Source organism: Microcaecilia unicolor, chromosome 2, assembly GCF_901765095.1.
Source record: "Microcaecilia unicolor chromosome 2, aMicUni1.1, whole genome shotgun sequence".
Classification (NCBI taxonomy): domain Eukaryota; kingdom Metazoa; phylum Chordata; class Amphibia; order Gymnophiona; family Siphonopidae; genus Microcaecilia; species Microcaecilia unicolor.
The window spans coordinates 119,964,496-120,036,584 of record NC_044032.1 but is presented as its reverse complement, the minus strand read 5'-3'; the positions used below and the strand labels follow the sequence as shown (position 1 = coordinate 120,036,584).

Here is a 72,089-nt window from a genome sequence, read left to right as displayed (position 1 = left end):
GTTTGATAGACGGTATTTAGGATTTTTTTCCTTCTGTAAATATTCAGAGGATTTTATCTGATAATGGCAGCTGCACTCTGGAGGAAAGTCATATGCAGCCCTGTTCGTGGATTTTCAGCAGTGCAGAACAGATAATTTTGGGGTGGAGGGAGAGCTGAGTGTGGATATCCTGAAGATCTGTATAGAGAACGGTAATATTCAATCTGCCATCCATCTAGCTATCTGGATAACTTAAGGTAACTAAAAAAGCTGTGCTAAAGTTATCCAGATAGAGGACTGAATATCGCTGCTCTCTGTATAGTGGTGCCACTTGTTGCTCTAAATGTAGATTCAACGCTGCGTGCTATCCAAGTAGCTGCACTGGATATACACGGATAATTTTAGTGCTGCAACTGGCATTAAAAAAAAACACTGACCATAAATATAACATATAACGTTAAACAAAGTTGATATTTTATACAACCCTGCCATCTAGTGGTCAAATTATATAAAGGCAAGAATAGTGAAATGAGGCCCAGATGCACTAAACAAAACGAGCCTTTAACGACCCTTTAATGAATAAATTTTTAACCGTGGCATGCATTAAAGGCCATTTTCCGACGACGCTAGCAGCTAACGAAAATGGAATGCAGATGAGCAATTCGTGTAGAAACCCTATTGAAATAAGATGCACTAAAGTTTTCCGCTTGCCCTAACACTGGAAAACTACCGGAAAGCTAACGAGAGGTCTGTACCTCTCGTTGGGGCTGCCCGGCTAAAAAGTTAAATGTAAAAACAAAAACAAAAATCACGAAGGGGGCAAAAACGCGCGTCTGGAGCGTCCTTTATTGATGTCCGAGGTCGCCGCTGCTCCCTGCTCCCCCTGCATTAAAATAAAAGGAAAAAATAAGGATTGGGAGGGAGCAAAGGCACTTGTCAGGAGCATCCTGTATGGATGACCTTGCCCCTTCCCGCCCGAGATTCCTGCTGCTCCCCGCTTCCTCCTGCATGAAAAATCAAAATTTTAGCAGCCCCGGCCCCCCTCCCTTCCTCTCTTCCTTTCTCTATCTCCCCCCAGCTCTGCCTCCCACCATCCTCCGCCCCTGTGCCCCGCCCCCACCGCCCCCCCTGAGGTCATTGCCGCCGCCGCTCCCCCTCTCCACCGGGCCCCCCTCCCTCTTACCGGGCCCGTGCAGTGCCTCTCACCTCTGTGTGAAGGTGCTGCACGGGCAAGAAGAACAGCTGATGCCTCTTTGCGGAGTCTTCGGGCATCCCTCCTTTTCTCCTGGGCCCGCCCCCGTCTGACATAAGTAACCTACGTAGGTTACTTACGTCAGACGGGGGCGGGCCCAGGAGGAAAGGACGTCCCTCCTTTCCTCCTGGGCCCGCCCTCGTCTGACGTAAGTAACCTACGTAGGTTACTTACGTCAGACGGGGGCGGGCCCAGGAGGAAAGGAGGGATACCTGAAGACTCCGCGAAGAGGCATCAGCTGTTCTTGCCCGTGCAGCGCCTTCACACAGAGGTGAGAGGCGCTGCGCGGGCCCAGTAAGAGGGAGAGGGCCCGGTGGAGGGGGGAGCGGTGACGACGACCTCAGGGGGGGCAGTGGGGGTGGAGCACAGAGGCGGAGGATGGCGGGAGGCGGAGCTGGAGAGAAATAGAGAAAGGAAGAGAGGAAGGGAGGGGGGCAGGGGCAGCCTTAAGTTTTGATTTTTAATGCAGGGGGTAGCGGGAAGCAGCGGCGACCTCAGGTGGGGCGGGGGGGGGGGCAAGGCCGTCCATAAAGGACGTGCTTGTTTTTTTTGGGGGGGGGGTTACGTTTGTGGCATGCGCAGAGCAGCCAGCATAATGCTTGGCTGCTCTGCGCATGCTTTACGGGCAGATTATCGATGGGGATTACACCAGTTTAACGATTCTTTAATGCATTCTACGTTACAATACCGCACCGAACATGTGTGACTTGTTTTTTTAGTGCATTTTCGTTTTTTCAAATTCGGTAAGGACTTTTACGTTTTAGATTCTTTTACGTTTGGTTGATGCATCTTGCCCTGAGTGGCAAAAACAATCTGGAGAAAGCATCCAGAAAGCGGTATGCATTTTGTAGTTACCTGTATGCATTCAGTCTAGTACATGAATGTTTAATCATCATTGTCTGTCCTCAGTAAATCTCCTTATAACTACACATAATAGGAGTCTGCATTTAATTTTCGAAAGGGTGACAATAATAAAATGAGGAACATGGTTAAAAAGAAATTAAAAGGATTGGCTGCAAAGGTTAGGACGCATCAGGCATGAACGTTGTTCAAAAATACCATCTTGGAAGCTCAGACCAGATGCATTCCACATATTTACAAAGATGGAAAGAAGAGAAAACGACAGCCAGCATAGTTAAAAGATGAATTGAAAAAGGCTATTACAGCCAAAAGAATGTCCTTCAAGGAATGGAAAAAGGACCCAAATGAAGAAAATAAGAAGCAATATAAGCACTGGCAAATCAGATGAAAAGCATTGATAAAGAAGGATAAAAGAGAATATGAAGAGAAACTTGCTGCAGAGGCTAAAACTCACAGTAACAACACAGTAACAACTTTTTCAGGTACATCAGAAGCAGAAAGCCTGTGAGGGAATCCATGGGACTGTTAGATAATGAAGGAGCAAAAGGGACACTCAAGGAGGATAAGGCCATAGCAGAGAAACGGAATGAATTTTTTGCTTCGGTGTTTACAGAAGAAGATGTAACAGATTCTTTTCACCGCAATTGAAAAAAGATATAGTGAAATTAGAAAAGGTACAGAGAAGGGCGACGAAAATGATAAAGGGGATGGGATGACCTCCCTATGAGGAAAGGCTACAGTGGCTAGGGCTCTTCAGCTTGGAGAAAAGATGGCTGAGGAGAGATATGATAAAGGTCTCTAAAATAATGAGTGGTGTGGAATGGGTAGACATGAATTGCTTGTTTACTCTTTCCAAAAATACTAGGACTAGGGGACATGCAATGAAGCTACAAAGTAGTAAATTTAAAATGAATCACAGAAAATATTTCTTCACTCAATGTGTAATTAAACTTTGGAATTTGTTGCCAGAGAATATGGTAAAGGCGGTTAGCTTGGCATGGTTTAAAAAAGGTCTGGACAGCTTCCTAAAGGAAAAGTCCATAGACCATTATTAAAATGGACTTAGGGAAATCCACTCCTTATTTCTAGGATAAGCAGCATAAAATGTTTTGCACTTTTTTGAGATCTTGCCAGGCACTTGTGACCTGGATTGGCCACTGTTGGAAACAGGATACTGGGCTTGATGGACCTTTTGTCTGTCCCAGTATGGCAATACTTATGTACTTATGTTATGTACTTATGAGATCTACCTGTACCAAAAATGGTTTTCAAGGATGATGATATGGAGGAACTGAAAGAAATCTCGATGAACCTGGAAGACGTACTGAGCCAAATCGACAAATTAAAGACTAGTAAATCACCTGGACCAGATGGCATATATCCAAGGGTACTGAAAGAATGCAAGCATGAAATTGCTGATATGTTGTTAGTAATATGTAATCTGTCGATAAAATTGTCCGCAGTACCTGAAGATTGGAGGATGGCCAATGTAATGCCAATTTTTTTAAATGGTTCCAGGGGTGATCCGGGAAATTACAGACCAGTATGCCTGACATCAGTGCTGGGTAAAATAGTGGAAACTATTTTAAAGAATAAAATTATGGAACACATAAATAAACATGGTTTATTGGAACAGAGTTAGCATGGGTTCAGCCAAAGGAAGTCTTGCCTCACCAAGTTGCTTCATTTCTTTGAAGGCATAAATAAACATGTGGATAAAGGCAAACCGATTGATGTAGTATATCTGGATTTTCAGAAAGCTTTTGACAAAGTTCCTTATGAGAGACTCCTGAGAAAATGAAAAAGTCATGGGATAGGAGGCAATGTTCTTTTCTGGAATAAGAACTGGTTATTGGACAGAAAACAGAGGACAGGGTTAAATGGCTATTTTTCTCAATGGAGGAGGAAGAATAGTGGAGCACAACAGGGATTTGCACTGGATAGGGTTACCATACATCCGGTTTTGCCAGCCTGCCTGTTTGTCTGGATTTGTGGATGAACGGGCAGGCTGGCGAGCGGACGGGCAGGTGGGCCTCAGGGTGTCCTTTCTTCCCCTCCCCTACTTTACCTTAGTATGGTGCCCTGGTGGTCTAGTGACCTCTTTGGGGCAGGAAGAGCCCCTTCTTTCCTGCCCGGCATGTCTGCAGACTGTCTTTCTCTCAGCACTGATCCAAAATGGTTGCCGAGAGTTCAAGTGGCGGCCTCGTGAGACTTCCGCAGAAGTCTTGCAAAGTCACTGCTTGAACTCTTGGTAGCCATTTTGAATCGGTGTTGGAAGCAAGACAGTCTGCAGATGCGCTGGGCAGGAAAGAGAGGGCTCTTCCTGCCTCAAAGAGGTCACTAGACCACCAGAGCACCACACTAAAGTAAATGAAAGGATGGGAGGGGTAATGAATGGAGTCATATGAGTGGAGGGAGGCTGCAAAATTGGGGAGGGGATCTACATGGGGGGAGAGAGAAGGAAGCTAGCTTTCTTTGAGGGGGCAAAATAACAGGGGACGGGGGTGTGATGGGATGGGGAGGGTGTGACAGGGGTGGGGAGGGTGTGACAGGGGCAGGGCATGTGTCCTCTTTTTACTTGGGCAAATATGGTAACCCTAGTACTGGGACTGGTGCTGTTTAACATATTTATAAATTATCTGGAAATCAGAACGATGAATGAGGTGATTAAATTTGCAGATGACACAAAACTATTCAAAGTTGTTAAACACATCTGGATTGGGAAAATTATTTATTTATTTATTTATTTGTTTGTTGCATTTGTATCCCACATTTTCCCACCTCTTTGCAGGCTCAATGTGGCTTACAATAATTGCAGGAAGACTTTAGGAAAAATGGAAAACTGGGCATCCAAATGTTAGATGAAATTTAATGTGGACAAATGCAAAGTGATGCACATTGGAAAGGATAATCTGAATCATAGTTACCTGATGCTGGGCTCTACCTTAGGGGTCAGAACCCAAGAAAAAGATCTAGGTGTCATTGTAGACAATATGCTGAAATCTAATGCCCAGTGTTTAGCAGTGGCCAAAAAAGCAAACAGGATGCTTGGAATTATTAGGAAAGGGATGGTAAATAAGACTGAAAATACTATAATGCCTCTGTATCGCTCCATGGTGCGACCTCACCTTCAGTACTGTGTTCACTGTATCTTCATATCTATCTATCTTCAATCTGAGTCTCCACTGGCTCCCTGCTCCCTCTGCCTCGCAACAAGAAGTAACCTGTTCCGGGGCAGAAGGAGCAGGGAACCAGCAGAGCCGACAGGCACGCGGCTGCTCTCTGCACCCTCCAGCAATGTGCACCCGGGGCGGACTGCCCCCACTGCCATGCCCTTGCTACGCCACTGCACCTAAGCAATGTATGCGTAAATATGTGGTTCTGCTAAGATTTTATAAAGAAAAGTAGGCATCTACTTCCTTTTTGAGAATGAGCACCTAAATATAGGCACATTGCTATGACATTGCCCCAATAGAAAAACAAAACCCCACAAATGACACAGGAATTGGGATAATGTGGGCTACAGATGCAACAAATAAATAAATAAATAAATATAGACCAGTACTGGGCTGAGCTGGGAAGAAAGAAAGATTTAAAAACTCAAGTAGCTGTCATTAAAGACAGATGGTGTTGTAACTTAACAGAGCTGGGATCCAACAGAATAAGAGGAAACTGCTAGAGCAGATATAAATCAAGATCAGAATGAAAGCAGCACCAAAGAAGGTCAGGGAGGATATTTTCACTCAGCAGACTCTGACTGCCTGCAAGCTTGGTGCACGTTATAGCAGAACTTACGCTGAGAATGGCAAACTTACCAAATTATCCCATTCCAAAGGGGGAGGGGGGGGAGAGAAGATTTCTGACCATGTCAACCACAAAACTGATTTCAGTGACTACAAATATAAGTTCAAACCCAAGTCTGACCAAGAACTGGGTAGCATGGCAGCTCTGAGAAGGGAGTATAAATGTTCAGCACAAAAGCCGGCACACACAGGATAGTAACCAGAGTTGGACAGTGTTATTCCAATGCTCATAAAGGGGGTAACCCTACAAAGTAGGTGCTAACATTTACATGCTGATTACAGGCACACAAATTTAGGATGAATGTTGCCTTTTATTCTTACCTCCTTAACCAATAGGACATTTGTGTTTCCAACAGCATCACCAACCAATCACTATTTCACTCAGACATTGATTCAAATCCCCGGTTTTCACAGAACACTGAGGTAGGCATTGGAACACCCAGGTTGGGATGCTCACAGTTCACCCAGTATATTACAAATGGCTCCACCAAACATGGAGCCTTTTGAAACATATTTAGAAAGACACCGACAAATACATGTATATGTAATGGAATGTACTGCGGGCGGAGCCATTTAACAAATGTACACAAAGACAAAAAGCAACATCTTCCATGTACACATAGGCGAAGTCTGGGCGGAGTGTGAACGAGATTCATTCACAATTTATTTTATTTTATTTATTTAATAAAATTTATAGACCACTTAATCCTAAGCGGTTTGCAGTTTCAATTCTAAGGGGGTCTTTTACTAAAGCTTAACTCAGGTTATCTCCAGCAGGGCCCATTTTATTCCTATGAGCCCTGCTGCAGATAACTTGAACTAAGCTTTAGTAAAAGACCCTCCAAGTTCTCATATTTAAGATATATGCTGCTAGTAGACTTTTATGTTTACTTTATGATGTATTGTATTATTTCTCCTTCTTCTCTTTAACTGCAGTTGTATTATTTTACTTATCTGTACACCACAGTACCTGGCAGAAACCCAATTAGCAGCAACATTCCATGCTACCAATCCCGGGGCAAACAGTTGCTTCCCCATTGTTTGTCTCAATAGTAGACTATGGACTTTTCCTCCAGGAATTTGACCAAACCTTTTTTAAACCCAGGTATGCTAACTGCTGTTACTACATCCTCCGGCAAAGAGTTCCAGAGCTTAACTATTTGTTGAGTGAAGAACTTCAGTCCTATTTGTTTTAAAAGTATTTCCATGCAACTTCTTCGAGTGTCCCCTAGTCTTTGTACTTTTGGAACAAGTAAAGAATCGATTTAATTCTACACATTCTACACAACTCAGGATTTTGTAGACCTCAATCATATCTCCCCTCATCTGTTTCTTTTCCAAACTGAAGAGCCCTAACCTCTTTAGCTTTTTCTCATACAAGAGGAGTTCCATTCCCTTTATCATTTTGTTCGGTCTTCTTTGAACCTTTTCGAATTCTGCTATATCTTTTTTGAGATACGGTGACCAGAACTGAACGTAATACTCAAGTGATACAGAGGCATTACAGTATTATTCACCATCCCATTCCTAATAATTCTTAGCATCCTCTTTGCTTTTTAGACCGCCCCCACACACTGAGCAGAAGATTTCAGTGTATTATCTACAATGACACCTAGATCTTTTTCTTCAGTGCTAACCCCCAAGGTGGACCCTAGCATCAGGTAACTGTGATTCCAATTATTCTTTCCAATGTGAATCACTTTACATTTGTCCACATCAAATTTCATCTGCCATTTGGATGCCCAGTCTTCCAATTCTTAAAGTCTTCCTGCAATATTTCACAGTCTGCACATGTTGTAACAACCTTGAATAGTTTTGTATCATCCACTAATTTAATCACCTCAATCATCATTCTGATTTCTGTATCATTTATGATAAAAGGGGCCCTAAATACTTAAACAAGTGCTAACAAATGAACAATAGTCTTAAATTTTAAAAAATATATATATATTGAATTCCTGGAAGCCTATGAGGGCATCTAGAATGTTTTGAACTGACCAGCAATGTCTAGAGAAATAGGGTCCGATTCTATAAGTGGCGCTGAAAATAGATGCTAGGAAAAATCCATGCTCAGTGCTATTCAATACAGGGTGCTTCAGCTAAATCCTGGTGTAAATCCTAGTACTCAAGTTGGGTACAGATATGCATTATTCTATAACACTGCACCTAAATCTTCTGAATGCTCTGACTCGCCCATGCCCCTCCCGTGGCCATGTCCCTTTCGAGTTGCAAAATCTTCTGAATGCCCTGACTCACCCATGCCCCTCCTATGGCCACGCCCCTTTCGAGTTGCACGCCTTCTAATTTGGTGCCCATTATTATAGAATTGTGTGCAGCCAGATCTGCACATAAATCATAATTACTGCCAAATAAATGCTTATTTGCTTCAATAATTAAGGGGTCATTTTACTAAGCTGGGGTAAAATGTGGCCTGTATTAATTTGGATGCATGAAATTGGCACGCACTGGGCCATTGTTTACCATGGCTGGGAAAAAGGCCTTTTTTTATTGGGGCAGTAAATAGTCGTGTGCTAACATGAAAAGTAGCACACGACTATTTACCGCCTGAGCCATTACCACCACCTATTTACTTGGCGGAAAGGGCTCACACGCTACTCATGCGGTAATTAGGCAGCTTGCGCCAATGTGGCCATGCTACCAATTACCACCAGGAACCCCCCCTCCCCCATGGTAGAAAATAGAAAATTAATTTCTACCAATGGAAACAACCTGTGCCAACTTCAAAATTACTGCCGGGTGTCTGCACTACCCTGGTGGTAGTGTCAATTTAGCACATACTCAGTGGCATACCAAGGGCGGGGCAGTGGGGGCGTTCCGCCCCGGGTGCACACTGCTGGAGGGTGCAGAGAGCAGCCGCGCGCCTGTTGGCTCCACTGGTTCCCTACTCCCTCTGCCCCAGAACAGGTTACTTCCTGTTCCGGGTCAGAGGGAACAGGGAGCCAGTGGAGCCGACAGGCGCGTGGCTGCTCTCTGCACTCTCCAGCAGCCAAGAATGCACCCGGGGAGGAGGGCTTGATGCACCGGGAAGGGGGTGTTATTGCGCTGGGGGTGGGCTTGATGCGCCAGGGAAGGGATGTCATTGCACGGGGGGGGGGGGGGGGGGGGGAGTGTTGTGCTGCACCTTGGTGGGATGGACGCCGCTGCACCCGGGGGGGTGTGTGTGCGCAGTGGCGATCTGCCCCAGGTGGCAGCCGACCTAGGATCGCCACTGCACATACTAGCTGCGCATTAGCCCTACCGTAGCTTTGTATAAGGGCCCCTAAATCATTGGAGTTCATTATCTAATTATTTTGTGTGCAGATCTGGGATCTGTGTCCAAATTTAGGCAACCTTTATAGAATTCAGGGGATAGTATGTAATTGTTAACAAATTTTCAACTTGACCTAATGATTATTTTAGTAGAAACCTCAAAGAATATCTTAATGTCTGAAATCTCGTATAACCAATTCCGCAAACAGATTAAAGCTTACCTATTTAGAAAATGTGTGCTCAATAATGTTAAATTGAGTATGTAGCTCAGGGATGTCCTATTTTCGTTAGGTTATGCTTTGTTATTCCTGGAAATGTCCAGTCTTCTTTAATGTGTGATCCGCATTGAACCGAGAGGTATATGGCGGAATATAAATTTATTGTTAATGTTAATGTTAAAAAAGAATAAAACAGATGAGATGAAAACAGATTTGAATGAAAAATGGATGTCCTAAAAGATGAGGACAGCTATTTTGAAGAAATAAACGAAGAGGTTAACAAGTGTGTAGGTAATTTTAGGAAACAGATTAAGGGGTAAATTCAGTAAAGATCAGTGCTGAAAAAAAATGGTGCTTAGCACTATTCTATAAACAGCGCCCAAAGTTAGGTGCCATTTATAGAAAAACGCTAAGCGCCGGGAACCACAGCTACATTTAGGTGTGATCATTTATACCAACGAAACCTTGGTGTAAATTCCCTCACCTAAATTAGGCATGATCCCCCTTATTCTATAAAAGCATGCATAAATTGTGGGAACGCCCCTGATCTGCCCATGTCCCTCCCATAGCCACACACCCTTTTTCAAGCTGCGCTTAATATTTATGTAGAGATTTGGGTGCATAAATATATGCATGGCATTTTTAATTAATGCCAATTATCATCAATAATTGATTGTTAGCTACCAATTATCAGTGCTAATTGGCTTGCTATTCAATTAAATTGTATGCGCAATTTAAACTGCCATTTATAGAATTAGGGGATAACAGTATGAAGAGAGATAAATTCGAATGTGACAGATTCAATTGTAAAAGAGATATTTTACCTATGGTTGAAAGCAATAATCCAAATAGACAAAATAAGCACAACATTTTTCAAAAACAGAATAGACTCAGATTGAAGATAGATAGATATGAAGATAGGAGTAAAAAATCATATAAGGAGTGACTCTAGCTACCTTTCTTGTCCCCCAATTCCCCAAATACACCCTCCTACACACTATGCCCTGGCCTAAGGCTTTTTTAGAAAATTTGTGGGAGAAGGATTTAGAGATGACACATCAATGCATAGAAAGGCCAGAAAAGAATTGGATAGAATTCAGTGAGAGGGGGAGAGGCCGACTAATGAGACTTCAGTAGAGATAGACATCTCTATTATAAATCTCTCAGATGTTCAACTTTCCAGTGCTGAGGTGAGTGTTTTATAAAATGTCTACCAGATATGCGGGCTGTTTTACTGTGGTAAATAGTGGCATTAGCATACCCTTATACGGGTTTTTCCCATGTGCTAAATACATTATTATCTCAGCAGTAAAAAGGCCAATTTGTCATTTTTTCAATTAATGGCCATGCACTAAGGGCCCCATTTACAAAACGGTGGTAAGCCCAACGCGGGCTTACCGCTCACTAAAATGGAAGTACTGCTGGCATAGTAGTGTGCTGTCATATCAGACGCAACAAAAATATATTTATGTTTGAAGCGCCAGTGTGTACTCAGCGGTAATCTGCTGCCATGTTAGCGAGGGAGCCATTACTGCCACCTCAATGGGTGGTGGTAAGGGATCCCCCCAAAATGGCCATGCAGCCAATAGGAAGGCAAGCAGTTAAGGAGCAACCAACCCACAGCCACGGTGATGAAAAATCACCCAACTCGTGAGAAAAATGCCCAAAAAGCAGCAATCAGCGGGCTTTAAAAAAAACCCGTGGGAGGAGCGAGAAATAGCCCATTGCCGTGGTTTTACTATGGAATTGGCAACGTTAAGTAAAATCTTCAGGTGGAAATACTGACCACTTCCTGGGCTGTCCCATTGTGGTCCTTCCTGGAGGGGGGAGGTTACCAAATAAGAAATGGTTCAGAGCACTACACTCACCATCACTGGGAAGAGCATAGGGCTTAAAAAGGGTATGCAGGCTCCTTTACAAATGTTTGCTTTTCCTTCTGAGTTTGAATTTTAAATTTGGATATGTGAAGTCTGAGGACTTGTATGGGTCTCCTCTTTGGATCTACTGCTGTATTCTGGTTCCTGCCTAGCTACCAGCTAGGCCAGTCTACCACAGCTATCAAACATATAAATGGCGAGTGTCGTACTCACTCGCAAATGCGCAGTAGAGACCCTCTCTGCCCCGCCCCCGCGTCAATACGTTATGATGGGGGCGGAACAGAGAGGGACTCTACTGCGCATTTGCGAGGGACGAAGCCGCCGTCGCTAATGCTCCCCTCACCCTCCACCCGGCCGGGCCCTCGCTCCGCTATTGAAACAGCGAGGGAACGCAGCACACAGCTCTGCTGAGCTGCCGTCCTTCCTTCCTCTTCTCTGCCTGTGTCCCGCCCTCAACGACATTACATCACACGAGGGCGGGACACAGGCAGAGAAGAAGAAGGAAGGCCGACGGCAGCTCAGCAGAGCTGTGTGCTGCGTTCCCTCGCTGTTTCAATAGCGGAGCGAGGGCCCGGGCTGGATGGAGGGGTGGCGGCGACTCGGGGGGTGGCGGCGACTCGGGGGGGGGGGGGGTGGCGAGCTCAGCGGTAGGGGGGCCTTGCAGCGGCGATGGGCAGGGGCTTTCAACCCCCCCCCTTTCCTATACTAGCCCATTTTTACGGGCTCAACGGCTAGTATGTAATAAAATGAATGTGTTGTGGATAAGTGGCATGAAACTTTGGTAGTGCTCTTTTCTTCTAAGCAGAAGAAGCATGAAGAACTGTGAACAATTTGAAGTCAGAGAAATAGAAGGAATAGCAGAGTGATACTACATGACACCACTAGGGGGGAGGACAGGATAATAATATCTATCATATGTACTCAATTCATTTTAAAAAGCATTTGCAAACCGAACTCTGACCTTACAGTATTTGTAGTCAGAAAGGTTGGGATGTAGCTGGTATCAGCATCTAATTTAGGGGCCCTTTTACTAAGCCGTGTAGGCGTGTATGCGTGACCTACGCATGTCAGTTTTGAACTACTGCCCGGCTACCACATGGCCCAGGTGGTAATTTCATTGTTTTTTTTTTTTATAACTCATCTTTATTAACATAAAGTTCAATAACAGGACACAAATCGTGGAGAAAGAAAAATAACAAGTACGAGAATGGCCCGTCTTTTCTTATACAAGTACCAAGATTTCAACATTTTCAACATTTTCTCCCCTCCCCCCCCTCCCATCCCATCCTCCCCCCTCCCCACCTTCAGGAATTTAAGATTCTGCTGCGGGCTACTGAAGTCAAAGTGTCCCAAAAGGGTGCCCAGGCTGTACAAAAGAGGTCTCCCTTAGTCCCTGCCAAGTCTGCAATCCCACTGCGTTCGAATGAGCACATATAAATCATGAATGAACGCCATTGGGCTATAGTGGGGGTGTCCGATGTCATCCAGTGCTGTAAGATTGTTTTTTTCCCCATCAATAAAGATCTATGTAGGAAGGCACGTAAGCCTGGCTTAGATTGTCCTTGTATAGTATAGTCTCCAAATAATTGAGTGGGAGTATGCCGCCATCTCACCTGCCACATAGACGAGATGTGTGACGCCAAGGCTATCCAGAATTGTTGAATAACAGGGCAAGACCAGAACATGTGACTCAAATGGGCATTTTCCTTCCCACATTTGCGACAGCGATCTGATTCACACAAAGTGGCCCGGAATGCTCTCCTGGGAGAGATGTGCAGGCGAAAAATAAACTTGTACTGAATTTCCCACCAGCTTACATTTTCAGTCAATTTATAAGTTCCAGCCAAGATAGTCTTAATGATCTCTGGGGTTATTTGCGTAGACAATTCCACTGTCCACTGCTGTGCCACCCGGTCGAAGTCCGAAGAGTGCAGATGGTCTCTCAAGTGCGCATGAAAGTACTTCAAGGGGATCTGTAGTCGTGCGTCAAGTCCAAACATTAAATTAAAACATTCATACACTTCCATGGATAAGTCTTTCTTGGGCAAAGAGTGTACATAGTGTTGGAGTTGTAGAAATGCAAATGTATCTTTCCTGTGTAAATGAAACTCTCTGCTAATTTCAGGAAGCGTTTTAATCTCGCCCTTATCTGTCACCACCTGATGCAGAAAGGAAATTCCCTTGGCCTCCCATTCACGGAATGTTCTAGAGGTGTCTCCCACTGGGAACTCCGGGTTACCCCGTAATGATATCAAAGGAGAGGTCGATTTGTTAAGACTAAAAAACTTACATAACCATCTCCAAGCCTGGCGTAACGGACAAAGCACAGGGCCCGCCATTCCCAAACTCGAGGGTGGTCTCTGACCCTGATGTAGCCAATTTGAAAAATGTAGGGAACCCAACCAGCTAGTCTCCGCCGCTACGAGGGAGAAGTGGTCAGTGGATCTAAACCAGTCCGATAAGTGGCGCATGTTACTTGCCACAGAGAACAAGCGAAGATCCAACAATCCCAGTCCCCCCTTAACTCTTGGGAGGACGGCTCTGTTTATGGTCATGCGCGCCCGTTTCCCCTGCCACAAAAATAAGTTTAACTTTACCTTCAACCATTTTTCATCCCCAGCGGTCAGAAACATAGGCAGGGTTTGGAAAGCATACAGCCACACAGGGAAAAGGACCATGTTATAGAGTGCTACTCTACCCATCAATGAGACTGGAAGGTCCTGCCAGCCCTGAAGGGTCCGGGCCACCCGCCTCTTCAGGTGTACCATATTTCGTGAGTATAATGAGTGCAAATCCATAGGAATCCTTACCCCCAAGTAAGTCACCTCCTCTTGTGCCCACTGCAAGGGGAAAGGGCCCTCCCAATTCAACTGAATCTCTGTTTTAGATGGGAGTGCTGTGGATTTCTGCAGATTCAAACTAAGACCTGAATACAATCCAAACTCGTCGATGGCGACCAGGACCCTGGGGAGAGACCACTGGGGATGGGTCAAAGTCAATAGGATATCGTCCGCAAAAGATAGGACCTTTACCCGTTGACCCGGTAGAGACACCCCACATATATCCGGGTCTTTCTCTAAAGTACGTAGCAATGGCTCTACATATAATAAAAATAATAAAGGGGAGAGGGGGCATCCTTGTCTGGTACCAGCTTTGATCCGCAGTGGAGGGGACCTTGTTTCATTAATTAGAAGTCTGGCTACAGGCTCCCTATACAGTACTTTAATTGCTTCTAGAAACCAGCCTCCTATTCCCACGTATGATAGTACTTGGAACAAATATTCCCACCTCACTCTGTCGAACGCCTTCTCGGCATCCAAGCTGACTAGCAACAGATCAATATCTTTGGCATGGCAATGCGCAATTGTCAAAAGAACTTTACGTACATTGAGCACTGAGTTTCTATCCCTCATAAATCCCACTTGGTGCTCCCCAATCAGTGTGTTCATACAGGGGGCTAACCGATCTGCTAAGACCCGGGCCAAGATTTTAAGGTCCACATTAATAAGAGAGATGGGTCTGTATGATTCCACTCTATCACTCGGTTTGCCCGGCTTTGGGATTAAGGTAATTAAAGCTTCATTGCTCCCCAATGGTAGCTCTCCTCGTTCTATCACTTCTTCTAAATAGTCAATAAAAGTGCTTATAAACTGGGGGGGCAGAGTTTTATAGTATTCAGCTGAAAACCCATCTGGACCCGGGGCAGAGCCCAAGGGGAGAGACTTCAGCACTTTCTGGACCTCTTGTGCCCGCAACGGTCCCGTGAGGACTCTCTGGGCTAGGGGGGAAAGGCGGGGGAATCCCGCATCTACCAGATAGTCTTCCACCGCCATATCTGTGAATTCTCCCTCACCTGAGTATAATCTAGAAAAATAGTCATGGAACACCTGAGCAATCCCCTCTGTAGAATGGATCCTGTCCCCCTGGGGAGTCACTATTGATGCGACCAATTTTCTCTGACTACGTACTTTCGCCATTTGTGCTAACAGTTTTCCGGGTTTATTCCCATATCTACGGTAATTAAATCCCCTTACTGTTAGTCTCCTTTGAGTTTGCTCGTGGATTAAGGAATTCAGAGCAACTCTAGTGGAGGACAGTAAATCACTCGCTTCCGAAGAGGGGTTCTGCAAATATTGTGCTTTTACTGAACATAGGGTGCGTTCTAGTCATAAGTACATAAGTACATAAGTAGTGCCATACTGGGAAAGACCAAAGGTCCATCTAGCCCAGCATCCTGTCACCGACAGTGGCCAATCCAGGTCAAGGGCACCTGGCACGCTCCCCAAACGTAAAAACATTCCAGACAAGTTATACCTAAAAATGCGGAATTTTTCCAAGTCCATTTAATAGCGGTCTATGGACTTGTCCTTTAGGAATCTATCTAACCCCTTTTTAAACTCCGTCAAGCTAACCGCCCGTACCACGTTCTCCGGCAACGAATTCCAGAGTCTAATTACACGTTGGGTGAAGAAAAATTTTCTCCGATTCGTTTTAAATTTACCACACTGTAGCTTCAACTCATGCCCTCTAGTCCTAGTATTTTTGGATAGCGTGAACAGTCGCTTCACATCCACCCGATCCATTCCACTCATTATTTTATACACTTCTATCATATCTCCCCTCAGCCGTCTCTTCTCCAAGCTGAAAAGTCCTAGCCTTCTCAGCCTCTCTTCATAGGAAAGTCGTCCCATCCCCACTATCATTTTCGTCGCCCTTCGCTGTACCTTTTCCAATTCTACTATATCTTTTTTGAGATACGGAGACCAGTACTGAACACAATACTCCAGGTGCGGTCGCACCATGGAGCGATACAACGGCATTATAACATCCGCACACCTGGACTCCATACCCTTCCTAATAACACCCAACATTCTATTCGCTTTCCTAGCCGCAGCAGCACACTGAGCAGAAGGTTTCAGCGTATCATCGACGACGACACCCAGATCCCTTTCTTGATCCGTAACTCCTAACGCGGAACCTTGCAAGACGTAGCTATAATTCGGGTTCCTCTTACCCACATGCATCACTTTGCACTTGTCAACATTGAACTTCATCTGCCACTTGCACGCCCATTCTCCCAGTCTCGCAAGGTCCTCCTGTAATCGTTCACATTCCTCCTGCGACTTGACGACCCTGAATAATTTTGTGTCATCGGCGAATTTAATTACCTCACTAGTTATTCCCATCTCTAGGTCATTTATAAATACATTAAAAAGCAACGGACCCAGCACGGACCCCTGCGGGACCCCACTAACTACCCTCCTCCACTGAGAATACTGGCCACGCAATCCTACTCTCTGCTTCCTATCTTTCAACCAGTTCTTAATCCATAATAATACCCTACCTCCGATTCCATGACTCTGCAATTTCTTCAGGAGTCTTTCGTGCGGCACTTTGTCAAACGCCTTCTGAAAATCCAGATATACAATATCAACCGGCTCCCCATTGTCCACATGTTTGCTTACCCCCTCAAAAAAATGCATTAGATTGGTGAGGCAAGACTTCCCTTCACTAAATCCGTGCTGACTTTGTCTCATCAGTCCATGTTTTTGTATATGCTCTGCAATTTTATTCTTAATAATAGTCTCCACCATCTTGCCCGGCACCGACGTCAGACTCACCGCAACTAGTCTCTTTACTCTAGCACTCATGTATGCAATGATGGCCCCCCGCAAAACTGCTTTCGAGGCTTCCCACAGAATTATTGGGGAATCACAGGAGTCTTGATTGTTTAGGATGTATTGTTCCCACTGAGTCCTTATATATTCATTAAATTTTTTGTCTTTATGTAAATAGGCGGGGTATCTCCAATAGTATGTTTGTTCCCCGGGAGCATTAAACTGTATTTCTGCCCAGATCAAGGAATGATCGGTGATTTCCATAGGGCCTATCTCAGCCTGAGTAATTTGAGAGAACAAGGAGCGTTGCACCAGAATATAGTCCAGCCTAGACCACGATTGGTGAACCCTAGACTGGTGAGTGAAGTCTATTGTGGATGGATGAAACAATCTCCATGGATCTACTAAATTTAGGGACTGGCACAGAGCCGACAGCCCCCTCTCTCCCCTTCTCTCACGTCGCAGGGTTCCCCTGGAGCTATCCACCTCTGGGTCCAATACCTGATTGAAATCTCCCGCCCACACCCAGGGTGCATCAGAGTATCGCAGGCCCAGGGAAATCAAAGATTGAAAAAACAGGGGTGAATATACATTTGGTCCATACACCGCACACAAATACAACTGCTGTCCGAACATTGTCAGGCGGATCAGGACCACTCTACCCTCCCGATCTTTATATATCAGTTTGGGCTGGCACAAGACACCCCTCCTAATCAAAATCGCTACACCACTTCTTTTTACCCCAGATGATGAGTAAAAGCACTCTCCCACCCATTGCTGTTTTAGCTTCTCATGTTCTTTATCACTCAACTTCGTCTCTTGGAGACATGCAATTGAGACCTTGTGACGCTTCAGCTGGGCTAATATCTTGGTCCGTTTAATCGGGGAAGAAATCCCAGATACATTCCAAGACATCAGCCTCACTGGGACCCTATGGGGTTAAGTTAATCTGTGAAGTTTGTTGATGTTTCACTGTAAGGAAACCCCAGGAGGCCCAGCCCCTCCCCCCGGGGAATGTTGTACTCCAATAGCTATAAATGTTGACTACAGCCTGCCCTTCTATTATCCTTTGTGTACTTCCTGACGAGAATCCCGCCCCTTCCTCCCTTCCCCCCCTTCTCTTTAACCCATCCAAGAACCATATTCTCCTGTCTAGCAGTTGAATAAAGGTCACTTCCATGCTAGAGGCCCCCCCCGTCCCTCCACACCAACAATCACAATGTCTCAGTCTTTATAGAGTCTCAGTTCTCACCCTCTACCAATACCTTCACTTTACTCCAGTTGCGCACATGAGTTGGCTTTCAGGTCTCAGTCGCGGCCTCCAGGCCACTATCTGGTGCAGTGTCTAGGTGTTGGACAAAGTTGTGCGCTTCCTCCGCATTGTTAAATGCTTTCCACCCATTGCCATGCTTGATTTTCAACACCGCGGGGTAAAGAAGCATAAATTTAATTTTCTGTCCATGTAGCTTCTGGCATATAGGGTTAAATAGTTTCCTTCGTTCCTGCAATGCCGCGGAGTAATCTTGAAATATGCGGATCAGCCTTCCCTCATATTTAGTTGATTCCCTCTTCTGCCGATATCCACGCAGGATTTCCTCCTTGTGTAGGTAGTTATGGATTTTAACAAGGACTACTCGTGGGGCCTGGCGGCCATCTTGAAGGCGCCCCACACGATGAGCCCGTTCAAGGCATAATGGGCCCATGCTGTCCGAGAGCGCGAACTCTCTCTTCAGCCACTGCTCTAACTCCGTGGCTAGGAATCTGTCTCCAATCGATTCTGGGAGCCCTACAATTCGTAGGTTTGCTCGGCGCGATCTATTCTCTAGATCATCGATTTTCGCTAGTAGTTGCTCGATCGTGCCATTTTGTTTCTTCACCTGCGCCGCATTAGATATACACGTGTCCTCCAGCTCCGAGACACGTCGCTCGAGTTCTCCTGTGCGGCCCGTGGTATCCGCCTGTGAGGCTGTCAACGTAGCGATTTGGGACGCCAGCTGTTTGAATTTTGGAGCCAGTGCTAGCCCCACCGCCTCCGTAAGTTGCTTTAATTGCTTCGGGGTAAAGGTAGCATTATCGCACTTGGCATGTTCTTCGTCGCCGTTCAGCGCTTTGGTTTTTTCTTTTTCCTTCTTCGCGCCTCTCGCGGGTAAGCTTTTAATTTGCGGTTCCATAAATTTATCCATTAGGAGTTCTTGTTGACCCGCTGTCAATTTAAGACCGAAATTCCAAGTTTTAATCAGTTAGTTGGTGAAGATTAACGGAGGAGCCTCAGAGAGCACAGAAAACACGTCCTGAGCCCCCTAGCGCATCACGTGACCCGGTAATTTCATTGTTTATGCGTGTCCACTAAGCGTGCAGGAGAATTTCTGGTGCGCGATGCTAACCGAGCAGTAATTGGCATTGTACGTATGTAGACCATTACCGCCCGATTAACGCGTGAGACCTTACTGCTAGGTCAATGGGTGGTGGTAAGGTCTCAGGCCCAAAATGGACGCGTGCCAGTTTTTATTTTGCCACACGTCCATTTTCGGACAAAAAAAAGAGGACTTTTTGCAGGTGCGCTGAAAAATGGACCTGTGCGCGTCCAATATACACATCTACACCAGCACAGGCCATTTTTCAGCGCACCTTAGTAAAAGGATCCCTTCATATGTATAGAAAGTGGCACTCAATATACAGATAGTGCAGTGACCATGCTGGCAGTATCTGTTTAGTTTAGGCCTGTTATTTAGCGATTTAAATGGTCAGATGCTATGATTTGTTTTGAATATCAGCTGGGTACAGTTTGTCAGGGTATAATCACCACAAAACCCAAAGTGAGCAATCTAGTTGACAGGCTGTTCTGGTGGATTCATAATGACTTCATTAAAAGTTTGATTTGAGCACTTTAAATGTTATTTTGTCCATTTAAGTAACCTGACATGTGAATTATCTGAAATAGGGGTGGCTCAAAGGTAATTGTTAATTAGAAAGTCCAAAGGTACAAGAAAGATTAGTATTCGTGGTCCACATCTCCCTTATAGCAGCCGATACCTCTGGAAGTCTGCATTGAAATAATTATGTTTTTGATGAATTTTCAATAGTTTATATTCAAAAACATAACAATTTACTAAGAAACAAAGGAGTAGAATGCTATCTGCCCATATTAATGAGAATATTATCTAAAAATAAACAAGCATTTTTATATGCATTGCTGTATTACATTCCCACCCTTGGTGACAACAGTGTATAAATGCAAGACCTCTTCTGTTATAGTATGGAGGGATGTTTTCCAAATCAGAATTGGGACTTCTTGCTCATAACATCCCCCCCCCCCCCAAAGTCCATTTCACACCCATTTTTGAACAGGAAATATGTTGGGGGGTTTCTGTTCGAAAATTTTACAAACTGAAATGTCCAAATTATGAACGCCAAAAAGGGACAAGGGCATCTGTCTGGCAGCATTTTTTACAGAGGGGCAGCCTAGTGGTCATTGCAGTAGACTGTAAACCAGGGCACCCAGGTTCATATCCCCCAACAACTCTTTTATTTTAAATGCTGAGCCCTCTAGAAACAGGGAAGTACCTACTGTACACCATTTCAATAATCTTTCGGCTTGCAGCAGGTGTCATAAATATTTAGGTACAGTAGGTATGTCTGTTTGTGAAGGACTCACAATTTAAAGAAAAAAAGGCCTTGTGCTCTGCCTTGTCAAGTTTGTACCTTGTTCGTTCACCCTGTTTCTGCCTAGCTTTGCTTCTGCTTCATCCAGCCAAGCCCTCTTCCTGGTTTCTGCTCCAGCCAAGTTCCAGTCCAGCTTTCCAGTTCCAGTCCAGCTTCCAAGCTCCAGTCCAGCTTCCAGCTCCAGTCCAGCTTCTGAGCTCCAGTCCAGCTTCCAGCTCCAGTTCAGTGTTCCAACTCCAGCCCAGCTTCCAAGCTGCAGACCGGCTTCCATGCTCTAATCCAGCTTTCCAGCTCCAGGCCAGCTTCCTAGTTCCAGTCCGGCTTCCAAGCTCCATGCCACCTTTCTAGCTCCAGTCCAGTGTTCCAGCTCCAGTCTAGCTTTCAAGCTCCAGTCCAGCTTCTAGCTTCAGTCCAGCTTCCAGCTCCAATCCAGCTTCCAAGCTCTAGTCCAACTTCTGAGCTCCAGTCCAGCTTCCAGCTCCAGTTCAGTGCTCCAGCTCCAGCCCAGCTTCCAAGCTGGAGTCCGGCTTCCAAGCTCCAGTCCCCCTTCCAAGCTCCAATCCAGCTTTCCAGCTCCAGGCCAGCTTCCTAGTTCCAGTCCGGCTTCCAAGTTCCAGTCCGGCTTCCAAGCTCCACGCCAGCTTTCCAGCTCCAGTCCAGTGTTCCAGCTCTAGCCCAGCTTCCAAGCTCCAGTTCTAGCCCAGGTAATTCGCTTGCTGCTAGTCAGTCTCCGGCAGCAGTCCAAGGATTCATATTCCTTGAGTTTGTAACACCTATTTACCCAGGCTTTCCCTTTCTTTACCCCTTCAGTGCCTGCTCTGGAAAGGATCTGCCTTATCTTTTTTCTCTGTTGATTTTTACTCTGTACTATCCATACTGTAATTTTATGTACTTCTTTTCTTTTAAATTGATTTTATTGTACACTGATCTGATTTTCTCCTGAAGGGTGGTATATCAAGCCCCAAATAAACTAAACAAAACTATCCAATGTATGCAAATTTACCTCATTCTTATTTAATAGTCAGATCATTTTATGATTTCTTCTGATATGTTATGAGAGTCTTCAACAAAAAAAAGTTAAAGAGAGTAGACAGAATTTTTTTGAACAGAACAAATTACAATGTTCAGGATTTTAAAAAAATGAATAGATTCCAGCATTATCTAATTTGGACTCTTTCTTCCCTGTTTATTAAGCCGCACAGCAACACCAACATGGCCCATTCAAAGTGAATGGGCCGTGTCAGCATTAACACACCACCAGCCACTAGTGTGGCTTTGTAAACAGGGGGGGTTGTCAATATTTGATGCCATTGAATTTATGGAATCATATCTTGAAGTCAGCTTTAGACAAAATGTCCCTTTGGGGAAAAAATGCTATTAAAATGACAATGGTTTACAGAGAAGTTCAAAATGGAAAAAAAGGAATTAAGAAAAAAAAAAGTGTTGGAGAAAGCATCCTGGTGATGGATTTAAGGTCGCTTTATAGAATTACAGTTTTTGTCTCTATTATATATATATATATATATATATATATATATACAGTGCACTCCATTTAAGTGCACGTCGGATAAGCGCATGCTCTGTTTAACTGCATGCCGTACTTCGGTCCCGTTTTTGGCACCATCAGTTTCTATGGGGACAAACTTCGGTTTAGCGCACCACTGATAAGTGCAAGATTCGCTTATATTCATGGTTCAAGACCGCTCCTCTGCAGGAAAGACTCCGCATATGCACGTGCATGGAATATGGAAACCGATTGGCGCGTGACAACCAATGAGATTTCAAATTTACTGCCTCTTTAACTGCCACAGGCAGAATAAGCGAAAGAATGTTGTTATGGCATCTATTGCTAAAGAATATGGTGTCAATCCCAGTCAAATTTCACATGTCTTGAAGCAGAAAGACCAGCTTCTGGAAGACTGGCAAAACAATACAAATCCACACCGGAAACGAAAACGGGTGGGAAAAGCTGAGGAGGTAGAAGATGCTCTTCGGTGGTTTTCTCGAGTCAGGAGCAGACAGTTTCCTGTCAGTGGTCCACTGCTTATGGAGAAAGCTAACCAGCTAGCTGAAAGTCTTGGACTAACTGAATTCAAAGCCACTGTTGGATGGTTGGAAAGATGGAAGGAGAGGAACAGCATAAAATTCAAGAAACAGCATGGTGAAAAACAAGATGCTGATGACTTTGGTACTGAAAATTGGGTTGTTTCAGTTCTTCCTACCATCTTGAACGAGTTTGCACCTCGTGACATTTTCAATGCTGACGAAAACGGTCTCTACTTGTGAGCGATTCCTGATTGAACACTTGCATTCAAACATGCCGAAACTACTGGAGGTCAAACATCGAAGAACCGACTGACAATCCTCCTTTGCTGCAATATGAATGGGAGTGAGAAGTTGGAACCCCTTGTCATTGGAAAGAGCAAGCAGCCCCGTTGCTTCAAGAAAGTTAAGCGACTTCCTGTGTCATACAAGGCTAACGCAAATTCATTGATGACTGGGGAAATTTGGAAGCAGTGGCTAAAGAAGTTAGACACTAGAATGTGGGCACAAAAGTGTCATATTTTGCTGCTTTGTGATAATTGTGCTGCACACAGGGATGATGTCAGACTGTCTAACATCAAAGTGGTCTTCCTGCCACCAAACACTACCTCTCTGATCCAACCTGTGGATCAGGGCATAACAGCCAATTTCAAACATTATCAGGCTCTTGTGCTACATCGTCTGATGAGCGTTATGGATGACCAGACTGGGAAGGATAAACGTGCTGTTGAACTGGCTCATAATCTATCACTGTTGGATTCCCTACATATGCAGAAAGAAGCCTGGAATCATGTTACACAGGCAACCATTGTGAACTGCTACAAGCGGACAAGCTTTGTTAAGGATGTGGAAACAGGTGCAGCTGTTGCAAAAGCATCAGATGAAGAGGTTATTGACATCCCAGTCAGTTTTACTGAAGAGGAGTTCCATTGCTACGTAGTTGTTGATTACGATCTACAAACAGCTGAAGACAGCACTGATGTTGAGATATGCTCCTACATGCAGGCAATAACGGCTGATGATGGAACAGATGAAGAAATGAGCAGCGAGGCACATCCTGATGAAATTCAACAACCTCCTCCTGTCACTTTTGCAAGAGCGCTGGAGAGTCTCAACACCGTGTGGGCCTATCTGGAGGCCACTGGATGTCAGTGCTATGACAGTTTTTACCTTCTAGCAGACGTAGACTATGGAACTCACAAACCCAAGAGTGTACAGAGGACTATAACTGATTACTTCAAGTAAGCCTAATGTCAGTTAACTGAGACTGTATACTGTATGTATAATAATAAACAGTACTGTACATATGTTTATCAGATGTCAAGCTTCTTTGGGTCACAACGGTTAAATGCACGCTCTGGTTAACTGCATGTATTTCTTTGGTCCCAGACCCTTGCACTTAAGTGGATTGCACTGTATATATATGTATATATATATATATATACTCCCCTGGATTCTATAAACCATACCAAAATTTCCACATGGAAATCAAGACATATTCTACAATAATGTGCATAATCGAATTGGTTAATTAGCTAATCAGTGCTGATAATTGGATGTCAACAAGCAATTATCAGCACTAATTGGCATTAATTAGAATTTACGCACACTACTTTCTAAGCGTTTTCTGTAAAGTGCTATGTGCAAATTCTAATGTGCCATGCCAATAAAGGAGTGTGACCATGGGCGTGGAATGGGCAGTTCATGGGCATTCCAAAAATTTACACACAGGGTTATAGAATACACCTGCTCCATGCCTATCTTATGCGCCAGTATTTACACCACATTGTACTTGGTGTAAATGGATGTGCCTACAGTTAGGCACTGGCATGGCCACTAGACATATTCTATATGGTGTATAGCCCCGCCCAGCGCATCCCAGGGTACACTGGGCAGGGCTGGGCACCACCATTTTGCGGTGTCGTAGGAAGAGGAGGGAGGCAGGCTACCCTCCCTCCTCCAACCCACAAGGTAGGGGGTAGGGGGGACTGGACCACCAGGGACCCCTTGCTGGGGGACTAGGGGGGGCTGAATACCCACCAGATCTCCAGCCCTCCCTGAACCTGGGGGGGATCATCAGGGGGGGACCGGAGATCCAGCGAACCTCCAGCTCCCCTGTCGCTGGCGGGGGGTTGGTTGGTCACCCAGTAGGCCACCAGGGACCCTTTCCTGGGGGAGTTAGGGGCGGATCATCGGGGGGACCGGACCTCCAGCCCCCTGTCACTGGCAGGTTTGCTGATGGGGGGAATGGGGGCCTTTCAGCATGCAAATGCATGCTGGATAGGGCTCACCATTCCTCCCCAATGATCTGCAAACCCTAACGCCAGCTCAGAGCTGGCATAGGGTTTGCTGCGGCCAGCGACCCAATCTTTGGCGTGCTGGCTGCTGATCATTGGGGATGAATATATTTAGCCCTGTTTAGCATGCATTGCATGCTAGTTGAATTCAGAGCCCTCAAGCGCGTTGTTTCACGTGCTTGAGGGCTCTGATTATGGGGCAGCAGCAAACACCAGCGCTAGTATGGTGCTAACAGTCTCTAGCGCCAGCGTTTACTTCTGATCATCCCCCTATGAGCGAGAAGCTAAGCTGGGCTTGCAGAACCCTACCCATACACCTGTAAAAAGGATTAACATTAACCCAAGTACCCACAGAAATATTGTGCTTCTGATTTTAGGTTTTAACCAATAAACACCAATAAAACACTCCCTCCCCCTCCCCCCACCATGCAAAAAAATATTAAAACAGGTATTTATTAGATAAACACCACTTCCCCTAGTACTCTCTCACCCTCCCCTGGCTTATTTTATTTCCTCCACTCGGTTTTTACTTATTCTGCACTGACCACAGCTAAATGACACAAATGTGTAAATTTGATTTCATCAGAAAAAGATTCTCAGTCATGTTACTTGTGACACCAAAACATCAATAAACAACTAATATTTTTCATCTTCAAGGGAATTCCTAATTTGCTGGAAAATAAACACCTACATTTACAATTTGTAAATAAAGAATAGAAGCCCTGAATATAAATTATATACTTTTAAATAGATTAATTCATAAACAAAAAGGTGTTTGAAGATTTCACGATGCCTAGTTTCCTTATGCTCAGCTTTCAAAGTCCTCAATGACATCACAGTGTGCTATGATCTCCTTGAGAGTTTTGTCTTTAGAGACATGACTTCTGTGTCATCTTGCCGTATTTCAAAATATGGAAATGTCACGTCTGTGGCCGTGACCACCCTCAGACTTACCTTATTTCTGGGGGTCAGCTTCTAAGCTGGCTTCTGCCTAGCCTTTCTGGAGTAGTTTTCCTTCTGTGTGCTGGCTGCTTCCAGCATGGCTCTAATTACTGCCTGAGTTAGCTCTACCTCTGTCTCCAGCCTGGCTCTGTTTGCTCCTCTGTGCTGCACCTAGGTATTCTAAGTCTCTCAATGTTCTGTGTGCGCTCTGCCTGCTCCTTGGTTTGTGCTCCTCTCACCCGCTGGTGGGCAGAGCCAGTGGCTGGCATAGTTTGTCTTGCTATTCCTACCCGTTCCAGACTTTAGCCCAGTCCGGTCCGGTTCTTCCAGGCTGCCGGACTTGTCTCTCTTGTTTGTGCCTGGACAGCCTCCGTAGTTGCTTACTGATGGCTGCAGCTGCTCCTCAGGTGTTGAAGGGCTTTATTAATCGCTTAGAGACTGCAGCCTTTGCCTTTGCATCATCTAAGGTCCCTGGTATGTTAGAGTGCTCTGTGCACTGCTACCTTGTCCAGTTCAGTGTGAGTTTCTAGCTTGTTACTAGTAGCTTGGGCATAGCTTTTCTTGTTGGCTTGTGTACAGCTTTACTAGTTCCCCTGTGTGTTGTGTTGTGGGAGTTTCTAGCTTGTGACTAGTTAGCTTGGGCATAGCTTTCTTGTTAGCTTGTGTACAGCTTTACTAGTTTTCTTGTGTTTAGCTTTCTGCTTTTCCCGTTTGTGTTTTCCTTTGCTCCTGGAGCTTCAGCCCTAGTCCTGTCTGCTGCCAGTTCTCCTTGCTACTGGAGCTCCAGCCATAGTCTTGCTACTTGACCTGACTATTGCCTGAATCTGACTACTCTCTGCCTGAACCCCGATACTTGCTGCCTGCTGCCTGACCCGACTACTGCCTGAACCCGGATATTCTCTGCCTTTGGCCAGACCTGACTATTGCCGGAACCTGGACATTCCATGCCTGTCTGCCTTGCTTTCGCCTAGGTGCCTGGGGGCACTTCTGTATCCTGATTCCTGTTGTTCCTGCTTGCTAGTTCCAGTTCCGGTTTTCCTTTAAGCCCTGCTGGCTGCCCGAACCTGAGGACTCAACCCTTGGGGAACGGTGGCTAAGCGTAGGTGAAGCCTAGTTTCAGTGTGTTCCTGTCCAGCGGGTTTCGGTCCCGTGTGTACCAGTCCAGTGGGCTCCACTCCAGTGTGTACCAGTCCAGTGGGTTCCAGTCCAGTGCGCACCCGTCCGGTGCGTTCCAGTCCTGTGTATTCCAGTGCAGAACTCCAGTCCGGGGTTCCAGTCCAGCCTTGCCTCGTCTCTGCTTTGAAGGTGACCTTGCCTGCCACTGCCGCTCCACAGTAGTGGTCCAAGGGCTCACAAACCCAGTGCTTCCAGGGAAGAAGCCTGACAGGGAACAGGGATATATGGGCAATAACCAGTGGCAGGGCAGTTTGATGACATCACAAGTGCTCCAGCCATCATGAGATAACTGAACCAACCTGTGGAGCAATTGCCCCCCAGATGAAACTAAGATTTAAAATAATCCACACAGATTCTTAATTTAGGGTTCACTGGGGATTCAAAGTCAATTCAAATCAATTCTTGTATACTGCTAATCTCTCCTTTCCAGGGTTCAGTGCAGTTTACAATCTAGGTGAGACAGAAGCCAATAATGTTAGTGTGAGGTATAAGAAACATTAGAGACCATTGGTGTAATGAATGAGAATAAAAATATTAAAGGAAAGGATAATGGATGATACTAGGAAGAAGAAGTCATGACAGATTATTATGAAGCAGTCTTTGAGAAGAGAAAGGTTTTTAGCCTCTTCATGAAGTTGAGGTAGCTGTTTTCTGTTCTGATGGGAATAGGTAGAGAGTTCCATATTTTGACTCCAAGAACAAGGAATAGGGAGCTGAAAATCTTCTGATTTCCAATTGTCTTTTGAAACGGTGATGGTAGCATTAATTGTTGTTTTAGTCTGTTAGACTGGACCAGACATAGCGAAGCGGTCTTAGTGATTTAATTTCTGTGGTAGAAATTTCGATGGCATTGGTTGAACAGTTCAAAAGTCATTCAGGGCATACAGATATGATTTTATAAAGCTAGCTTCCCCTTAGAAGAAAAACAATAAATTTCTAGCAGTTGGTATAAGCAACTGGTTTGTTTCAAGAATGCACTTTCTGTCTATCCAACCAAATGTACATTATAAAAACAATCCAGCCTTTCAAAATGAAATAATGTTACAGAAACAAACCCATTAGAAAAGAAGAATGATTATGAGGCAGCTCTATCTCTTCTAGGCTTCCCCAGTGCCTCATTAATTCCAGGAAGATGAGGGCTAATCACATGTCACCTTGCTTCTGTCCTAGTCACTTCTTTTCAGAATGGTATTAAATCCAGAGCTGTTCCCCAGTTTACTTTGCATTTATTTAATTTGTTTATTGGTCTTTTCCCTTGCAAATGCTGCTGACTAAAGACATAATGGTATTGAAAAATTCTAAATTGAAGGGGAAATTATGAACATAAGCCACCTACATTCCCTCCATGACAAGAATTATTTTTTAAACTGGACCATCAGAAGGTGAGTATCAAAGACCTTATCACCTCTTAAAAAAGGCTTACCCCACCGATCCACCATAAATCCCCCACCCAGCTTCACAGCATAACCAATGATCGTACTGGACAATATACAATCTACATTCCCTTCGACCCTCATGGTGCCTGATACACACCTACCTCATTAGACCACAATATAACCTGTATTTGTTATCAACCGAATTGGCGAACGCCATTACGGTACTATGTAAGCCACTTTGAGCCTGCAAATAGGTGAGAAAATGTGGGGTACAAATGTAACAAATAAATAAATGTGGGGCCCTTTTATAAAGGCATGCTGAAAAATGGCCTGTGGTAGTGTAGATGTGTGTTTTGGACACACACAGAATCATTTTTCAGCGCACCTGTAAAAAATGCCTTTTTAAAATTTTTGCCGAAAATGGATGTGCAGCAAAAAATTGCTTTGCATCCATTTTGGGTCTGAGACCTTTCTGCCAGCCATTGACCTAGTGATAAGATCTCGCACTATAACCGGGCAGTAATGGTCTACGTGCATAGAATGATGATTACCGCCCGAATACCACCCACGCACCAGAAAATAAAAATATTTTCCGGCGCTTGTAGCAGACGCACATCAAAAATGAAATTACCGCAAGGGCCACGCAGTAGCTGGGCAGTAACTCAAAATTGACGTGTATTGGGTGCGCATAGACGCCTATGCAGCTTAGTAAAGGGCCCCTAAATTTCTTTATTTATTTAACAGGTTTTAAGTACCATCTTACTGAATAAAATTCCTTAAAAATGGTTTACAGCATCAAAGAGACATAAACAATCAGATGTAAGAATTCAAGTACCCATAGTCAAAGAGATTCTGCCTAAAATCCCAGTCATATAAATCAGCTATTTAGCATAAAACAATCTATATAAAAGATAATTTATTTATTTATTTATTACATTTGTATCCCGCGCTTTCCCGCTCATCGCAGGCTCAATGCAGCTTACGTAGAAACAAGAGAATATAATCTGTAGTATCTGAATCAACAAAGGAGGTATGTGGTAGGACAAATGAACAAGGGTAAATGGGATAAAAGAGGTATGAGAGAAAGGATAGGGATAGGTAAGGAAGTGGAGCGATGAAGACGAGGTAGGGGAACAGCATAGAGGGTAAGAAGATTGGTAGGAGGTAATTTCTGAGCCATTGTTGTTAATGATTAGATGAACTGGTAAATGGATGAGTTGCTTATGTTTGCTTATGGTAGGTCAAGTCATTTGGGTAAATCTGTTTGAATAGATGGGTTTATATTCAAAATTGTATTAAAAATGGTAAAAATTAACAAATATCATTTCAAAGCAAATGACAACATTTCAACAATCAGGGAAAGGAACATTTTTAAAATTTTTTTCAAAAGGACAATAAATTACTGTTTATTGCTATTCACTTACTTGGCATACCATGTCATATACCTGTCAATGCATTTTCCAACTTAAAATATAATAACGCAAGAGAGAATTAAAACAGAAAAACAGCTGCATGCTGGAAATCCCAGAAAACAGACAGTTTTCACCAAATGTCTTATTAAAGAGAGCCAACTTAAATCTTGGCAAAGCAGGTTCTAAATGAACATATTTAGGAAAGGATTCCACACCAAAGGGACTAGAATATAGGCTCCGTATTCCATAACTACATGTGCAACTTTTCAGAACACTCCTGACATGCCCGTGGCCACGCCCCCTTTTGAGATATGTCCTATGGGAGTTGGGTGCCCTGCCTTATAGAACAGCACACAGTCAGATGCACCTGCAAATTTTAATGGGTGCTAATTAACATCAATAATTGGTATTCTTGATGGTTCAGAGCTCATTATTCAAAATTTTTGCGTGTGCACCTCAGATGCGCAAATCTGATACTAGATATAAAATCCTGAGCTACATGTCTAAAATAAATAAATCCATTTCAACATAGTATCAGAACATGAATGAACTGAATACATTGATTAGGATAGGATCTAGCATACAATAAGAATTACTCATGAAATTAAATAATATCTTCAACCTATCCAGGGTATGGGGAAAAAGAGTCCAATTTAGGGTCATTATTTGGTATCAGTACTTCATTTTTTTTCAGCCCAATGTCCCTCTCCTTGAGGAACATCATTTAGTGCAAGTACCTCCTTCTTCTGAACCTGACCAGCCATTACTTGGGGGAAATCTATAGCATTAAAACCACTGCCAGGCCTTTCTTCAGTCCACCCATTCTCTGTCCAAAAATACGTAGCCTTACTACCAACACCTTCTGACAAATTATTGATCCTGCATAGCAATCTACCTAGGGCTAACAAGCCTCTCACTACATAAAACATTTCTCTAGGTTTCTTTTCTGCTTTGGCCAGAGTTACAGAAAAGCAAGCTTTCTTTGCTTGAAAAATATTTAAATGATAAGCATTAGCTTCTTTTTTCCCCATATAATTTATCCTCATAGCTTAGAGTTCTCACCAGAGCAGGATAAAGGCATAGGCAAACTAGGCACATGCCTAGGACCCAAATGTTTAAGAGGGGCCCTGTGAGATGTGCTAATTCAATGGCTCCCAAGGTAGAGTTTTGTCTTGATAAGTCACCTACTGGCAGAAACAGCTTGGTGGGGGGTGGGGGAGGTGGAACTAAATCCAACACTGCCTTCAGAGCTATGGGGCCCTTTTACAAAGGTGAGTAAGGGCCTACGCACATCCAGCGCATGTCAAATCGGCATTACCGCCTGGCTACCACGTTCCCCAGGTGGTAATTCTGAATTTGGCACACAATGAAAAGACGTGATAGAAAATACTTTCTATTTTCTACCGCATGGCACTTACCTGGCGGCAGACGGCAGTGTGTGTGTGCTGCATGCCTACCGCCTGGATAGCACACAAGACCTTACCGCTAATTTAATGGGTGGTGGTAAGAGCTCAGGCCGAGAATGGACGCACACTGGTTTTTATTTTGCTGCATGTCCATTTTCTGGCCCCTTAAAAAAGGCCCCTTTTCCAGGATGTGGTAAAAACTGGCCCTAAAAACAAAAAAGTGAGGACAAGTGTGGAGGCAATCCAAAGGACTTTATTGATAATCAAAAAACGACCCGACATGGCCGTGTTTCGGCATCAAAGCCTGCATCAGGGGTCAAACAAATCTTCTTTGATTGTTGCTCAATTAGAGATCAAAAGAAAATGTTGTTTTACCTGAAACTCAGAGATTAAGCAATCAATTGTAAAACGCCTCAACTGCAAATACATAGAGATGATGGCCGTATCGGGTCGTTTTTTGATTATCAATAAAGCCCTTCGGATTGTGTGAAGATTTTCCTCCCCGCTTTTTGTTTGTAAAAACTGGCCCAGCATGTGCACAAAAGGCACGCTCACAAGCCACGTTTTGCAGTGGCTTAGTAAAAGGGCCCCTATATTTGTTCTCCCCCCACCCCCACTGTAACAGAACTTGAACCATCCATTCAGTAGGTGGAATCATAAAGTAGCACTTCTTGACTGCTGCTCCTTACTCTGCAGCCAGAACTATGTGGAGCCCTGTTTGTGGGAGCTGTAAACTGTGTTTATATTATGATGTTGGGCCCAATGAGCTTGTTTGCCTTGCTTTCTAACTGCTGTATCTTTTTTGTTGGTTTCAATCTTCAAAGTACCATCGCCTAACACCTCTCCATCATTCTTATTTTTAAGCTTTAATCATCCTTTTCAAAATACACCCTTTTCAATCTCTATGGAGGTCTTTTTCAAAGGCGCAGTAGCGTTTTTAGTACACGCTAATGAGTGGCACTCGCTAAACAGCAGAGTAGCCCATAGGAATATATGGGTGTCTCTAGCATTCAGCACATGCTAAAAAAGCTACCGCGTCTTTGTGAAAGGCCCACTCTATTTTTTGCATCACAAATTTTGTGGTGAATGGGAGGACTAGGGAAGTAAGAAATGGAAAGCAGGTAGGAAGTTGAAAGACGAAAGGAGGGAGACTGAAGGCTGGAGGGAGTGAAAGAGGAATGTAATCCATGTAGAAAAAAAAGGCAGATGAGAGAAATAAGATGAAACAGAAGGACTGATATCAGTGATATACAGGATGAAGGGGAAAAGACAGGTAAAATAAAAACATTTCAGAAAATAGAAATGAGATCCTGGAAAAGGAGCAAACCAGCAAGAGGATGGGATAAAGAGAGGCCCGAAACAGCTCATTAGAAAAAAATAAAATGATCAGGTAACCAAGGTACCAAAAAAGTGTCAGTGTTTACAGAATGAAATATATCATGAGCTACTGAGGTCTTTTCTCGTCATTGAAATATGTGTAAGAAAATTTCGCTATTTGATTATCTCTCTATAATCGGGGGTCTATTCATAGATTTATATTAACACTTGGATTTAGTCCATGTAAGTCCATTAGTAGACATAGAGGGGCATAATCGAACGGGGCCGGCCATCTATATGGCCGGCCATCTATATAGCCGGCCCTGTAAAGCGGCATACCCGACCACATTATCGAAACAAGATGGCCGGCCATCTTTCGTTTCGATAATACGGTCGGAGCTGGCCAAATCTCAACATTTGGGCTGGCTTTAGAGATGGCCAGCATTGGTTTCCGGCGATAATGGAAACTAATGCCGGTGATCTCAAACCCGGCCAAATCAAAGCCATTTGGTCATGGGAGGAGCCAGCATTTGTAGTGCACTGGTCCCCCTGACATGCCAGGACACCAACCGGGCACCCTAGAGGGCACTGCAGTGAACTTCAAAAATTGCTCCCAGGTGCATAATTCCCTTACCTTGGGTGCTGAGCCCCCCAAATCCCCCCAAAACCCACACCCCACAACTCTACACCACTACCATAGCCTTTAGGGATGAAGGGGGGCACCTACATGTGGGTACAGTGGGTTTTGGGGGGGGGGTTGGAAGGCTTACATTTACCACCACAAGTGTAACAGGTGGGGGGGATGGGCCTGGGTCCACCTGCCTGAAGTGCACTGCACCCACAAAAAACTGCTCCAGGGACCTGCATACTGCTGTCATGGAGCTGGGTATGACATTTGAGTCTGGTATAGAGGCTGGTAAAAATATATATATATATATTTTTTTTAGGGTGGGAGGGGGTTGGTGACCACTGGGGGAGTAAGGGGAGGTCATCCCCGATTCCCTCCGGTGATCATCTGGTCAATTGGGGCACTTTTTTGAGGCTTGGTCCTAAAAATAAATGGACCAAGTGAAGCCGGCCTTCTTTTTTCCATTATCGGACGAAGCCGGCCATTTCGTATCCATGCCCCCGTCCCGCCTTCTGTACCCTGCCGACACACCCCCTTTAACTTTGGCTGGCTCTGCGACAGAAAGCAGTTGGAGCCGGCCAAAAACGGCTTTCGATTATACCAATTTGGCCGGGTTTAGGAGATGGCCGGCCATCTCCCGACTTGTGTCGGAAGATGGCCAGCGATCTCCTTCGAAAATAAGCAGGATAGTCATGTACGAATTGGGAAATTAGCACATGGTCATTAATGGGGCAAATAGACAATACAACTATTTTACTGCCATGCTAAAAGTGGCTTCAGCACGTGGGAAAGCCACGCACTGGTAATAGCGCAGGCCACTTTTTAGCACAGCTTAGTAACAGGGCCCCAAAGTTTTAGATAATGATAGAAACTGAACAACAGAAAACAACTTCCTAGAATCTACAGCAGCCTTCTGTATTTTCTGGTCATAATGGACTAGATTCTACATATGGTGCCTGAAAAATAGGCGCTGAAAAAATTTACGCTTAGGCATATTCTATAAACAGCACCTAGATTTAGGCACAGTTTATAGAATATGTCTAGCGGCCATACTAAACAGGGCTAAACATATTCATCCCCAATGATCAGTGGCCAGCGCGCCAAAGATTGGGTCGCTGGCTGTGGCAACCCTACGCCAGCTCCGAGCTGGCATTAGTGTTTGCAGATCATTGGGGAGGAATGGTGAGCCCTGTCCAACATGCCATTTTGTGGTGTCGCAGGAAGAGGAGGGAGGCAGGCTACCCTCCCTCCTCCAACCCACAAGGTAGGGGGGTAGGGGGGACTGGACCACCAGGGACCTCTTCTTGGGGGACTAGGGGGGCTGGAGACCCACCGGATCTCCAGCCCTCCCTGAACCTGGGGGGGATTGTCAGAGGAGACTGGAGGTCCAGCAGTCCTCCAGCCTCCCTGTCGCTGGGGGGGGGGGGGGGTTGGTTGGTCGCTCACTAGGCCACCAAGGACTCTTTGCTGGGGGAGTTGGGCATCCCTGAACCTGGGGGGGGGGGGGTATTGTCAGGGGGACTGGAGGTCTACCAGACCTCCAGCCCCCGTTGCTTGGGGCAGGGGTAGTTGGGGCCTGGTGGTCCCATGGACCTCCAGCCCCTGTGTTTGACAGGTTTGGGCTTTTGACAGCCCAGACCTGTCAAACAAGTGCGGGAGGATTGTGCTGAGCGCATGCTCAGGCACAATTCTCCCACACTTCTACCCCATGATCAGAGATAATTGCGTGCTTAAATTTGCATGCAATTATCTCTGATCATAGGTCTAATAATGCCCCGCGCTGTTCCAGCGCTACTTTTGGAGCGCTGTTTGAAACAGCACGGAGTTTTGATCATCTGTCTGTCAGTCTATAAAATTCTCTCTCTCTAACCTCTACCTCCAGCTGCACTCTGCCGTCATCAGCTTCCCCCAGGAGTTTGCTCCAGCAAAACAATATATTCCCTTTCTCCTGTCTATTTCGGGATCCTTTCCCCGCCCCTGGCTTCCTAGCAACTAATGACGCTTCCTTCCTCCCTGCCTTAATGAACAGGTGAGGCACAGTTTATGCCACCTCTTCACTGACTGACTGGGAAAGCCTGCCCAGAGCTCCATGCAGCCAGGGAGGCTCTCACCTGTCCCACCAGGTGACTGAAAAACAAAGGTGAGCAGCCAATCCAAGGCAAGGGATGGCTTGTTGGCTGTCATAGTTGGCCATCTGGGCCCTTGAGGGGATGAGTGCTCTGGGGTGGAGTCAGCAGTATAAATGTACAGTTCAGCCATCCCCATTACACCTTGGCATTCCTCACTTTGGAAAGGATTTGGATGAGCAGGTATGAAGCTGAAAATACTAAGCTAACTCCCCCTCCCCCCCTTTCCCTCTTGCATTTTAAATAGAGAGGTGTTGATTTCTATTGATAACCTCTTGCATTTCAAAGTACGTGTATGGTTCTTATCAATTAAATATCCTGGCTCTGTTAGAAAGTATGAATTTTCTGAGCACATTTCTCCTAGAGATTGCTTTGATTTTCGTTTACCCGTCTGGGATCCGAGTGAACGGATGTTTTCATTTTCTCCGTCAGCGTCCGTATTCCACCTGCTCCTCCAGTCAGCCTCAGCCATCGGTTTACCAGGCGAGATTTCATCTGCCCTTCGCCTTTGCTGTGTGCTGCTGCTTGCTGCTGACTCTTTTTCTTTGTCATGTTCCGCAGCGGCTGTCCTCTCCATCATGCCTACACAACTGGAGACCGCCATGGACACCCTGATCAAGATCTTTCACCATTACTCAGGCAAAGAAGGCGACAAGTACAAACTGAATAAAGGAGAGCTCAAGCAACTCCTGCAGTGCGAGCTGACCGATTTCCTGGCAGTAAGACAATCTGTATTGTTTATTTTTAGTCTCTCGCAGAACGTTGGGGAAAACCAGGGGTTATCAGTCAAAGAAATGTGAGATTGGGGTTTGAAAGTGCCACGCCAAAGCCTCGTATCTTTGTGGCTAAAAAGACATCAAAGGGCAGGGAGGAAATCTAGTTTCCAAGGGTCATAACCTATCTCGTCTCCTCGTGAAATCAACCCCCCCGCCAGGCAACCAGCTATACTACTACTACTACTTATCATTTCTAAAGCGCTACTAGACGTACGCAGCGCTGTACATTTGAACATGAAGAGGCAGTCCCTGCTCGACAGAGCTTATAATCTAATTAGGACAGAGAAACAGGACAAACAAGAGATAAGGGAATATTAAGGTGAGGATGATAAAATAATGGTTCTGAACAAGTAAACAAGGGTTAGGAGTTAAAGCAGCATCAAAAAGGTGGGCTTTTAGCATAGATTTGAAGAAACCCACTGGGGCCAAGAGCTTTGGCAATTTAAAGATATTTATTAGCACTCAGGAGGTCATTTTATAACATGTTTTTCACATGCAAAAGGCCTCATAAAAATTAGGCGTGCACTTGGAAGCAACTCTGGAGTAGGCATATCCAGAGAAAGAGTTTGGGCACTTTCAATTTAGATGCAATTTATGTAGGATTTATGTCTTTGCAATTACTGTCTCTGCGTCTTGATATGAACTTTTAAGAGTTATGTGTGGTTTATTGCAATTGTGATTTGTTTGTGCCCTGGCACCGATGTGAGGTTTTATACGTTCAGCAAAGTGGACTAGCCATTTCGGATAAGGAGGTGAGGTTGAACTGCTGCCAAGGACGCTCAACTTGACGTTAGGACATGTCAGGGTTATATTTATACAGCAGAACAGACAGATATTGATTTAAAGTGTGCACTGAACGAGGCTCCTTCTCATAGCTGCACGGATACCGAGGAGACGAGCTTGCTGCCAAGGGCTTGCTCTACCTTCATTAGAGTTTCATTTACACGCACAGCACACCCTTAGGATGTGCAGAAGTCCATGCTTCGAAAATAATCTTTAGAGCCTGCAGCTGAGGGAGAGAGAAAATGGCTTTTTCACTTAATGTTATTAACTCTGGTTTTAACTGCTGTTTGGTATGTTGCATATGCAGGTTTGATATATGTTATTTGTTTATAGATTCAGCATTTCTACTTTAATATTGTTGTGCCTTTTAAAGTTCCATTTTGAACTTTCCATTTGGATATAACATTTTACTGTTAATTGTGCATTAATTTGAAACCCTTGGGTTGGTTGAAGTTGGCATCAGACTCCTTAGCTCTTATCGACTATAAAAGTTTGGTGCTTCAAATCCCCTTTTACAATTTTGCTCCATCAATGTACAAAGGAAATGGAAGACAAAGTTCAGGATGTGTTTTCTGTAACTATTTCACGATATCATGCTGTCCGTTGTAGAAAGAATTTTACCTTTCATTTTTAACTCCGTAGTACTTAAGTGTAGTAAAAGTTAATTTGAAGTAGTAAAATGAATTCACATACAAAAGTGGGCTAATAAATAGAAATAAAACTAAACACAGAAAAGAAAATAAGATGATACCTTTTTTTCGTTAGACTAATAATATATTTTTTATTAACTTTCGAAGGTAAGTAATCCTGCTTTTTCAGATCAGAAAAAAAAGTGGGCTAGAAATCTTAGAACAAGGCAACCTCACTGTGACGAGAAACTTTGCACTAAAGCTTAAAGAGCCACTTCAATGGATTTCTTCTTTCAAACCTTAAAATAAATATATTAGCTCCACTCAGTTCAACGAAATGTATACAGTTCCCTTTGATTAGAGCAAAATCAGGCTTTGTGGAGTCTGGGGACCAGATGCACTAAACTTAACGAGCCAGCAACCTGGTTTTTAAACCGGTTCTAGCCAGTCTAGTGAGCAAGTAGTAAAAACAAGACATGCACAAAAGGGTTCTCCGAGCCATTTTCCCGTCAGGGTAGCAGCTAACGAAAACGGAATGAAAATGATCTAAAAGTTATTATAATGAGCTAATTAGTATTGCAAGGCAGGTGCACAGCCATTTTATGACCCCATCCACCTTGGAAAACCTAACAGGTCTGCACCTCTCCTTGGGGCTGCTGTGAGCGGGACCTATGCAGAGGAGTGACGCCCATCGCAAAAATCGGAAGGAAAAAAAACATCCAAATGCTCGTCAGGGACGTCCTTTCAAGCACCTAACACTTGGACGTCCTTCACTCATTAAAAAAAAGGTCTGAAGAAAAAAAAAAAGGACGTCACTGACAAGCACTTGGACATTTTTTTTCTTCAGAGTTTGTAATGGTCGTCCTTTTCTTGGATGTGTTTTTCTTACGACTAAGGTGCCTGAAATGACCACCGCTGGAGAGAATCGGGAATTGGGACATGTGAGGACGTCCAAATCAAAACTATTTGGACGTCCTTTTCAATTATGCCCCTCCAGGTCTCTCTCAGCCAATCACAGCGCGTTTAGCTAAACGCGCTGTGATTGGCTGAGAGAGACCTGGAGGGGCATAATCGAAAGGACGTCCAAATAGTTTTGATTTGGACGTCCTTGTATGTCCTGATCCCCGATTCCTCTCTCCGGCGTGGTCATTTTGGGCACGGAAGAAAAATACGTCCAAAAGAAGGACGCCCATCATAAAATCTAAAGAAAAAACGTCCAAGTGCTCGTCAGGGACGTCCTTTTTTTTGAGTGAAGGATGTGTATGAAACTGTCTTTGGCATGTGCAGAGCAGCCAGCTTAACGCTTGGCTGCTCTGCACATTCTCAGCTGGCCAACAGGCTTCCCCTCCTTAGGAAGGAAATTGCGTGCACATGAGCTAACAGTGAGCAGCTCAAATGCATGCGATTTCCTTCATGCATGCCCGTCTTTTACCGATTCACTAAGGGATTGGTAAGGGAAGGGCTCTTTCCGTGGAGTTAGTGCATCTGGCTGTTAAGTTTTTCCCACTGGCAGATGCTATTACAGGAACTCAAAACTTAAGCATGTTAATGATAGTTAATCCCCTTGCAAGTTTAATTTACAGACAGCTCAGCAGGAAAACACTCCTTCATGACTTTATTTTGTTTTAAACAAAGATGATATTTGTAGAGACAGGACAAGCACTACCAAGAACTGGTCCATGATCGGGTGCAACGTAGGAGCGGGGTTTTGCATGTTATTCCCTGGGGGAAAAGCAATCTGCTATTCTCGTTCACAAGAACTGTACATATGGTAACAAACAACAATGAGAGCCATTCACTCAGCAATAAAACAGGGTGAGTTGGGTTTTTTTATTTCTTGTTTTGCTTTAGTAAACTCCAAACTCTCTTACAGTGCCAAAAGGATCCTCAGTTGGTAGACAAGATTATGAAGGACCTCGACACCAATAAAGATAACGAAGTGGATTTTAATGAATTTGTCGTTCTGGTTGCTGCATTGACCGTAGCTTGTAACGACTTCTTTGAAGAACAGCTGAAGAAAAAAGGAAAGCTTAAGGACTGTAATTAATGGCGCTCTCAGGAAGAGGTGATTGCAATGCCATTGAAGTATGCTTATATTTAATCACATTATGCTTAATGTATATTTATTAATAAACTGCAGAAACATTGGAACGGCCTCTACTTATTATCGGTGACACAGCAAAATGCGTGCGATGCAGGATAGCCTCTGTAGACGCACAGACAAGTAAGCAAAACAGGCTGTGAATGGGCTTGTATCAGATATTACTATAGTAGATGGTGGAACGTATAGGTGGGACCATTTAACCCATCCAGCCTGCCTGGTTGCCCTACCTATACTCCTTTAGCAAAAGATATCTCTCAGCAGAAAAGTGCTTCCTCTCCCTTAGTAGATCTGTAGCTAAACCAAACCTATGGCCAGTCCATGCTGGGAAAATTAACACTATCCACTGATAAAGACTATACATTTTTTTTTGTTTATATGTAGCTCAGGCCTTTTGTAGCTCAAGGTAAGTTACAAATAAAAAAAGCATACTTATATTTAGCAACCAAGGCATAAACAAATGAATCTATTGTTTTATCATATACACCCTTTATGAGTCATTTTATAACAAAGACCAGGGGACACTCAATGAAGTTACATGGAAATGCTTTTAAAACAAATAGGTTTTTTTTCACTCAACATATAGTTAAGCTCTAGAACTTGTTGCCGGAGGATGTGGTAAAACAACATACAGTTAGCGGATTTGGGTTTAAAAAAGGTTTGAACAAAATTCTGGAGAAAAAGTCCATAGTCTGTTATTAAGATGGGCATGCAGAAAGCCACTGCTTGCCCTGGGATTGGTAGCATGGAATGGTGCTACTAATTGGGTTTCTTCCAGGTACTTGTGACCTGGATTGGACACTGCTGGAAGCAGGATACTGGGCTAGATGGATCATTGGTCTGACACAGTATGGCTATTCTCATGTTCTTATTGTGTCTTTATAAAACACTAGTACAAATCCTGCAGGAATTGGGACTAAAATGGAGCCTGAGTAATTTGCAATTCTTCATACTCTATTCATGCCACGTCCTGAACAAGCCCACACTCGAGTCACATATTGTTGTCATCATGTATACTTTTACATGGGAGATAATTTTATAAGTGGAGTGGAGGAGTAGCCTAGTGGTTAGTGCAGTGGACTTTGCTCCTGGGTTCAATTCCCACTGCAGCTCCTTGTGACTCTGGGCAAGTCACTTAACCCTCCATTGCCCCTGTACAAAATAAGTACCTGAATACATGTAAACCGCTTCGAATGTAGTTGCAAAAACCTCAGAAAGGCGGTATATCAAGTCCCATTTCCCTTTCCCTATTTGAGATTCTACATGGAATGTTGCTACTATTGGAGATTCTACATGGAATGTTTCTACCATTGAGATTCTGTTGCTACTATTTGAAATTCTACATGTAATGTTGCTATTCCACTAGCAACATTCCATGTAGAAGCCTGCCCTTGCAGATCAGCAACACGGCTGCGCAGGCTTCTGTTTCTGTGAGTCTGACATCCTGCATGTACAGACGTCAGACTCACAGAAACAGAAGCCTGCGCGGCCGCATTGTTGATCTGCAAGGGCAGGCTTCTACATAGAGTGTTGCTAGTGGAGGAGTAGCCTAGTGGTTAGTGCAGTGGACTTTGATCCTGGGAAACTGAGTTCAATTCCCATTGCACTTCCTTGTGACTCTGGACAAGTCACTTAACCCTCCATTGCCCTGGTACAAATAAGTACCTGTATATACTACATAAACCACTTTGAACGTAGTTGCAAAAAGGCAGCATATCTCATCCCTTTCCCTTCATATCTGTACTCACATGTACACATGAAAACACCTTTATAGAATGTCTCCCATTCCCTTCTTTTATTTCTACTAGTTAGATCTCACCTTTTGTATCTGTATGGCCCTGTGGGTGAGTATGATAGCCACTCCGATGAAGGTTTTTGGTGGGCGGGGGGGGGGGGGGTAACTTGTCAAAGGCCCTCACTGCTTGATCACACAAACATAGGGACCCTTTTACAAAGGCGTGTTAGGATCTACACACATGTAGCATGCACCAAAATGAAACTACCGCCAGGCTACCACCCCCCTCCCCTAGTGGTAATTTCAGATTTGCTATGTGCCCATAACACCTGGATGATTTATTCATTTATGTCTTCCCACACGCGGCCTTTCCGGTGGTAATCGGCAGTTGGCATGAGCCGACTGGTCACCACATGTGTAGCATGTGAGCCCTTACTGCTAGATCAACGGGTGGTGTTAAGGGCTCAGGCCAGTTTTAGGCAGGTGCTGATTTCAGTTTTACCGCATGACCTTTCCCTGTCCCATTAAAAAAGCCCTTTTTTGCAGACGCAGCAAAAACTGGCTCGACACGCATCCAAAACATGTGCCTACGCTGCCACAGGCCACTTTTTGCCATGGCTTAGTAAAAGGACCCCATAGTTGGCCCAACACCTCTTCAATAAGTCAGTCCATAGCAGGGGCGTAGCCAGACTTCGGTGGGAGGGGGGTCCAGAGCCTGAGGTGAGGGGGCACATTTTAGCCCCCCCACTGCTGACGACGACCCCCCCCCCACCACCACCAACAACAACTTTGACCCCCCTGCCGAAGACCCTCTCGACCCCCCCCTCCCGCTGCCAACCCTCCTCTGCTGCCACCGTCGTCTACCTGCACGTGTGCAGGACGTCAGACTCACAGAAACAGAATGAAGCCTTGTGCCGGAAGAAGAGGATCTCGGCTGGCGGGGGTTGGGTTCCCCCGCCAGCAAAAGTAGGCGATGGCGGGGGAAGGTTGACGGTGGGAAGGGGGTCGAGAGGGCCATCAGCAGGGGGTCCAGGGCCAAATCTACGGGGGCTCAGGCCCCCGTGGCCCCACATAGCTATGCCACTGGTCCATAGGGCTTTACGACTTGCCTAAAAATCACTATTATTGGTAGTTTTCTCAAAAACATAAGTACATAAGCACCGCCATACTGGGAAAACACCAAGGGTCTATCAAGCCCAGCATCCTGTCTCCGACAGCGGCCAATCCAGGCTTCAAGAACCTGGCAACCCCCCCCCCCCCCCCCAAAAAAAAAAAAAAAAAATGTTCAATGGACTTTTCCCTCAGGAATCTGTCCAAACCCCCTTTAAATTCCGGAACACATAACAACTGAAGAATACTTACAAGATAAATTCAATGGTTCAAAAAAACAAATAAGCAAAGAGCAATGCAAAAATCCCACTCCTCTTTAAGGAGTGCCTGGGGTTAAGTAGGTGCTATTATTGATCATTTCTATATGCAACTTGAGCATGCAGTGCTGTACATATTATATACAGGTACTTTCTCTGTCCCTAGGGGGCTCACAATCTAAGTTTTTTATTTTTATACCTGGGGCAATGGAGGATTAGGTGACTTGACTATGGTCACAAGGAGCTACAGTGGGAATTGAATCCAGGTTGCCAGGATCAAAGCCCACTGCACTAACCATTAGGCTGCTCCTCCACCCTAGGTACAAATAAATAGGTAGCTCCTGTCTTCAGGCTGTAGGCTGGCATACTATCACTGGTTTTTACTCGCTACACCTTCTGATCTTTTTCTTTAGGAACAATTTTTCACGTCTTTATTGGGCCCCTGGATGGTACGCAGCCTCTTCAGATCTCACTAAAAGACACTCAAAGTTAGTTGTTGCACCACAGCATTTACCAATTCCCATCTGGTATTTGGGCTAAGTACATTATTGTGTCTGTGCCGTGTACCTCAGTGACAAAAACTCACAACAACCAGTCATCGCTTTCTCCCCCGTCTGGTGCTCTGTTGTTTCATGTGATTAAGCACTTGGCTTTCCATATCTAGCCCAGCGCCTTGGGGTAGAGGCACAAGAAAACTTGCAAAAATCCTAAAATCTTCTTTCCTATCTGTACCAAATGCATTGGGGTTTGGTTTTATACAAGTTAGGCTGCATACATCTTCCAGGCTTTCCAAACTCCTCAGAAGTACCCAAAACACGCGGAAATGCTCAGGGGTTTCATATAGTCCCTCCACCTTTGCTGAAATCAGCTGGGCAGCCTGCTCTGAAGAAGGTATAGATGTGTGAGTGTAGGGTCATATTTTATAAAAACATGCACATGCACATCACAGCCCTGCCCAGACTGTGCCTCTGGGAATGCTTATGCACAAGTTATACAGAAGTAGGCATAATCCTTTGGTATACTCAAGAGGGGAGAAATAACCTAATGGTTAGAGCCACAGGGCCCAGGCTCAAATCCCAGAGCAGCAACTTGTGACCTCGGGGGAAGCCATGTAACCTCACTGGCAACCTCACTCCCATTTAGGGTCTGCCATTGAAACCATCACACCTGTGGCATCCCCATAAGCTATTCATAAGTCACTGCTTGCAAGGCATAGTTCATTTTTAAAACACAAAAACTATACAGTGATCGCTATAGCTAGCACATCAATATACTGGTTCAACCAAAAGGGGAGGAAAAAACCTCATACTACTGCGGCCCCCACGTTTTTATTTTTGACCGGGCTGTCAAATTTGACAAGCCAGGGTTCACAGTGAAAAAGTAATCATAGGTTAAAAAAACCTCCCACAATTTGTGAATTGAAAAACAATCTTCATTCAAAAATAATGACACTAACTTGTGAATATGGAATGAAAACAAAACCCCTTAAATAGTTCCTGCGCCAATGCTCCATGCTCAGGTGAAATCTGTACGTGACAGTGAGGTAACCTATGATTACTTTTTCACTGTGAGCCCTGGCTCGTTGAATTTGGTAGTCCAGTCAAAAAAAACCGTGGGGGCCTCAGTTTTTTCCTCCCCTTTTGGTTGAACCAGTTTTATTGATGTGCTAGCTACAGCGATCACTGTACAGTTTTTGTGTTTTAGCACGTGAGCACAGTGGATCGGATCTGTTGGTCTATTACTTTGCGTTTAGAGTTAATGTTTACCCTGAGAGATCAGGAGGCTAACATGCTAACATAGATGGAAGATTTAAAAAGTCATATAGATCAGTAAAAAAGAAAACCCCAGCCTTCCCCCCCCCCCCCCCCCCATCCTCGGCCTACTAAAGGTTCAATGTAAAACTTCACTGCTCCTTAACCACAGCCCTATACCAAGTACATTGTCATTGTCCCTCTGAGGCCCCATCTGATTGCCCTCTTCCTGAAATTAGTTCGCTTGTGAGTTCAGGGGGGGGGGGGGGGAGGGGGGGGCAAGAGCAGTGCCCAATCACTGACATTGACTGGCCCAGCTGATTATCCTAATGCTATTCCTCTACTACTGCTCACTGGATATCATGTTAGTATCTACTTGCTGTAAACCAGTGATGGCGAACCTTTCAGAGACCGAGTGCCCAAACAGCAACCCAAAATCGAATTATTTATTGCAAAGTGCCAACAGGGCAATTTAACCTGAATAACAGAACTTAAATCCCCCCCCCCCCCCACCCGAGAACCGTGATTTAAATATTCAAAATTTTACATAATCGGTGAAAAGCTTAATCATTACAATGTTTGGAATTTACTTGTTAAATCACTGACTCTTAAAACCATCTCTGTGCCTTTTAGCATGAGGCATTATGAAGTGGATTCTTTAGGTTACACCACATTGTTCTTCAGACACATCACTCTCTACCAATCTGAAGGAAAACCCAGCTTCAGCTAGTACAGGCGTGCTAGTTCATAACAGTGAATTAAGAACAGGTTGAGGAGGTGACATACGCCTCGGAGGGGAGAGAGAAACTGTAGCTGGGGAGAGGGTACTCACTGTGTCTGCTGACCCTGGTGCACCAATCGGTCTTAAATTCTGGCCCATAGGACCACGTACTGATGGTAATGTCGCTGCAGTAGCACTCATAGTTTGCCTTTTCCTCCTCTTTCTCATATCACAGAAGATGCTATGTCCTTACTCCTCCGAGTTCAGAAGGGGCTTGAAAGAGGAGTGACCTGCCCCTTTCGGCACATGTGTACTGCGGTAGGGCCCAGCTCTTTTCGGGCTTCAAGCCCCGGATGAAGGCATCACCAGCAGGGGGTCTGCTGAAGTGCCTGCCCGATCAGCAGAAGGTAGCATTCAGTCCCGGTCAGATGTCCGCTTCAAAGACTGTGCGGTAGGGCCACACTCTTATCGGGCTTCAAGCCCCAGATGATGGCATCACCAGCAGGGGGTCCGATGCAGTGCCTGCCTGAATGGCAGAAGGTAAGATTCAATCCCGGTGAGATGGCTCTGTTCTGGGCTCGCTCTCTGCATTTCTTCAATGTTCCGGGCTGCCGGCAGTGTCAGTGCAGTAAGCACATTGCCTTCGGCGGCTCCGGAAGCTCTCCCTCTGTTGCAGCATCCCGCCTATGCGGGACAGGAAACTGTAACAGAGGGAAAGCTTCCGGGCCGCCGAAGGCAGTATGCTTACTGCACTGACACTGCCGGCAGCCCGGAACATTGAAGAAACAAGCCAGAGAGGTACAGAGAAGCAAGCCAGCCCAGAACAGAGCCAGACGACGTAAAAAACCTGAGATAACTACTTTTCCCTCTCCTCCAGTGGCTGGGCGCACGTGCCAACAGAGAGGGCTCTGTGTGCCCTCTCTGGCACGCGTGCCATAGATTCGCCATCACTGCTCTAAACCCTTCTTGGCCACTGTCCCCTTCCGCTAATTCAAATCCCTCAGAATTCCCCTTGTAGTGACATACAACCCAGAGCTGGAGAAACAGGAAAATCATAAGGGACCTACAGCCCCTACTCCAGGGGGATGAATTACTGAAAGAGATATTCCCATCCCCGCCAGTGCTGGCCTTCCGACAGCCACCAAACTTAAAACACAAGCTGATCAGGAGTAAACTCCCAACACAGACTGAAGGTGAAGGGCACATTTCCCTGCAATACATCCAGCTGCAAGCTATGCCAAAACATTTCACAGGACCCCACAGTCATTCACAAAGGAAAAATATTCAACATAAAGGAATCTTTCACATGCTCATCTTCCAATGTGGTATATATCATTCAGTGTAAAAAATGTAACGAAGGATGCTATATTGGAGAAACAGGCCAGATGCTTAAGACAAGATTCAATCTGCACAGACATCACATGAAAATAGCCGGTGCCAGTCAAGCCCCCACCCCTGTGGGCCAACACTTTACAAGACCAGAACACTGCACCAGTGATTTCACAGTAAGGATCCTGAAAGGTAACTTTAAAACAATACAAGAACGTAAGACCTTTGAAGTTAGAATGATTGAATATTTTGACACCCAACAGACAGGACTTAATAAGGATCTGGGTTTTCTAGCCCATTATAAACCATAAAGTTGTATTACTCTGTTTATTTCTCTGTTTATCACCCTCCTCTCACCTACCAACACCCATCCTGTTAGAATATCAATGAAATGCTTTGATGTCCCCATGCATACCCCCACCCTCCCACTCTGTCAGACTGTCAAAGTAATGCTTTGATGTTTCTCTTATATATACTATTTGCTACCACATTTGCTTATTTCCGATCTGACGAAGAAGGGCAACCTTCGAAAGCTAATCAAGAAATGTATTAAGTTATGTCCAATAAAAAAGGTATCATCTTATTTTCTTTTCCATGTTTTATTTTGTTTGATTTCTATTGAAATCCCTCGGACAATTTCTCTGAATCAGTAGATCTTCTGCAGTGCTGGCATTACTGACACCTTCCACAGCTGCTGTCACTCTGTAGTGACTACCTTTTTCTGCCTGTTAACATACTAAAGGTGGAGATGACAGCAGGAGGTGATGGCAGCTCTTGCATATTCTTACTCATCCCTGCCTTTCTAGCTGTATGCCCCTTCAGAAAAAAAACAAACATTCTCTCCTTGCAGGCAGGCAGGTTCTGGTTTCCATTCCCTTCATTCTTGCATCATTACTGCTGCGGCTTGTGCTCATGCAGGTTTCTCTTGAGTAAGACTAGTCTTCCCTTTAGTGCCTCTCCTAATGTCACCTCTGGAGATTAGTAAGTGTGACATGGTAGAATTTATTTGTTAAACAATTACTATAGGAAAGTGCTAGAATTGTTTGCACACCTCACTACAGACATACACACAGAGCAGACCACTAACACCAGTGATGGTGCAGTGCACTGTGGTGCAAATGTCATGCACAAGATTGTTAGGGGTTAAGTAGTCTCTAAGGGGTCCTTTTACTAAGGTGCGCTGAAAAATGGCCTGCGGTAGTATAGATGCGTTTTTTTGGGCACTGGCAGAATCATTTTTCAGCGCACCTGTAAAAAAATGCCTTTTTAAAATTTTTGCCGAAAATGGAGGTGCGGCAAAATGAAAATTGCTGCATGTCCATTTTGGGTCTGAAACCTTGCTGCCAGCCACTGACCTAGTGGTTAAGTCTCACATAGTAACTGGGCAACAATGACCTAAGCGTGTCAAATCCCACTTGGTGCACGTAGCTGATGCGCGCCAGAAAATAAAAAATATTTTTCAGATGGGCGTAGCAGACGTGCACCAAAAATGAAATTACCACAAAGGCCACATGGTAGCCAGGCAGTAACTCAGAACTGGCGAACGCTGGGTGCATGTAGGCGCTTATGCGGCTTAGATGCCTTTTTACTAAGCTGCGTAGGCACCTATGCGTGCCCAATGTGTGCTAAATTGGAGTTACCACCCGGTTACCACATGGCCCTTGTGGTAATTTCAATTTTGGCATGCGCCCGCTACGCATGTCCCAAAAAAAGTTTTTTATTTTCTGACATGCAGCAGCTACGAGCGTCAAGTGATGCACGTAGACCATTATCGCCCGGTTACCGTGTGAGACCTTACCACTAGGTCAATGGCTTGTGGTAAGGTCTTAGATCCAAAATGGATGCGTGGCAATTTTCATTTTGCCGCATGCCCATTTTCGGCAAAAATTTAAAAAAAGGCATTTTTTGTAGGTGCGCTGAAAAATAATTCCGCGTGCACCCAAAACACGCATCTACACTGCCGCAAACTATTTTTTCAGTGCACCTTAGTAAAAGGACCCCTTAATTGTTATGATATTTGTGTTTTCTATTTTTGTTTTTTTGCATTTTTCCTTTCATTTCTAAAAATTCCTTTTGAATGAACTTGTACCAGGAAAACAATATATACATTTTACAAATAAATTCACTATTACTGTGTCACGCTACCTCTATGACACAGATAAACAAAAGCTCTGCTGTTTAGCTATCCTGCAGCAAAGACAGTGTCTCTCTCTCTCTGAATTACTCTGTAGCTTGCCTGCATAGCTAGATATGGGGGGAAGCATAATAACACTATAATCCAGCACAGACTTTCTCCTGCTATAAACAGTACTAGTAGCAACCCAAGCCATTGCTACTCTCACAGTATAAACTTGAGTATCTAAACAGCAGACTTTCCGTAATACATTTTCTAACCTTAAATCTTTTCTTTCCCTATCAAGTTAGGAGCTTGTGGATCTGTCCACTCTCTGTGATACCTATCTGACAAATGAATCCTAGTTAGTCATCACATGCACTTGCAACCTGGGATAGGCTACTCAAATTCAGCTGAAACATGGTTGATTCTGCTTCTTCCCTGTCACACCCCAATTAATATGGGCTTCAAAGTACTCAAATTGCATTGCTTTGCTTCCATTATAGACCTTAGAGCATAAGAATTGCTATACCGTGTCAGACCAAAGGTCCAGTATCCTACCTCCAACAGTGGCCAATCCAGGTCACAAGTATCTGGCAGGATCCCAAAATGTCACAAACTTCTATGCTACTTACTCTCAAGAATAACAGTAAAAATGATAAATGAGTAGCCTGTAGTCAGCAGGATTGGAACCTGCACAGGGAGTGACTACCAGCTGTAAAAAAATGTAGGGCCCCTTACCAAGCTGTGGCAAAAGGGGGCCTGCGCTGGCATTGGTGCATTTTTTTCACGCTCGCCGAGGCCCCCTTTTACTGCAGCAGGTCAAAGGTGATTGGTTACTCTTTCAAAAAAACACAATTAGGTGACATACCAGGAAGTTACAAAGTTGTACATTTAAAATAAATAGGGGAAAATATATATATTTTTTTTACTCAGTGCATAATTAAACTCTGGAATTTGTTGCCAATGTATGTGATAGAAGTGGTTAGTGTAACTGGGTTTAAAAACTGGTAGGACAAATTCCTGGAGAAAAAGTCCATAATCTGTTATAGATTTGTGGGAAAGCCACTACTTATCCCTAAGGCTAAATAGCATGAATCTATCTATTTTTTGGGATCCTTCTTGGTACTTGTGTGCTGGATTGGCTACTGTTGGAGGCAGGATACTGGACTTGATGGACCATTTGTTCTGACATAGTGTGGCAATCCTTATGTTCTAGAGTTGTTTGTAATTTCTTTTTTATTGTAAATGTTTTGAGTGTTCTTTTCACTTTACTGATGTAAATATGCAAAAGCTACAAATAAAAAACATTTGTTCACATTCATTAGTAGTCTGAAAATTACCATTCCTCAATGCAACTAAATGTCCACACAGTAAGAACTTTTAGTCCCATTGCACGGAGGTGTTCCCAGTGACATGTTTAGGGCAGGGAGGAATAGTAAGCTGGCAGGTTACCCATTTTCTAATCATTGTGTATACTTTTCCATTAAAATTTAACCTTTTAAAAAAGTATGTGCACATGGCTGTATATATTTATTTATTTAGGGGCCCTTTTACTAAAATGTGTTAAGCACTTAGGGACATTCAAAGTTCCGACTAGCATGCAAATTTGGGCACACAGGTTGTTGAAAAATGCCAGTTGCAACCATGTTTAGGGGTTTTATAGTACTTTGCTTGTTTCCATGCATTAAGTCTTGCATTACTGAATTTTTCTGTCAGGGGACGTGGCAATGGAAGTGTTAGCATTATGCTTCGCTAACTACACATTTTATCACAGTTTAGTTAAAGGGCCCTTTAATTATCTATTTATTTATTAACTTTCCAGATTTGTAGTCCACACCATCCACGGCACTAGGCAGATAACAAGACACATACATAAAGATTAGAAATAATGCAACAAGTTGTGACCATTACTACAAAGCAGGGGACACACCTAGTCAGTCAGATTTTCAGGTTGTCCACAATGAATATGCATGAGATAGCTCTGCATATAATGAAGGTAGTGCATGCAAATGTAGTTCATGCATATTTATTGGGGACATCCTGAAAACCTGACTGGCAGGATGTGTCCTGAGGACTGTGTTGAGGACCTCTGTTGTAAAGTGCGGTAACATAATGCAAATTCCACTGCAAAGTACATCATATGCTCACTATAACATCTGTGGGTGAAAAGTTCAAGACAGCAAGAAGGCTTGGTGGAGCAGCCAAGCTTTCAGTTGTTTTTAAAATTGAGTTGTAGACTATTTTTTAAAATTAACTCTTCTGGTAATGCGTTTCACTCTGTTGGAATTAGAAAAGATTCAAAGAAGGGCAACCAAAATGATAAAGGGGATGGAACTCATCTCATATGAGGAAAGGCTAAAGAGGTTAGGGTTCTTCAGTGTGGAAAAGACACTGCTGAGGGGGGATATGATAGAGGAGTACAAAATTGTGAGTGATGTAGAATGGGTAAAAGTGAATCAATTTTTTATTCTTTCAAAAAGCACTGGGGACCTTTTACAGAGCAGCGGTAAGCCAAATGTGTGCTTACTATTTGCTCGTCTGGGACTACTGCCGACCCATTGTGGCCACCAGCAGTAGTCCCAAACTGAGCGCACACCATTTCTGGGAGAAAAAGAAAACCTTTGGAAATGGCTTGTGTGGTAATAAGCTGGCGGTAATCAGGCATTGCCGCGGGGTGCCCGGTTAACGCCAGGTTAGCACAAGAGCCCTTATTGCCACCTCAATGTGTGGTGGGAAGGGCTCCCTGCCACATGGCCCTTTTTCCTGCAGCTTGGTAAAAGGACCCTAAAGTTACATGGAAATACTTTAAAAACAAATATGAGGAAATATTTTTTTTTCACTCAATGAATAGTTTAAGTTCTGGAACTCATTGCCAGAGGATGTAGTAACATCAGTTAGTGTATCTGGGTTTAAAAAAGGTTTGGACAAGTTCTTGGAGGAAAAGTCCATAGTTTGCTATTGAGATAGACATGGAGAAGCCACTGTTTGCCCGGGATTGGTAGCATGGAATGTTGCTACTATTTGGGTTTCTGTCAGGTACTTGTGACCCGGATTGGCCACTGTTGGAAGCAGGCTACTGGGCTAAATGGACCATTGGTCTGGCCCAGTATGGCTATTCTTATGTATGTTATGATCTTATGGCATTTAATGCACACTAATTCATATTAGCATGTGCTAAATCTGTTAGCACATCTTTTTCAAAGGACCCCTTAGTTTCCAAAGCATGCTCTGCACGAAATAATGAAAAACTATTGATCATTTTGTTCTGCAGTTAATGTAAAGTAAGTCAACTTACCACATAATTAATTTTGGGTTAAGAAGAATGCTTTGGATTATGAAAATTATAATAAATGCTTATTAAACTAGGGTAAACCTCTCTCCCAACAAAGTAACATGGAATTGCATATTATAAAATGCCTGGCTGCATCCATAAAAATGTTAAAGTCAAACACATCAATAGCAGGAAATTTGGAAATAGATGGGAACTGTGGCCCTGATATTTAGTGGGACTGCTCCAGATAGGCATGGCTCCCAGGTCCCGATGCTCAAAGCAAACCTGGCTTGCAACATTTCATTTAGACTGGTTTTAGCCAATCCAAAAGAAACATTATTATGCAGCCAATGCACAGAGGCTTTCGGCCACTGCTTTACCGTGCATGGAAGCAGTGACCGAAAGTCGCAATCTAATGAGCTCTCTTGTATTAAAACGAGCTCATTAGCAATTCCGGGTGATGCACAGAAAACCGACTCAAAGAAACCCCCTGCCCTAGCAGCTAAGAAATAATGACAGCTCTGCAGCTGTCATTGGGGTCCCGTGCTAACTTTCCTGTCAGCACCTGAGCACTTATTGGCTCAGAAACTGACAGGAAACTCAGCACCACACCGTTTTTCTGAGATCAACCCCCAATACACACACCTAACAACATCCCCTGTGGCCCAGTGGACCCCTGACCCCTCCCCCCCCCACACTCCATAAAATATCTCTGGTGGTCCAGTGGATGCCCCTACCCTGACCCCCAAAAGGAAATCACTGTCCCCCACACACACCCCTTTAAAAATCCATGGTGGACTCTATCCCCCAATCCCCAAAAATAAATTACTCAGTGCTCCAGCAGGCCCACCAACCCAATCTGGCAGGCCCATGGCTAAACCAGACACCCCTAGGAAGTCCACTAAAAGCCCTGGAGGTCTAGTGGAATTTCCCTCCACACCCCTGCACATATCTTAGCATTGGAGGAAGGAGGACTGCCTCCTCCCTCCTGGCCAGTCTGCTTCAAAATGGTAGTACCCAGGCCCTGCCTCGCACATCCTGGGATGCACTGGGAGGGGTCTAAGCACCATATAAGGAAATAAAACCCTCCTTATATGGTGCTTAGGCCCTTCCCAGTGCATCCCAGGATGCACTGAGCAGGGACTGGGCACCGCCATTTTGAAGTAGGTGAGCCCAGAGGCAGGAGGGATGAGGTGGTCCTCCTGCCTCCAATTCTAACGTATTTACAGGAGGGTGGAGGGGAATTACACTAGACCACTAGTGCTTTTAGTGGACTAGGGAGTTCTATGGGGTCCAGTCCAGCCTGGCCCAGGGTCTGCTGGGTCACATTGGTGTGCCTGCTGGACCACCCAGTGATTTGTTTGAGGAGTTGGGGGTACACCGGATCACCAGGGTTTTGCTAAGGAGTGTGTGTGTGGGTGGGGGGGAGGAAGTTGGGAATCCACTGGGCCACTGGAGATGCTGTTAGGTGTGTGTGTGTGTGTGGGGGGGGGGGGGGGTCAGAAAACCAGTGTAGAAAAATGAGCACAAAATACAGCCTTTATTAGTTTTGTTTCCACCAGCTACAATAATTTTTGAAGCTATTTTAGTAATATTCAGTTTTGATTTTATGATATTTATATCTATATATGGGAAGCTTTCAAATAAATTAAAAAGACTTCAGTGTTCCTGCCCTGCCTTGCTCCAGAATTCCTGCCAGCCTGTTCCTGCCCTGCCTTGCTCCAGCATTCCTGTTAACCTGTTCCTGACTTTGCTTGCTTGCAGCCTGCTTAGAACTTTGGTCTGTCTGTTGCGGAGCTTGGCCTTGCCACTTCTAGCTTGGGTTCGCCGCAGTGCCCACTACAGTGTCCTAGACTTTTGTCAAGCGTCTGTGTCAGTAGCCATCAGTGAAGACCTGTGTGGCGCTTGCACCGCACAGGTGGAGCCAACCTCGTTATGGCCCAAGGACTCACTTTTCTTGAACTATGATAAAGACCATGGAAAGTAAACACAGAAAACATCATTAATCAGAGTTTTGGCAATTTTAAATACTAAATTATGCAAATATTTTCAGAAAAGCCACTGTAGCAGTTCGTTTTTATCAGTTTTAGCTACATTTTTACATATTTATTTATTTATTTATTTATCACACAAGGTCTATGGATCTCTGTGCATTTCTGGTTCTGACATTATATAGTGTTGCGGCCCGCTAGGGATAATACTGACATTCATGCAGCCCTCTGTGCATAAAAATTGTCTGCTCCTGATCTGTAAAATAGCATAAATCCTGCAGAAATTATGCCTATGTTGTTGGCACATACTATGTTAGCCCATAATGGGCTAGATTGTATATATGGTGCCAAAAAATTCAGCACCAAGAAAAGCAATATTCTGTAAACCAGGCTTAAAGGGGCCCCTTTACTAAGCTGTGGTAAAAAGGGCCCTACGTGGGGGACTTTTTTGCCACATGGGTAAAATGGCTACAAAAGCTGTAGTAAGATCAGTACGGGCTCCCGCTGTAACCCGGCGGTAACCAGGCAGTGTGCGACAGTGCCCAATTACAGCCAGGTAACCTCCACGCTAGAAAATCAGGCCTGATTTTCTGTAGCGCAGGAAATACATGCACTGGGGCTGGAACTATCACTGGTGTCCATGTTGGGCCGGTAGTAGCTCCAAAGTGACACTCGGTAAGCCTGTGCTGGGCTTACCGCTGCTTAGTAAAAGGGCCCCAAAATTAGGCATGGTTTATAGAATAGTGCTTAGGCCCAGGAATCGCCCCTGTCTTTAGGAGTAGCTATTTGCTCCAACTGAAACATGATGCAAATGCATGTGACTCCATTAGACGCATATCCCCATCATTCCATAAGAACACACATTAATGTTAGGACCACCACCATTACGTCCATGACCCTTCCATTTCCACACCCTCTTTTTCAGATCGCGTGTAAATTTTAGGTGTGCTTTCCATGCCTAAATTTACACTTCTAAATGCTAATTAAATCTAATTAGTGCCAATGCTTGCTTGTTAAAAAAACCAATGTTGGAACTAATGAGTTCATTGTTCAATTAAGTTGTATGCACAAATTGGACACATCAGCGTCATTTTTGGTGACTTTTATAGAATTAGGGGGAAAGTTCCTGTGTACTTGGCATATTTTATAAAATGCACATGTAAGTCATGACCCCATTCGTGGTCCAATCAAACTCCTCCTCTGAACATTCCTACTCTACAAATACAGCCCATTTGTACCATATGCACTGCTTGCTTGTCTACCTGTTGCAAACCTTTCCCATCAGATCATTGCTGTTTCCTTCATTTTTCTCTGCTTTTACAGTACTAGAACAGAGGTATCATTCTATATTGAAATACTGCTGCCATTGAATTGCAATTAGTCACTTGCCCTTGATCACTGTATACTTTTTTCCTTATCAGTTTTAGAGTGAGTCTTATATTCAATTCTCTCAGCTCATTAATTTTAGGAGCACCCAAGGCTATATGAGCACGCTCTATTTTTGTCTGTGTTACTATGTTTTCCTCATTACTAGTATCAAACACCTCTCTCAGGACTTTTTGTGCTAGTAGCTTGACTAGTTTTTGTTATTCTTTCCCTCCCCCCTGCTTACCTAGATATTTTTCATGGCACTTGTTTTGTCAATGAGTTGCTTTTAGATGTCATAAAACTTTTGTTGGTGTTCCATCCTCTTCTGCATGGGTTTCTGATTTGTGTTCTGACTCTTCAACTGGACTGCTGAAATCATTAAAGTCATAAGAACATCCATACTGGGTCAGACCAATGGTCCATCCAGCCCAGTATCCTGTTTCCAGTGGTGGTCAATCGAGGTCACAAGTACCTGGCAGAAACCTATATCATGGTAACATTCCATGCTACCAATCCCAGGGCAAGCAGTGGCTTCCCATGTCTGTCTCAATAGCAGACTATGGACTTTTCCTCCAGGAACTTGTCCAAACCTTTTTTAAATGCAGATAACCTAACCACTATTACCACATCCTCTGACAATGAGTTCCAGAGCTTAACTATTCATTGAGTGAAAAAATATTTCCTCCTATTTGTTTTAAAAAGTATTTCCATGTAACTTGCTTGAGTATCCCCTAGTCTTTGTACTTTTGGAATGAGTAAATAATCGATTCACTTCTACTCATTTTACACCACTCAGTCATATCTCCCCTCATCTGTCTCTTTCCAAGCTGAAGACCCCTAACCTCTTTAGCCTTTCCTCATGTGAGAGGAGTTCTATCCCATTTTTCATTTTGATTATGTCTGAGATCAGATTGGTTAGACCTCTTCTCACTTCAGCTAATTCTGATCTCAGCAATTTTCTTAGGGGTCCTTTTACTAAACCATGTTAGGAAACAGACTTACCCTTGGATTCTATATATGGCACCAATCCAAGATGTGTGTCCAACTAAACTGTCTCACAAGTCAATTAGAGCCAATAATTGGGTGCTAATTGGCACCAATTTGGATTTGCACGCGCATTTTGCTACATGCTATTCTATAACAATAAGCGCCCAAATCCCATGGCATGCAACTGAAGGGGGTGTGGCCATGGGAGATAATGGGTGGATCAGGGGTGTTCCTAAAATTTGTGCAAAGTGTTATAGAATACCAGGGATGTGCACCCAAATTGGGCACCAGGATTTACACGTGGTTTCAGGAGGTGTAAGTTTTAATACCCAAATTGTCTCTCAATGCTATTCTGTAATGGGCGCTCATCTTTGATTGTCCATTATAGAATAGTGTTGAGCGCCAATCTTTTTTGGCACCGATTTTTGAGCACCATTTACTGGATCTAGTCCTTAGTGCATTTTAATGTGGGACTTTTCCACGCTCTAAACCCATTTTTAATGTGACAATATTAATGGCAATTTTTCAATTTTTTTCAGGCCATGCGCTAATGTTCGCATTGTTTTATTTATTTATTTTATTTTATTGCACTTGTATCCCACATTTTCCCACCTATTTGCAGGCTCAATGTGGCTTACAAAGACCTGTTTTGGCATCGCCATTCCAGGGTAAATGATACAATTGGTGTTACAAAGAGATCAAGGATGACAAAAAAGAACTAAGCAAACAGTTATAGAAAGAAGACATTCAGAATAAGGGTGGAGTGGTGATGTGTTATAGTTAAGCTATGGATTCTCGTGGTAGGCCTTGTTGAAGAGATAGGTTTTCAGAGATTTACGAAAGTTAGTTATTTCGTTAATTGTTTTCAGGTTAGTTGGTAGTGCATTCCACAGCTGCGTGCTCATGTAGGAAAAGCTGGTCACATGTGTTAGTCTGTATTTTAATTCTTTACAGCTGGGGAATAGTGTGCATTACCTAAAAAAAGATAATGTGGGAGTTGATATGTACTTATTATTTTGCTCATACCTTAGTGGTAGATCAAGGTGTGTTATATTCAGGTACACTGGGTATTACCATGTTCCTGGGGGGTTCACTGTCTAATTTTGTACCTAAGGCAATGAAGAGTTAGGGGACCCCTTTACTAAGGCATGTAGGCCCCCACTTGCATCCAACACACATCAAATTTGCACTACCACCTGGCTACCGTGTGCCCCGGGCAGTAATTCCATTTTTGGTGGGCACCCATAACACGCAGTAGAAAATACTGTGTGGTGTTTACCCGGCAGTAATTGGCAGTTTATGTGCATAGAACCCTTACCATCTGGTTGGCGCATAAGACCTTACTGCTAAGTCAATGGGTGGAATTAAGATCTCAGGGCGAAAAAGGGCATGTGGTGGTTTAAATTTTGCCACGTGTCCATTTTCTGGCACAAAAAAAGTCTTTTTTCCAGGCGTGCTGAGGAATTGGACCAGTATGCATCCAAAACATGCACCTACATCAGTGCAGGCCACTTTTAGGCACACCTTAGTAAAACGGCCCCTAGGTGACTTGCCCAAGATCACAAGGAGAAGGGATTTGAATCAAGCACCTCTAGATGTTAAGCCCAATGCATAAACCATTATGCTACACCTCCTATTTAGGAGGTTTTAAGTAAAGCGCCAGGGTTGCTTTACTCATACTACCCCTCTCCTTAAGACCCTTCACTGGCTCCCTATCCGTTTTCGCATCCTGTTCAAACTTCTTCTTCTACTAACCTATAAATGTACTCACTCTGCTGCTCCCCAGTATCTCTCCACACTCGTCCTTCCCTACACCCCTTCCCATGCACTCCGCTCCATGGATAAATCCTTCTTATCTGTTCCCTTCTCCACTACTGCCAACTCCAGACTTCGCGCCTTCTGTCTCGCTGCACCCTACGCCTGGAATAAACTTCCTGAGCCCCTACGTCTTGCCCCATCCTTGGCCACCTTTAAATCTAGACTGAAAGCCCACCTCTTTAACATTGCTTTTGACTCGTAACCACTTGTAACCACTCGCCTCCACCTACCCTCCTCTCTTCCTTCCCGTTCACATTAATTGATTTGATTTGCTTACTTTATTTATTTTTTGTCTACTAGATTGTAAGCTCTTTGAGCAGGGACTGTCTTTCTTCTATGTTTGTGCAGCGCTGCATATGCCTTGTAGCGCTATAGAAATGCTAAATAGTAATAGTAGTAGTACTTCTGCATTAACTCTGTGCTACTGCAAATGCGCTATCTGGATTATACTTCAATGCATTTTCCCTGCCCATGACACATCCCTTCGTGAAAATTTACAAAAATATAATGCATGATTAGCGTACGCTGACAGGCACCTTACTGCAAAATGCTTGAATGAATTTTTCAGTAAGCCTTTATTCCCATGTTAAGCATGTATTAGCGCTTAATGCACTGTAGCAAAAGAGCCCCTTACTTTCTGAATATAGAGATTTTGTTTTAAAGGCTATGTTCCTCCTTGGTGTGCTATCTGATTGTTAGGTTACAGATTGAAAATCTGCTTAATATCCTGTCTTTTGCTAAGTAAATTTTGTAAAGGGAGTTGTGACCTTGGACAAGTCACTGAGCTCACGAGAGCAACAGTAGGATTTGAAGCCTGAGTTCTCTGGTTCTTAAACTGCTATTCTAACTTACAATATTCCTGTACTCGTCCCAAAATAGACTTTTCACCCATCACTCTACCAGACAATTGGAAACTAGCCACGCCTCCCACCACCGGCAGAGGCGGGGCTAGTGGTTGGGAGGCGGGGCTAGTGCTGGCCAGACTTCTACAGTCTGTGCCCTGAAAATGGCAGATACAAATCAAGGTCAGGTATACACATAAAGTAGCACATATGAGTTTATCTTGTTGGGCAGACTGGATGGACCGTACAGGTCTTTCTCTGCTGTCATCTACTATCTACACTGGGTCAGCCCAAGAAATCATCATGAAAAAGTTCTATTATCAAAAGATCACCTTGTCTTCAGAACAACTCAATAGTTCTTCGAGGTACAATAGCTTGTATTCCATGAGATATTATGGCTTGAAATATACAGAATACCAGAGTGAGGCTTGAAAAACAGAAGTGGTAGCAGAGGCAACAATGCAAGGAAAGAACAGACTGGAGTCCTCTCTGAAGCTGACCACCAGAAGACAAGGTGAGTCCGCAAGTGGGGTCACGACCACAATCGTGACGAGGTCCCAGGTACACATCACATCAGTGGCGTACCAAGGGGGGGGGGGCAGTGGGGGCGGTCCGCCCCGGGTGCATGCCGCTGGGGGTGGTGCTGCACGCCTGTCAGCTCTGCTCGTTCCGTGCTCCCTCTGCCCTGGAACAGGTTACTTCCTGTTCCGGGGCAGAGGGAGCATGGAACGAGCGAAGCCGACAGGCGCGCGGCACCCCCCCCCCCCCCCTCAGCAGGTAAAAATGCACCCAGGGGGGTGTCCTTTTGCCAGGGGGGAGGGGATGTCCTTTCGCCGGGGGTGGGGGGGGTTGCGCTGCACCCGGGGGGGGAATCGGCGATCCGCCCCGGGTGTCAGCCACCCTAGGAACGTCACTGCATCACATCATAACCAACTTATATTAATATGTTGAGCAAAAAATGTACTGTACCCACCTGTATACCACCACAATAGCCCTTATATCTGTAGGTATCATATGTAGATTCTGTAGGCATTTTGTGGTTTTTGGGGCATTTACATTTCCACAACTGCATCAAAGTGGGATAAGGGCCTGGGTCCCCTTTTCTACAGTCCGCTGCTCTGAGCACTACACTACTTCAGAGACCTGCTTGCTGCTCTAAGAGGAATGATAATTATATCTGCAGCTGTCATAGAGCCTGGCATATACTGTCACTGTCACTTTTTAGGGGGATGGGAGGGGGGTTAGTGACCACTGAGGGATTAAGGGGAGGTTATGCCTTTATACCTCCAGTGGTTATCTGTTCAGTTTTGGCACCTCTTTGGCACTTTGTCGCTATTGAAACAGGTCTAGCCAAAAAAGTCCTATTTTTTGCCCTGGGCATTTTTACAATGTTCCATTATTTCAGAAAAAAAGTCTAAATCATATGCCTGCCCTAGGAAAAATCCATAATCCACTGCTTATTTCTAGGATAAGCAGCATAAAATATATTGTACAGTTTTGGGATCTTGCCAGGTACTAGTAACCTGGATTGGCCACTATTGGAAACAGGATACTGAGCTTGATAGACCTTTGGTCTGTCACAGTATGGCAACACTATGTACTTATGACCCATATTCTGCCTCTTAAAAGCAAAGGGAAAACAGTAATTTAGATGTTTGAGAAAAATGTTCCAAATGTTGTAACAATGAATACAATTTAATACAATGGGACTTAGGAGATTTTTAAAAAAAATTATATTTATGCTTTTCAAACAATAATCAAGAATACAACTATATCTTGAAAAGAATCCCAGAAATATTAACAAGGAATAAAGAAATTATTAGGAAAAAAGAATATCATAATTTAGCCCACAATATGTGGGGTCAAGTATAGAAATTATCAAAATACGAAAAACAAAAGTAACCGTGAGTAGTCACTAGAGCAAAACAAATCCCTACAGCCAGTTCGTATTAACCTAAGGAAGGCCCATCAAGGTCAGCACGAACTCTAACTCCTTCTCTAGCCACAGTAAATTCCATCAGTTGCATAGGCTCAATGAAAAGAAAAATTTTAACTGATATATAACACATTTTGCAGGAAATTTCAAAATGAATATGGAACTCAAAGCTAGGGTCCTCGGTCTAAGTGCCAAGAACTCCTTCCTATGCCCCTGTGTCACTTGCAATCAGTGGCGTAGCCACAGGTGGGCTTGGGTGGGCCAGGGCCCACCCATTTATAACTCAGGCCCACCCAACAGTAGCACATGTTTAGTGGTAACTGGTGGGAATCCCAAGCTCCGCCAGTTGCAGATTTTCCCCTGATGGTAACAAAAACACTACTCTTCTTGACATCAGCACCTGCACATGCTCAGTTTTCAAGGTGGAAAAAAGCATTTTCCTACCAGCTGAGATAATTTTTTTTTTTTTGGGGGGGGGGGGGTAGAACACTGGGTGCCCACCCAATTCTTGCCTAGGCCCACCCAAAATCTGTTGTCTGGCTACGCCCCTGCTTGCAATAAGTCAGGAAATATACTAATTGTTGAGCCAAGGGACTGATCATTAAGATGTCGAAAATAAAGCTTCAATACATAATCTCTATCATGCTCCAATGCGAAAGTCACCAGAAGAGTAGTTCTAGCAGTATCAATCTCCAGAGAGCTCTCCAAAAATGATGTAAGATTTAAATCAGCCGGGGATTCTCTTGCCCTTCCCAATGGAGTAGAACTTCCAGATTCATCTCCCAAATTTAAATATTGAGCTCTTACTAGAGGAGGCACACGCTCAGCTGAAATCAGCAAGATCTCCTGAAAATACTTTTGCACCATTTCAACTGGTGAAAGTATTAGAGAACTAGGGAAGTTCCAAAACCGAAATTATTTTTCCTAAGTTGGTTTTCCATATGCTTCCATTTCTGAACTGTCATAGCCCAACACATGCTTATCACACGCTAACCCAGAACTACCGCCGGCCCAATGTGGCTGCCAGTGGTAGTTCTGCCTCGAATGCGCACCATTTCTAGTGCGCCCAAAAAGTTTTAAAATGTTATAGTGCAGCACTAACCCGGTGGTAATTGAGTATCACCATGTGCTGCCTGGTTACCACTGGGTTACTACAGGAGCCCTTACCGTCACCTCAATGGGTGGTGGTAAGTGCTCCCCTCCCCCGCATGGCCACACGGTAAGAGTAATCCTACCGCATGGCCATTTTTTAGGGACTTTTTAGCCACTGCAGTAAAAAGGGCCCTGCTGCCCTGATTTTCTAGCACAGGAGTTACTGAATTGATTTGCACTTTCCTGACTACTGACAGGCATGACCCATGACCTCCAAAGCTAAATGCTGAGAGCTGTACATGCAAGGTCACACTGTACCAGCAAAGAGTGCTCTTCCCCCTCCCCTGACAGAAATGGTGCCACTGATTCTACGCTGACAAGGACACTCAAGAATATGTTTACAGTTTGAGAGGGAAGAAGTGTTGAAGACTTAGATAACGCTACGATAAGACCTGGGTGTTAGGGGAATTCCTGGAAGAGATGGCGACTGAAGTCTTTGGTAAAAGAGCCCTGGACTTATTATAAGATACTGTGTTTTGTAAATATTCAGATATTGTGTTCTGTGTTCCAGAACATTTTTTAGGGGCTTTTTACCCACTGCAGTAAAAAGGGCCCTGCTGCCCTGATTTTCTAGCACAGGAGTTACCTAGCTGTAATCAGGCAGCGGTTACCACTGGGTTGGTGCAGGAGCCCTTACCGTTACCTCAATAGGTGGCAATAAGTGTTCCTCCTCGAAATGACTAAGCAGCAAGTATGAACTTACTGTATGGCCATTTATTTTTTTTAGTCTTTTCACCTGCTGCAGTAAAAGGGGCCCTGGCGTACAGCAAAAATGGCCACCTTCACTAGTGTAGGCCCCCTTTTATCGCAACTTAGTAAAAGGGCCCCTAAGTGTTAGCACATGCTAACTCCCTTGTTAAATAACAAATACAAATAATGCCATTTTTGGAATGTGGAATGGGTGGGGAATGGGATAGGGACTGTGTCATGACCACATGTTAATAGTTGATGAAGCAGGTAATGTAGCACAGAGAGACATAATCGAACGGCGCCGGCCAAATAGCTGGCCGGCCATCTTTGGGGCTGGCGCCGTAAGTGGGTGGAGCCATCCGTATTTTCAAAAAAAATGGCCAACCATCTTTTTCTTTGCTAATATGGTTGGGCCTGGCCAAATGTCAGAGTTCGCCAGGTTTGAGATGGCCGGCATCGATTTTCGGCCATAATAGAAAATAATGCCGGCGATCTCAAACCCGGCGAAATCCAAGGCATTTGGTCATGGGAGGAGCCAGCATTTGTAGTGCACTGGCCCCCCTCACATGCCAGGACACCAACCGAGCACCCTAGGGGGCACTTCTAAAAATTTAAAAAAAAAATAGCTCCCAGGTGCATAGCTCCCTTCCCTTGGTTGTTTAGCCCGCCCAAATCCCCCCAAAACCCACTCCCCACAACTCTACACCATTACCATAGCCCTAAGGGGTGAAGGGGGGGCACCTACATGTGGGTACAGTGGGTTTTGGGTGGGTTTTGGAGGACTCCCATTTACCACCACAAGTGTAACAGGTAGGGGGGAGATGGGCCTGGGTCCACCTGTCTGAAGTGCACTGCACCCATTAAAAACTGCTCCAGGGACTTGCATACTGCTATCAGGGAGCTGGGTATGACATTTGAGGCTGGCACAGAGGCTGGCAGATAAGATTTTTTTTTTTGTTTTGTTTTTTTGGGTGGGAGGGGGTTGGTTACCACTGGGGGAGTAAGGGGAGGTGATCCCCGATTCCCTCCGGTGGTCATTTGGTCAGTTGGGGCTCCTTTTTGAAGCTTGGTCGTGAAAAAAAGGGACCAAGTAAAGCCGGCGAAATGCTCGTCAAGCCTGGCTTTTTTTTCCATTATCAAGCGAAGCCGGCCATCTCGTGAGCACACCCCCGTGCCGCCCTCGTCCCGCCTTCACTACCCTACCAACACGCCCCCTTGATGTTTCACCGGCTCCACGACAGAAAGCAGTTGAACCCAGCCAAAATCGGCTTTCGATTATACCGATGTGGCCGGATTCAGGAGATCGCCAGCCATCTCCCAATTTGTGTCGGAAGATGGCAGGCGATCACTTTCGAAAATGAGCTGGACAGTTATTGCCACCTTAAGCGGTACAGTTAATAGCCATGCAGCCAACATGCAATGGCAAGCTTTTCACTGTGTTATGTGCACATGCTGGGAATGCCTCCATCCATTAACGCAGACGTTTTGCAGTTACTGCACATTCATTTTGGCATACATTTTCTTTGGGACCAGATGGAACAGCAAGAACAAGTCAGAACCTCAAACTGGAGGAAATAAAGTTTATTAAGGGACCTGACATGGCCTGTGTTTTGGCTGATTGTCTGGCTCAGGGTCATATTATAGTAGCCTGCTTAGCAATTCACTCAGAAAACATTGAAATGTTAATCTGCATGTCTGCTAAATTGAGATATGACCAGAACACCTAAATATCACCTAAGAAACACAGCTTGCACTGAGGCCTGTTGCTGCTGCTGCAGTGCAACACTGCCAGTTGCAGCCCCACCCAAAAGTGCCCAATCTGAATGTCTATTGGATTGGGTGATCACTGTTGTGATGGTTGTCAGTGCTGTGAGGTGAGCTGACTCAGCTGAGCCAGTGACAGACACTAGACATGGAGGAAGGTTAGGAAGACATAGGAAAGATGCTTGATGGTGATGGGAAAAGGGAGATGGGGACTGGGGCCATTTTGGGTATGGGGGAGAATAGGGAGATGCTAGATATAGGTGGGCAAAATAGAGAGATGGGGTAAGTGCTGGACACAGGGCTTTTTTTGAGAGGGTACTTGGGGGTACTGAGTACTGGCACCTTTTCCGTTGTCTGCTAAAATTGACCCATGGACCCCAAGTTTTAATGAAAGAGCTGAGGCTCTACACACCAATTCTGCCTTCTCATACGTTCTGTGACCAGTTGGGGGCTTGGCTATTGTGGGATGGGTCCCCAGTGCCATAGCGAGGGCAGCTAACACCCGGGGCGGTTCGTCGCTGCGCACCCCCCTCGGCGTGCGCACCCCTCGGAGCGCATTCTTACCAAAGGGGGCGGGCGGGAGGGCCGCTCCGCCCTGAGTGCACGTCGCTGGGAGCTGCGTCGGCTCCACTGGTTCCCTGCTCTCTCTGCCTTGGAACAGGAAGTAACTTGTTCTGGGGCAGAGAAAGCAGTGAACCAGCGGAGCCGACACCCCCTCTAGCGGCGTGCACTCGGGGTGAAGCGGCCCTCCCACCCGCCCCCTTCCTACGCCACTGTGGGTCCCTCAGTGATTACCCCACCCCTGAAGAGTGGCCTAGCATTTGAGTACCGGCACCTTTTTTACTAGGAAATATGCACTGGCTGGACATAACTGTGGGGGGAAGGAAGGGCAGTGGGTAGAGGCAGAGTGGAGATGGGCACGGAACAGGGGGTGGAGCTAAGAGGTAGAGTTGTGAAGGAGGCATGTGTGTAAACTCCCCCTCTCACCTACTGTTCTTTCTTGGCATCTCCACATATATATTTTTTGTTTACCTTGCAGAGCTTGATTAATTAAGGACTTTTCTAGGCTTGCGAATTGGATCCAGATTTGCTCGATAGGGCTGATCCAGCCTTGGGTTTACCCTATTCCATACAGGGACATGTAGTTCTGATTTTGCTGATGTAATTCCCTAAGAAAAGCAAGACTACAAGTGCCTGCAAGCAATATGATAAACCCAGGACTGCATCAGCCTCATTGGACGAATCGGAAGCCTACGTGAACCAGGCCCTCCTCTCCACATCTGTACCACGCCTATCCTATATCATTCATCACAACCCCTTCTTCCTCACCCCCTCCCCTTTCCCCCCAAAAAGGAGACCCTATTTTTAAGGAGAAACAGTGGCAGTTTGCTCCTCTTCCTGGGCATACACTTTTCTGCCTTCTCATATAGCATCCTGGAGCCTAAAGGACAGCAGCAGAACATTAAAATAGCATAGAATGCACAGGGAACACTGAATAATACGTAGCTTCGAAGCGGTCACACATCAGTATGACATGTACAAGATACCTCTCAATGGATTTTTATTAAATCATTCATACTCTAAAAATATGCTGCTTGTGCTGGTTTCTCATAGAAATGCTTTAGTTGCTTCTGCTATTTTGTTTTGTACAGTGTTTTCTTGTAGGAAAAAAAGTACTGGTACTCATACAGTGCTAACCTTAAGGGCGGGGTCACCAGATATGGCCCAGCCCCTGCAGTAGCCACACCCATTTTACCAGCCAATGCACATATAAAAAAGTATAACGGACCTCTCTTTGGGAAAAGGGGACTTATTTTGCAAAACTTGGTCTCCATATTGGGACACCCTGACACCAGGGACTAAGAGTAGAATATTGAATGCCTGAGATCGGTGGGAAGAGGGGTGGGGGGAGGGGAAGGGAGGAGGGAGAGAGGGAGGGGAGAAAATATGAAAAATGTTGGAGCAGAGATCTGCAGAAATGACAATGGATATAGAAATGTAAAGCATATTGGTTGTAAGTTTCAAGTGGGAATGGATAATAAACATGACTTAAAAAAAAAAGGCATAGTTGAAAATAGTACACAACTCCCTAGGTCCAACAAAAGAACCCCTAAGAGTGATCATAATTTAATAAAATACGTAGACAAAATCCAGCTGAACCCCCTTCCCCCCCCACACACACACAAAAACAGACTCTGGCATGCAGGACAACACCAGAAAAACAAAAATATTTTCTCCTTGTACTACTACAAAAAGAGCAGAAGTAAATTTCAGAAACTGACATATACCATTCACTACATTACAAATTAACAACAAATAAAATAAAAAAATTAACACAGCTACCACACTACTTAATTGTAAAATAAAAATAAAATTATTTTTTCTACCTTTGTTGTCTGAGCATATTTGTTTCCACATTCACTTTGGTCTCAGTGCCTCTCTTCTGCTTTCCTCTGTTTTTGCCTGTCTTTGCAGGGTCTCTGTCCATTTGACACTTCTTCTCTGTGTCCACCATCTATCTTCCCTCTGTATCACTATTTATCCTGTCCAGCATTTCCCTTCTGTATTTTCCGTGTCCCTATGTACCCCTTTCAGCATTGCCCCCTCTGTGTGCATATCTACCCCCATTCAGCATGTTCCTCTGTGCTCCTATCTACCCCCCCTTTTCAACATTGCCCTCCGTGTCCCTATCTACCCCCCCTTTCAACATTGCCCTCTGTGTCCCTCTCCCCCCCTCTTTCAACATTGCCCCTCTGCCTCCCTTCCCTTATAGTTCCTGCCTGCCCCTTCTCTTCTGTCTCACTGTTTATCCCCATGTTCAGCTTATCCCCTCTCTTCCCTTGTTCCTGCATCCGCACTCTGTAGCCTGCATCTTTCCATTCCCCGCTACCCCCTCACATGGAATCTTTCCCTCCTCGGAGCTGTGCCCCCCTCCTGGTATGGCATCTTTCTCTCCTCTGTGACCCCCTCCCCCCGCTATGGCATCTTTCCCTCCTCTGTGCCCTCCTCCAAGTATGGCATCAATGATCTTTCCCTCCTCTGTGCCCCCCCACCTGGTATGGCATCTACACCTGTGCTCTGGTCCCTCACTCTTTACCTTTCTTCCCCCGCTTCCTGGCGAGTCCTGCAGCTGGCCTGCACCCTTCCTCTCAATCCCCTCTTCTTCACGACCCTCCTTACTTTTCTTTAGCGACTCGGCAGCGCAGTGCAGTGATTAAGAGAGGTTGCCACATCAGGGCCTTCCCTCTGTGAGTGCCGCCTATGTGGAAACAGGAAGTTGAAACAAAGTAGGTGGGACTCGTAGAGGGAAGGCCCCGATGCCGGTAGCCTCTCTTAATTGCTGCATTGTGCTGCTGAGTCACTAAAGAAAAGTAAGGAGGATCACGGGGAAGAGGGGAGCGAGAGGAAGGGAACAGGCCAGATGGAGGACTCACCGGGAAGTGGGGGAAGGACTGCTGTTGCTTGCTTTGGCTGCCGCTGCTGTTCGTTGAGAGAAGCAGCAGCTGATGAAGATTGGATGAGCGGCAAGGAATAAAAAGGTGCTGGTACACTGTAGCGGTGCGTACCGGCACAAAAAAATCCCTGGTTATGTACCACATCAATTCAGGGATACAGGGACAAGTGACAGAGGCACTTCCTTGTCCCAGAAAACTTCTAAGCAAAGTGGGAAGATATCGCGACATACATGAGACATTTTATTTTTCATTTATATCCCGCCTATTAACTAGGTAGGTAACAGTAAAAATACATAATAAAATCATATAACAGAAAACCAAAACATTGCAAAAATACCCAATAATTATCTTAAAATATACAGCCTCTTCCTTTAATCAATACCAAAATAAGCCTGGGCAAATAAAGGAGGCAGGTACTCAAGAACGTGAAATGACAGATTGCAAAGGAAAGGCCTTTATCAAAATAAAACTGTATTGGTTTGCTGAACAAATGTGTATGATAACTTTGAAAACAAATTTAAAAAAAAAAACTGATTTTATGCCTGAAGGCTCTACACCAGACTGTCACAGTCAGTGTGAAACTGAATTATATTGCCCCATGCACTGGTTGGAGTGTAATGCATCTTGCATAATTATATCACTTGTAGTTCACAAAAGAAATGACTGAGTAAGTGTTGTCCACAATCAGCTTAATGAATGGAGATTTACACATTACCACGCAGCTCCAGGGCATGCATGACATTTTAAGATCCTACACACTTACCAGAAGTTTCCACAGACTTCTGATATATTGAAAATGTGTTTCCTAACCCTTCTGTCTGTTCCCCCATTATCTCATAATTGGGGATACAAATTTGTGTCTGAGTGGTCATAGCACCCATGAAAGAAACGTGAGACTTTGAGATCCTGACATTAAATACAGATGAAATCTTATTAGGAGAAGTATCTTGGCATCAGAGTACCCACTAACTGGAATTTTTGATCTAATCCAGTGCATTATTATAAAAAAAATTCTGGTTGACAGGACAATGATTTTCTTGCTGGGCCTCAAAAATACACGGTGACTGGAAAAAACAGAACCCCCTTGCATAGTTTCAAAATACTTTGCAATTGTTTAAACATTTAGTATGACCTTTGAAAATACATTAGTATAATGGATATTTTTCTAAGGGGGTCTTTTACTAAGCTGCAGTAGCGTTTTAGCTCACGATAGAAATCAGTTGGTGGTAAATGCCGAGATGCTTATTATATTCCTATGGGCGTCTCAGTGTTTACCGCCAGCTAATTTCTACCGTGAGCTAAAAACACTACTGCAGCTTAGTAAAAGACTCCCTTAGTTAATTCATAGTTTCTGTTCAAAGTGTCCTCCAACTTTGACACATTCACGGTCTTTGATGCCACTGAACTGTTGGCTCAATGAATTCTGGGGTTTCATTAATTAAGAGCTCAACTGTTTTGCGAATTCGATGCGCTGGAGCTCCATCCTGTTGAAAAATGAAGTATTCAGAAATGTCTCGAACTTCAGACAGAAGTTTCTGCTGCAGTAGAACGTTTTTGAGTTATTTGGAAAAATGTTGGGGGGGGGGATCCCTTTTTTTCTGGACACACGTATATCAGCCATGCTTGCGCAACCAGGGTACAACATAAAAAGCAAGTTAAGGGTGGAGATTCGTTACTGCACATTTGTTTCATTCACAAACGTTAAAAAATGTAGTGCATACTAAATTCACTTAATGTATGTTAACCTCCAAAATAGTGCACATTAAGCTGCTTATTTCAGAAGCACTTTTCACATTTAGATATGCATAAACCAGCATGTAGATATTTAAATTGCATAAAAGTCTAAATCCCAATTTTAAAAAGCTGGAATACACATGTCTAAAATTGATATGTGCATATAACAAGGGGAGTGTGGTCTAGTCTAGGCGTGTTTTGGATGGGAGTAGGGCAGGCCTAAAAATAAATGTATATTCCCAATTTTTGAAGAGGAATTCATGGATATGTCCAAACAGATTGATGTTGGGATTTACACTTGCTACCTGGGACATCTAGGTTTCAAAAAAGTGCTCATATTCAGCAGTGCTCTACTGGAGGAATTAGGGGAGGTTGCCCCTTAATTCCAGGGCTGGCCCAATCATTAAGCAAGACTAGGCATTTGCCTAGGGCATCAGAGTAGCTGCAGTCAAAGCAAAATAATAGACCCTTGAAAGCCACACACAGAACTATCAATGCATACTTTTTTCTGCGAAAAAGGTGCCCAGTTTTCAAATAACCAATCTACCTGCAGAAGTAGCCTAGTGGTTAGAGCACTGGCTACCAAACAGCAAAGCCTGGTTTGAATCTTACTGTGGCTCTTTATAACCTTGGGCAAATTACTTAACCCTCCATTGCTCCAGATATAAATGTTGGGGTTAAAATTCAAAGTGATTTAACCAGCCAGAAACAGCTCCTGGCCAGTTAAATAGCTTGCTCAGGGATATCTGTTGATATTCTGTGGCCCTTAACCAGTTGAGTGCCACTACAGACCACTAAACGCAGATATTTTGTGAGAGGCACATGTGGTTAAGTGTCAATATTCAGCACTTAACCACCTAAGTTTAGCAGTCAAGTCAGACAGACCGCATGAAAATCAGTCCTATCCTTATGCTGTGTCACTTGTGCAGTTAAGTGCTGAATATTGCACTTAACTGCATAATTTATATTATTTAGATTTTGCTCATACCTTTTCAGTAGTAGCTCAAGGTGAGTTGCATTCAGGTACACATGGGGCATTTCCCTGTCCCTGGAGGGTTCACAACCTGAGTTTATACCTGAGACAATGGAGGATTAAGTGATTTGCCCAAGATCACAAACAGCAGCAGTGGGATTGAAACCAGCCACCTGTGGATGTCAAGTCTGGTGCTGTAACCACTAGGCCACTCCTCCACTCCATAAGAGATAGCTGGCCACATAAACCTGGTTAATATTCAGTCAGGACCCACAGAAGACACTGAATATTATCTCATCCCAGTAACTGATCCCGATCCCTCCTGAAGGATCTCCCCTCCCCCCTGTGCAAGAGTGGAACCCCCCCCCCCCCCGCCATCTGATCCCCCTCCAGGACCCACTGTGGAACAATGGTAGACCCAACATCCACATCTCATTCGCCATCACAGTAGGCCCCTCCTCAGGCCTATCTTAGGGACCCTTTTACAGAGCAGCAGTAAGCCCAATGCAGGCTTACAGTTCACTATTCTGGGACTACCACCAGCCCAAAGTGGCCACCGGCAGTAGTTCCAGATCAAGTGTGCGCCATTTTTAGGGGAAAGCCACAGAAATGGTTATCATGGTGGTAACATGGTGGTAAATGAGCATCGCCGCGTGCTGCCTGGTTACCAACGGGTTATTGCGGAAGCCTTTACCACCACCTCAGTTTTCTTACCGCATGGCCATTTTGTTTTTGGGGCTTTTTACCCACTGTGGTAAAAAGGGCCCTGGCGCACGGCAAAAATGGCCCCCGCTGCTACCATAGGGCCCTTTTTCCTGTAGCTTGGTAAAAGGACCCCTTAATGTCTTTGGTGATCCAGTGCATAAACGGAGCAGGAGCGAAGCCCACTTACTCCTGCCTTTAGTGGCTGCAGCTTAAAAATAGTGGCTGTGACCTCTAGTGGTAGTCTCGCAGTATAACATTCAAATTACTATTACCAATTTGTAAAGTATTAAAGCAACAAGAATCATAATATTTGTTGGGGGCAGTGACAAATTACCAACCAAGTAGAGCATTAAGAGTTGGTGATGCTCATTAGTTAAGGGCTTTTTTTTAATTGCAGGGTTACAGAATGGATATCATCTTTCTGGTTACCTGCACTTCATAGATGACACATCTGATTTCAAGAAACAGTTGAGTAAAGTTGTGTGGTAGCCATGTTAGTCCACTTTTAAAGAAATAAAACAAAATAGAGAAAAGAAAATAAGATGATGCCTTTTTTATTGGACTAGCTTAATACATTTTTGATTAGCTTTCAAAGGTAACCTTTCTTCTTCAATTCAGAAATGAGAATATGTTGACAAATATCAGAATATATACTGTAAGTAAAACACAAATTTGCAATGCTTTTGCGTTTCACTTATATATTCTGATATTTTTTTATATATATAGTCTTTTGTACAAGGGTTTGCATATGGGAAAATATGAGTGTTTTTAGCATAAAAGAAGAATGCATGGCTAATTTATATGCAACGACAAATACAGAAGAACAAAAAA

General features: G+C 44.4%; 1 protein-coding gene across 2 annotated transcripts; it reads left to right on the top strand.

Moving 5' to 3' along the window:
• The first annotated feature begins 35,413 nt into the window (after positions 1-35,413).
• On the top strand, positions 35,414-39,584 carry S100Z (S100 calcium binding protein Z). Of its 2 annotated transcripts, XM_030192293.1 has the most exons (3): positions 35,414-35,447; positions 35,826-35,983; positions 39,326-39,584. In XM_030192293.1, exons 2-3 carry the CDS (start codon positions 35,843-35,845, stop codon positions 39,497-39,499), a joined length of 315 nt encoding a protein of 104 aa, XP_030048153.1. In that variant the 5' UTR covers positions 35,414-35,447; positions 35,826-35,842; the 3' UTR covers positions 39,500-39,584. The 2 variants fall into 2 exon arrangements, with proteins under 2 accessions (XP_030048153.1, XP_030048155.1); XM_030192295.1 differs by lacking the exon at positions 35,414-35,447 and having other exon boundaries at positions 35,755-35,983.
• Positions 39,585-72,089: the final 32,505 nt, after the last annotated feature.

Bases quoted from the DNA above. Each gene is read 5' to 3' on its own strand.
- S100Z (XM_030192293.1), top strand. From the start codon at position 35,843: ATGCCTACACAACTGGAGACCGCCATGGACACCCTGATCAAGATCTTT. The intron at 35,984-39,325 runs GTAAGACAATCT...ACTCTCTTACAG, and splicing joins AGCTGACCGATTTCCTGGCA to TGCCAAAAGGATCCTCAGTT.